This window comes from Lissotriton helveticus, chromosome 7 (assembly GCF_964261635.1).
Source record: "Lissotriton helveticus chromosome 7, aLisHel1.1, whole genome shotgun sequence".
Taxonomy (NCBI): domain Eukaryota; kingdom Metazoa; phylum Chordata; class Amphibia; order Caudata; family Salamandridae; genus Lissotriton; species Lissotriton helveticus.
In genome coordinates, this window is record NC_136068.1 from 1,172,594,947 (window position 1) to 1,172,667,035 (window position 72,089).

Sequence of the window (72,089 nt, forward strand, 5' to 3'; positions counted from 1 at the left end):
GAACCAATCAAAACAATCACACCCAGTCAAAAGATCTGGGTTTGATCCATCACCATTCTTTATCCCACTCTGCAACCCCAGTTCAGACATGGCTATATGCAAATCAGTCTGACCCTGTGCCTCATGGGAACAGTCCAGCCCGAACTGCCAAGCCATGCCTTCCCTGGACCAGAAACAAGCTTCCGAGGACCGGTTTCTGGCATTCCAGCCGTCTTCAGCCCGGCTTGCTTGAATCCAGTGGCAAAGTGAGCAAGGGCCTCACGTCTGAGCATATCCTGCCACACATATGGCGGCCAAAGCGGTACAAAAGGGGGTGGTGATGGACGGAGCATCTGAACCAATCAAACACTCACACCCAGTCAAAAGATCTGGGTTTGATCCATCACCGTTCTTTAGCCCACTCTGCTACCCCAGTTCAGACATGGCTATATGCAAATCAGTCTGACCCTGTGCCTCATGGGAACAGTCCAGCCCGAACTGCCAAGCCATGCCTTCCCTGGACCGGAAACAAACTTCCGAGGACCGGTTTCTGGCATTCCAGCCGTCTTCAGCCCGGCTTGCTTGAATCCAGTGGCAAAGTGAGCAAGGGACTCACGTCTGAGCATACCCTGCCACACTTATGGCTGCCAAAGCGGTACAAAAGGGGGTGGTGATGGACGGAGCATCTGAACCAATCAAAAACTCACACCCAGTCAAAAGATCTGGGTTTGATCCATCACCGTTCTTTAGCCCACTCTGCCACCCCAGTTCAGACATGGCTATATGCAAATCAGTCTGACCCTGTGCCTCATGGGAACAGTCCAGCCCGAACTGCCAAGCCATGCCTTCCATGGACCGGAAACAAGCTTCCGAAGGCCGGTTTCTGGCCTTCCAGCCGTCTTCAGCCCGGCTTGCTTGAATCCAGTGGCAAAGTGAGCAAGGGACTCACGTCTGAGCATACCCTGCCACACTTATGGCGGCCAAAGCGGTACAAAAGGGTGTGGTGAAGGACAGAGCTTCTGAACCAATCAAACACTCACACCCTGTCAAAAGATATGGGTTTGATCCATCACCGTTCTTTAGCCCACTCTGCCACCCCAGTTCAGACATGGCTATATGCAAATCAGTCTGACCCTGTGCCTCATGGGAACAGTCCAGCCCGAACTGCCAAGCCATGCTTTCCCTGGACCGGAAACAAGCTTCCGAGGACCGGTTTCTGGCATTCCAGCCGTCTTCAAACCGGCTTGCTTGAATCCAGTGGCAAAGTGAGCAAGGGACTCACGTCTGAGCATACCCTGCCACACTTATGGCGGTCAAAGCGGTACAAAAGGGGGTGGTGATGGACGGAGCATCTGAACCAATCAAACACTCACACCCAGTCAAAAGATATGGGTTTGATCCATCACCGTTCTTTAGCCCACTCTGCCACCCCAGTTCAGACATGGCTAAATGCAAATCAGTCTGACCCTGTGCCTCATGGGAACAGTCCAGCCCGAACTGCCAAGCCATGCCTTCCCTGGACCGGAAACAAGCTTCTGAGGACCGGTTTCTGGCATTCCAGCCGTCTTCAAACCGGCTTGCTTGAATCCAGTGGCAAAGTGAGCAAGGGACTCATGTCTGAGCATACCCTGCCACACTTATGGCGGCCACAGCGGTACAAAAGGGGGTGGTGATGGACGGAGCATCTGAACCAATCAAACACTCACACCCAGTCAAAAGATCTGGGTTTGATCCATCACCGTTCTTTAGCCCACTCTGCCACCCCAGTTCAGACATGGCTATATGCAAATCAGTCTGACCCTGTGCCTCATGGGAACAGTCCAGCCGGAACTGCCAAGCCATGCCATCCATTGACCGGAAACAAGCTTCCGAGGGCCGGTTTCTGGCATTCCAGCCGTCTTCAGCCCGGCTTGCTTGAATTCAGTGGCAAAGTGAGCAAGGGACTCACGTCTTAGCATACCCTGCCACACTTATGGCGGCCAAACCGGTACAAAAGGGGGTGGTGATGGACGGAGCATCTGAACCAATCAAAACAATCACACCCAGTCAAAAGATCTGGGTTTGATCCATCACCGTTCTTTATCCCACTCTGCAACCCCAGTTCAGACATGGCTATATGCAAATCAGTCTGACCCTGTGCCTCATGGGAACAGTCCAGCCCGAACTGCCAAGCCATGCCTTCCCTGGACCGGAAACAAGCTTCTGAGGACCGGTTTCTGGCATTCCAGCCGTCTTCAGCCCGGCTTGCTTGAATCCAGTGGCAAAGTGAGCAAGGGCCTCACGTCTGAGCATATCCTGCCACACATATGGCGGCCAAAGCGGTACAAAAGGGGGTGGTGATGGACGGAGCATCTGAACCAATCAAACACTCACACCCAGTCAAAAAATCTGGGTTTGATGCATCACCGTTCTTTGGCCCACTCTGCCACCCCAGTTCAGACATGGCTATATGCAAATCAGTCTGACCCTGTGCCACATGGGAACAGTCCATCCCGAACTGCCAAGCCATGCCTTCCCTGGACCGGAAACAAGCTTCCCAGGACCGGTTTCTGGCATTCCAGCCGTCTTCAGCCTGGCTTGCTTGAATCCAGTGGCAAAGTGAGCAAGGGACTCACGTCTGAGTATACCCTGCCACACTTATGGTGGTCAAAGCGGTACAAAAGGGGGTGGTGATGGACGGAGCATCTGAACCAATCAAACACTCACACCTAGTCAAAATATCTGGGTTTGATCCATCACCGTTCTTTAGCCCACTCTGCAATCCCCAGTTCAGACATGGCTATATGCAAATCAGTCTGACCCTGTGCCTCATGGGAACAGTCCAGCCCGAACTGCCAAGCCATGCCTTCCATCGACCGGAAACAAGCTTCCGAGGGCAGGTTTCTGGCATTCCAGCCGTCTTCAGCCCGGCTTGCTTGAATCCAGTGGCAAAGTGAGCAAGGGACTCACGTCAGAGCATAACCTCCCACACTTATGGCGGCCAAAGCTGTACAAAAGGGGGTGGTGATGGACGGAGCATCTGAACCAATCAAAACAATCACACCCAGTCAAAAGATCTGGGTTTGATCCATCACCGTTCTTTATCCCACTCTCCAACCCCAGTTCAGACATGGCTATATGCAAATCAGTCTGACCCTGTGCCACATGGGAACAGTCCAGCCCGAACTGCCAAGCCATGCCTTCCCTGGACCGGAAACAAGCTTCCGAGGACCGGTTTCTGGCATTCCACCCGTCTTCAGCCCAGCTTGCTTGAATCCAGTGGCAAAGTGAGCAAGGGCCTCACGTCTGAGCATATCCTGCCCCACTTATGGCGGCCAAAGCGGTACAAAAGGGGGTGGTGATGGACGGAGCATCTGAACCAATCAAACACTCACACCCAGTCAAAAGATCTGGGTTTGATCCATCACCGTTCTTTAGCCCACTCTGCCACCCCAGTTCAGACATGGCTATATGCAAATCAGTCTGACCCTGTGCCTCATGGGAACAGTCCAGCCCGAACTGCCAAGCCATGCCTTCCCTGGACGGAAACAAGCTTCCGAGGACCGTTTTCTGGCATTCCAGCCGTCTTCAGCCCGGCTTGCTTGAGTCCAGTGGCAAAGTGAGCAAGGGACTCACGTCTGAGCATACCCTGCCACACTTATGGCTGCCAAAGCGGTACAAAAGGGGGTGGTGATGGACGGAGCATCTGAACCAATCAAAAACTCACACCCAGTCAAAAGATCTGGGTTTGATCCATCACCGTTCTTTAGCCCACTCTGCCACCCCAGTTCAGACATGGCTATATGCAAATCAGTCTGACCCTGTGCCTCATGGGAACAGTCCAGCCCGAACTGCCAAGCCATGCCTTCCATGGACCGGAAACAAGCTTCCGAGGGTCGGTTTCTGGCATTACAGCCGTCTTCAGCCCGGCTTGCTTGAATCCAGTGGCAAAGTGAGCAAGGGACTCACGTCTGAGCATACCCTTCCACACTTATGGCGGCCAAAGCGGTACAAAAGGGGGTGGTGATGGACAGAGCATCTGAACCAATCAAACACTCACACCCAGTCAAAAGATCTGGGTTTAATCCATCACCATTCTTTAGCCCACTCTGCCACCACAGTTCAGACATGGCTATATGCAAATCAGTCTGACCCTGTGCCTCATGGGAACAGTCCAGCCCGAACTGCCAAGTCATGCCTTCCCTGGGCCGGAAACAAGCTTCCGAGGACCGGTTTCTGGCATTCCAGCCGTCTTCAGCCCGGCTTGCTTTAATCCAGTGGCAAAGTGAGCAAGGGACTCACGTCTGAGCATACCCTGCCACACTTATGGCGGCCAAAGCGGTACAAAAGGGGGTGGTGATGGACGGAGCATCTGAACCAATCAAACACTCACACCCAGTCAAAAGATCTGGGTTTGATCCATCACCGTTCTTCAGCCCACTCTGCCACCCCAGTTCAGACATGGCTATATGCAAATCAGTCTGACCCTGTGCCTCATGGGAACAGTCCAGCCCGAACTGCCAAGCCATGCCTTCCCTGGACCGGAAACAAGCTTCCGAGGACCGGTTTCTGGCATTCCAGCCGTCTTCAGCCCGGCTTGCTTGAATCCAGTGGCAAAGTGAGCAAGGGACTCACCTCTGAGCATACCCTGCCACACTTATGGCGGTTAAAGCGGTACAAAAGGGGGTGGTGATGGACGGAACTTCTGAACTAATCAAACACTCACACCCAGTCAAAAGATCTGGGTTTGATCCATCACCGTATTTTAGCCCACTCTGCCACCCCAGTTCAGACATGGCTATATGCAAATCAGTCTGACCCTGTGCCTCATGGGAACAGTCCAGCCCGAACTGCCAAGCCATGCCTTCCCTGGACCGGAAACAAGCTTCCGAGGACCGGTTTCTGGCATTCCAGCCGTCTTCAGCCCGGCTTGCTTGAATCCAGTGGCAAAGTGAGCAAGGGACTCACCTCTGAGCATACCCTGCCACACTTATGGCGGCTAAAGCGGTACAAAAGGGGGTGGTGATGGACGGAATTTCTGAACTAATCAAACACTCACACCCAGTCAAAAGATCTGGGTTTGATCCATCACCGTATTTTAGCCCACTCTGCCACCCCAGTTCAGACATGGCTATATGCAAATCAGTCTGACCTTGTGCCTCATGGGAACAGTCCAGCCCGAACTGCCAAGCCATGCCTTCCCTGGACCGGAAACAAGCTTCCGAGGACCGGTTTCTGGCATTCCAGCCGTCTTCAGCCCGGCTTGCTTAAATCCAGTGGCAAAGTGAGCAAGGCACTCACGTCTGAGCATACCCTGCCACACTTCTGGCGGCCAAAGCGGTACATAAGGGGGTGGTGATGGACGGAGCATCTGAACCAATCAAAACACTCACACCCAGTCAAAAGAACTGGGTTTGATCCATCACCGTTCTTTATCCCACTCTGCAACCCCAGTTCAGACATGGCTATATGCAAATCAGTCTGACCCTGTGCCTCATGGGAACAGTCCAGCCCGAACTGCCAAGCCATGCCTTCCCTGGACCGGAAACAAGCTTCCGAGGACCGGTTTCTGGCATTCCAGCCGTCTTCAGCCCGGCTTGCTTGAATCCAGTGGCAAAGTGAGCAAGGGACTCACGTCTGAGCATATCCTGCCACACTTATGGCGGCCAAAGCGGTACAAAAGGGGATGGTGATGGACTGAGCATCTGAACCAATCAAACACTCACACCCAGTCAAAAGATCTGGGTTTGATCCATCACCGTTCTTTAGCCCACTCTGCCACCCCAGTTCAGAAATGGCTATATGCAAATCAGTCTGACCCTGTGCCTCATGGGAACAGTCCAGCCCGAACTGCCAAGCCATGCCTTCCCTGGACCGGAAACAAGCTTCCGAGGACCGGTTTCTGGCATTCCAGCCGTCTTCAGCCCGGCTTGCTTGAATCCAGTGGCAAAGTGAGCAAGGGACTCACGTCTGAGCATACCCTGCCACACTTATGGCAGCCAAAGCGGTACAAAAGGGGGTGGTGATGGACGGAGCATCTGAACCAATCAAACACTCACACCCAGTCAAAATATCTGGGTTTGATCCATCACCGTTCTTCAGCCCACTCTGCCACCCCAGTTCAGACATGGCTATATGCAAATCAGTCTGACCCTGTGCCTCATGGGAACAGTCCAGCCCGAACTGCCAAGCCATGCCTTCCCTGGACCGGAAACAAGCTTCCGAGGACCGGTTTCTGGCATTCCAGCCGTCTTCAAACCGGCTTGCTTGAATCCAGTGGCAAAGTGAGCAAGGGACTCACGTCTGAGCATACCCTGCCACACTTATGGCGGCCAAAGCGGTACAAAAGGGGGTGGTGATGGACGTAGCATCTGAACCAATCAAACACTCACACCCAGTCAAAAGATATGGGTTTGATCCATCACCGTTCTTTAGCCCACTCTGCCACCCCAGTTCAGACATGGCTAAATGCAAATCAGTCTGACCCTGTGCCTCATGGGAACAGTCCAGCCCGAACTGCCAAGCCATGCCTTCCCTGGACCGGAAACAAGCTTCTGAGGACCGGTTTCTGGCATTCCAGCCGTCTTCAAACCGGCTTGCTTGAATCCAGTGGCAAAGTGAGCAAGGGACTCACGTCTGAGCATACCCTGCCACACTTATGGCGGCCAAAGCGGTACAAAAGGGGGTGGTGATGGACGGAGCATCTGACCCAATCAAACACTCACACCCAGTCAAAAGATCTGGGTTTGATCCATCACCGTTCTTTAGCCCACTCTGCCACCCCAGTTCAGACATGGCTATATGCAAATCAGTCTGACCCTGTGCCTCATGGGAACAGTCCATCCCGAACTGCCAAGCCATGCCTTCCCTTGACCGGAAACAAGCTTCCCAGGACCGGTTTCTGGCATTCCAGCCGTCTTCAGCCCGGCTTGCTTGAATCCTGTGGCAAAGTGAGCAAGGGACTAACGTCTGAGCATACCCTGCCACACTTATGGTGGTCAAAGCGGTACAAAAGGGGGTGGTGATGGACGGAGCATCTGAACCAATCAAACACTCACACCTAGTCAAAAGATCTGGGTTTGATCCATCACCGTTCTTTAGCCCACTCTGCAATCCCCAGTTCAGACATGGCTATATGCAAATCAGTCTGACCCTGTGCCTCATGGGAACAGTCCAGCCCGAACTGCCAAGCCATGCCTTCCATCGACCGGAAACAAGCTTCCGAGGGCCGGTTTCTGGCATTCCAGCCGTCTTCAGCCCGGCTTGCTTGAATCCAGTGGCAAAGTGAGCAAGGGACTCACGTCTGAGCATACCCTCCCACACTTATGGCGGCCAAAGCGGTACAAAAGGGGGTGATGATGGACGGAGCATCTGAACCAATCAAAACAGTCACAACCAGTCAAAAGATCTGGGTTTGATCCATCACCGTTCTTTATCCCACTCTCCAACCCCAGTTCAGACATGGCTATATGCAAATCAGTCTGACCCTGTGCCTCATGGGAACAGTCCAGCCCGAACTGCCAAGCCATGCCTTCCCTGGACCGGAAACAGGCTTCCGAGGACCGGTTTCTGGCATTCCAGCCGTCTTCAGCCCGGCTTGCTTGAATCCAGTGGCAAAGTGAGCAAGGGCCTCACGTCTGAGCATATCCTGCCTCACTTATGGCGGCCAAAGCGGTACAAAAGGGGGGGGTGATGGACGGAGCATCTGAACCAATCAAACACTCACACCCAGTCAAAAGATCTGGGTTTGAATCATCACCGTTCTTTAGCCCACTCTGCCACCCCAGTTCAGACATGGCTATATGCAAATCAGTCCGACCCTGTGCCTCATGGGAACAGTCGAGCCCGAACTGCCAAGCCATGCCTTCCCTGGACCGGAAACAGTCCAGGGAAGGCATGGCTTGGCAGTTCGGGCTGGACTGTTCCCATGAGGCACAGGGTCAGACTGATTTGCATATAGCCATGTCTGAACTGGGGTGGCAGAGTGGGCTAAAGAACGGTGATGGATTAAACCCAGATCTTTTGACTCGGTGTGAGTGTTTGATTGGTTCAGATGCTCCGTCCATCACCACCCCTTTTTGTATCACCACATTCTCAGCACATTTCGGAATTCCAGCATTCTGCCATACTGGAGCCAACAACTTGCATATTCCCTTCGAACTAATGTGAGCCATTCCATGAGCCATAGTAACCACTGGGAGCACATACGCATCTGGCAACAACCATCGCTGGTGCTCTGACAACTCAACCCAACAACCTGTCGAATCCAACATACCCGTACTTTCTCTCCACGTATTAACTTCTTTCTCAGTCGCTTCAGCCTGAATCATCTTCACACTTTCCTTTTTGCCTTCACACATTCCACCTGCCATGACCCATCTTGCAGGGCCTGCAACATACATACGGCTCATCATGTCTTTCGCCGTTTCCTTCGCAACTTCATCCGCAAACGCATTTCCTCGACCTACATCATCCACAACTTTCTTATGCGCACTACACTTCACAATTGCAATCTGCTTTGGGAGAGTAAGTGATTCCAAAAGTTTGTTCACTAACTGCCCATGCTGAATTTTCGTGCCATGGGAAGTAAGAAATCCTCTTTCTCTCCACAAAAGTCCAAAACTATGGGCAACACCAAATGCATTCTGGCTATCAGTATAGACGTTCACTCGCTTTCCTTCTGACAATATACACGCTCTAGTCAGTGCAATCAACTCTGCTGCTTGCGCAGAATTATGTGCTATACGTGCTGTTTCGACAACTGTATGCAAAGTTGTAACTGCATATGCTGCAGTCGTTTCACCATTCGGAAGCTTAAAGCATGAACCATCTACCCATAGGGTACCATCAACATTCGTAAGAGGAGTATCTTTTAAATCAACTCTAGCCTTCGTTTCTTCCTCTGTCCGAGGAAAGCAATCATGCTGTTCTTGAGCATCTGTCTCTACAGAAATCGCCAACAGCGTAGCCGGATTCAACACATTATATCTCTTGATGTGCACATGGCTAGCCAACAGCGTCAACTCATAACCTGACAGACGTGCACTAGTAAGGTGCTGTGTCTTTGTCCTGTTTAATAAAGTATCCACTGCATGTGGGACCATTACAATCAACGTATTATCCAATACCAAACCAGCAGACTGTCGGATAGAAACAACAGCTGCCGCTGTAGCTCTCAGACAACTCAGCAATGCTTTAGCTACCGGATCTAACGTTGCTGAAAAATACGCACATGGACGTTGCTTGTCCCCAAAACACTGTGTCAATACTGACAATGCACAACCTTCTCTCTCGTGTACATACAACGTAAAAGGCTTACTGTAGTCTGGAAAACCCAACACCGGAGCCGAACACAATGCATTACGTAATTCAGAAAAACCTTTCTGACATTCGTCAGACCAAGGAAGAGGATGCGGATTATCTTTAAGAGTCAATGCCAACAGAGGTTTCGCTAGTAGGGAACAATTCAGAATCCATTGTCTACAATACGAAGTAATACCTAAAAAGGCACGTACTTCTCTCTGTGTAGATGGCACACTCATTTGCGCAATCGCTTGAATTCGTTCTGGGGTCAATCGCCGTCCCTCCTTCGACAAGAGATGACCTAAGTAGGTCACTTCTTGGCGGCAATACTGTAACTTTGAAGGTGACACTTTATGATGAAGGTCAGACAAATATCGCAACAAAGAAAGAGTAGCCTCTTTACAAATCTCTTCATCATCAGCAGCAACAAGAAGATCGTCAACATACTGAATAAGAGTCGCACCAGGAGGCAACACAAAACCATCAAGCTGAGTTTTCAACGCCTGACTATATATTGAGGGACTTTCACAATAATCTTGGGGAGCTCTCTTAAACCGGAAGCTTCGTCCTCCTAAAGAGAATCCAAAAATATCTCTACTCTCCTCGGCAATCGGAATGCTGAAGAAAGCATTCTTCAAGTCAATGACAGAGAACCAAGCTGCCGAAGCAGGAATCAGAGTCAACAAAGCAGTGATATCAGGAACAACAGGAAACTGTGGCACCACAATCTTATTAACCTCTCGAAGGTCGATCACAAACCGATACATAGGTGTCTTAGAAGCATCAGTACGCTTAAGGACAGGCAAAACAGGACTATTGCACACATTTCCTCTCATTTCTTCAACTACACCCTTCTCAACCAGATCATAGACAATCGCCAAAAGAGCTCTCTCGCCATCGCTCGAGATTTTATATTGTGGAATACGAGGTAGCCTAGCATTCGACTTGAGGGTAACAACATACGGTGGAATTTGCAAAAGGCCAACATCATTTGGACCTGTAGCCCAAAGCGTATCAGGAAGCAAACGCAATTCCAGTGGAAGACAATCTTTAGACAAATACATTGGAGAAATCACTCTTTTACCTAGGGTAAGGTGTACTCCCGAAGGAGAACAATGTAATGTTGCATACAATCTTTTCAGCATTCCAAACCCAACAGATTCTCACCACAACCAGTTGTTAGAATAAGTGGAGCTTCCAATTCACAAGGACCAATAGAAAGGGACAAAGGACTAGAAACCGGATTACGAACTGGGGCGCCTGTTAATCCTACTGAAACATTAGTCAAGCCAGACAAAGGTGCGCCAGGAAGTTTAGAGTGCATAATAGAACTCTTCATCGCACCAGTATCCAAAAGAAAAGGTTCTACCACACCTGATGTAATCACTTTGACATAAGGTCCACTCAGGTCTACTGGAACTGACACTACTCCCTCACTTTGTCCTTGGCTGTCCTAGTTATCATTATAACCAACACACTCATCTTCAACACAGTAATCCTCAACATAGTACTGGGCAGACTGACCACTCGGAACATTCTGTCTATCAAAGTAATTCGCAGAATTCTGAGGGGGAGAGGAACGCTCATTTTGGGGAAACACACCACGTCCCATACCCCTAGGGGCTTGCTGAAAACCACCACGACCTCTCTGACCAGATACACCATTCGCACGCTGTAGCAAAGCCGGGCAACTATTCTTGAAATGACCTTCCTCTCTACAGTAAGCACACTGATTAGGACCAGGAAAGAATCGCAGAGCATAGGGCTCAGGCTTCTGTAACAATCTCTGAAACTGTGGAGGTTGCTGAAACTGAGGCTGATTCGTACGAGGCGGATAAGCTTGCTGCAAAATAACTTTCGTCTTTAGATCTTTAGTTTTCTTCTCCGCTTTATCCTTCTCATCTTTATCCCTATTCTCGTAATATTGTGAAGTAGCCAATATCTGGGCCGACGAAGAAACAGCCCATGAACTCTCAGAGTCCTTCAACTTATTAGAAAGTTTGGGAAGCAAGTTAAAGACAAATTTGTCCACAAACAACCTTTGACCACCTTCTGTACTCATATCCTGACCACTATGATCAATAAACGTCTCTTCAAACCTAGTGAAGAAATCAGATATACTCTCGTCTTTCTTTTGCTTACATGCTGCTAACTTATCCCAATTCACTCGTAAAGCGGGCATCATCGTTTTCATCAAATTAATAATTCTACCTGGTAATTCTGCAACTAAAGGTTCAGGTTTAGCACCTCCTACCTGTCGACCATTTGCGGCAACAATATACGCCCACGTATCTCCTAAATCTTGCGCATGATTCTCATGACGAATCTTCGCCTACAAAGGTTGAGGGACTACATTACCCATCAACATATCAATGTCGGTTAAATTCATAATACACGCATCTACTGTCTGAGACAACTCTTTGTAATAACCAGCAGGGTTCTTACGAGGGTCAGGTAAGGTCTGCTTAAGAGCCAAGACCTCTGCTCTCTTCCAAGGGACATGTACCCATACTCGCTGAAAATGAGCCGGTTTGGCCTGAAAACCCAAATTTACATTAGCCTGAACTGCTTCTTTCCACAAAAGAGGAACTTCTCTCATAGGATACTGCTTTACTTTTCTCCTAACGGAGGAATCAGGTTTGTGCAATGTCTGAGGCGGAAGCCTAGATCTGAAAGCAAGTATCGTCTCTACGGCATCTGTAACATCAGATTCTACTATCGTCCCTTTAGCAAACTCTGACTGAACATCGAGCACATCCTGCGGGATCGGACCCAACTCATTATCTTCCCATTCCTGACGCAGAAAAGTACACATTACATCAAAAACATACCTCTGCTTAGGCGGTTCCCACTGAAAGAAAACATCCATAACTGCTGGCAAACCATACCTCGAAGCATTTAAAATCCACCTACGAGCCAACAAATCCAACACTGTCCGTTCCTCGGAACTAGGAAGCTGACTACGACTCTGCTTACGTTCCGAAACAGGGGTCATATTCAGTGACCCAAACAATGGAGACAATAGATTAACAACAGTCCCAGTCATTCGTTTTCGAGCAGAAGGAGAAGAAGTAGACATAAGAACAGGAGAATAAGTATTCTGAGACAAAAGAGGTGTAGGGACAAGAACAGTAGAAGTCGAAGATTCAGAAGTAGAAGGCAAAGGAGTTTGAGGCAAAACTGGTAGCAAAGCTGTGACCCTAGAGGGGGTTGCACAGTAGAAGAGAGAACCATCTGGGGAACAACGGGTGGCTGAACAACAGCAGGAGGTTGAACAACAAAGGGTGGAACAACCGGGGGTAATGGAGGCGCAGTAGCACCCTGCAAAATAGGAGGTGGCAATCTCAGTAAATGAGAGATCAAAGGATCTTTTTCAAGGTCTTCAATCACTTTCGGAGAAGACGGCAAAGCCGGATAACATTTATCTATGGCCATGCAACGTTGTCTATCTGAGACTTCACTCGCACGCTTTTCTCCATCTTCCTTAAACTGCCTACCAGCTTGTAGTACTGACATATTCTTATATTTCTTATCTCTTTTTGCTTGCTTAATTCCTCGCTGTTTGGCATCCTTTCGCCAAAGGCGGAAAGAGTCAAACATTGCCGGCCGGGCTTTCTTCTTAAATAGTGCAACTTCTAGATTATCTAAAATATTTAATTCAAAACTACCATGTTGGGGCCATCGTAAAACACCATCTTTCCTCGTATAGCGGACCCACACTTCATTATAAGTAATAGGACCCACTCTGTGTTTTGAATAGAGCTCATAAGTTGGAGTTCCAACCGGAGGTATCGGACACGAATCCTCTAGTCTGGAATCCCTGTTGCAACCACAACTAAACCATTTCCTAATTTTGTTAGGATCAGGCATCTTATAGCTTACTAATCTAGCTTCAAACTTCAAGGGGTTATCAACTATCGATACACTCGCAAATATATGCGTCCCTCGGCTTCGATTGCTGCAGTAACCGAATCAAACCTAACCAAGAACCAAAACAATTCGTGGGAGCGACCCACTTATACTTAACCAAAATATCTGTCACACCACCAGAAGACCGTCTATCGTCTCGCTCTACAAAGAATCATTCGAGGGTCCAAGACAGGGCGACAGTCCGGGCAGCAGTCCTTCGTAGCCGTCCGAAAGCGGGAAGCCTCGCAGCAAAAACCTTCGGTCCACGTCGACATACAGGGGTCGATGAAGTGGCGGCCTTCCTCCAGAATTTTCTCACGTGGCTCCTCACGATCCTCGGGCATGGAACGGTACCGCTTGATGTCGCCCTACGTTGGGCGCCAACTGAAGAACCGGGTTTTCTTAGAACCCAGCGGCGTCAGGGACACGCCCGAAGTCTTCGAGTTCTCCTGTCTTGGAATACAGAGACACGGAATACTTCTAGGTGGCGTCAGAAATCAAATTTATTAGCTGCAGCTAGTAACAGTAAACCAAGCAATACAACACGGTGTACAACTCAGGAAACTGCTCAATTTTTGTAGAGCAAGATATCTTCTTTTATCTTGTATTTCAGCCCATTACAAAGGCACACCCACTGCGGCAAATTCTGACGAATCAAGTACATTTTACACACATTATTACATTCCAAGAAGCTCACTTTACATCGTACCAATCCCACAAGTTAATTATTAGGACTGTCCCAAATTCGATTACCAAAAGCCGGACAAACCCATAATTGAAAGCACTACCCATGTAATGAAAAGACATAAGAAAAGGAGCAATTCAGATGTTGAGTAGGAAAAGATATGTGCAAGAAACTAAAAGTTAACGATATCCTGAACATTGATTGGAAAACCTAGACAACGATCAGCTAGAGAAATTGGCTTCGTGAAAGGGTCAGTTTCAGGTGACGGGGTCAGCATCTTGCAGTTCACTCGCAAGTCGAAAAGGCCAAGTTAATACGTACATGAACAACGAAGCCCATGCAACTTTGTTCGTTCGTTTATTCCCACGGCCTACGTGAGGGCAACACAAAATGGCATCTCAAACAACGCAAACAAAATGGAGTCCGGTCCCGAAAACCACGGAACCTCATGGCGCACACTACATGCGATGCACAGGTGTCCTGTAATACGGAATTATTGCAGCAGCAAGCAAACACAAGGGGGCATATTCTCAAGGACTTATCGCTGAGTTATTGGCACTCTATCGCAGCCAAAGTGGCTATTGCCCCATTCACAAGCTGGTGCTAACAGCCCATACCATCAGTTTACCTGCGATAGCAGCCGCCAAAAATATCGCTACAGATAACCCTGGCAACCTCGCTAATGAGATGCTGAGTAGGCATTCCCATGCAAAAAGCTGCGACAACACCACTCCGCATACATTCTCAACGACCAGCCAGATTGGCGATAAGATCCTAAAACAGGCGATAAGGCGCGTTAGCAGCAGGAACTTAACACCTGCTATCACCTGGTGCAAACCTGCACCAGTAGAGTATCACATTAGGTTTTCATAGTAACATGTTGCTGATAATATTCTTTTGGGATTTTTTTTTATTTGATTAGCTTACCTTTATTTTTTAGTGTTACTATTTAAGCCTTAATATAATTCTTAACATTTTAGAGTACCTTTATGTTTCTTTTGACCTTTGATGCAGTTTGATGAACCCTGGACCCCTGTCACCAAACTAGGAGGAATGTTGTTGGATCTCAAGTCAAGACAATTGCCCCAGTATGCTTTATGCATAAGGCACAATGTTCAGAATTATATGCTGAACTCAGCCTGGATCCAACAGAAAGCTACCAGGACTTGCTTGCTATGGTGCCATGTCCATAATTGCAGGCACATACATTCTACTGCTTGGGTTGGCACTGTTTAATGCAGAGATTTTTGGAAGCAGTGTACATTAAATACCAGTTCTATCTGGTGGTCTGATTGAACGATTCAGAGGACTTTTTAGAGGATAGAGATTTGGAAATTAAGTCTCTTGACAACTGCTTTAATTTGCATTATGATGGTGTAGTTCAAGTCAAACCTGCAGGGCTGGGATAGGATGGGACCCAGACTGGGTAACTAATCAAAGGGTGATGATGCTGAGCCTTCCATACGACGATAATACTTCATTTTTTGATGCATTTTCCCACATCCAAAAATACATGTATTATATAACACAAGCTGTCAGCCTGCTACCTTATTCCTTAGAAGCCTGCAAACTAATCTGCGGAGTGCCTCAAGGCTCATCATGCAGCCCCATCCTCTTCTGGCCAACATCACCAGTGCACACTAAGATAGACAGATCCATTTTTATCATTTCAAGTGATTAAAAAGCATCTTAATGTGGCAAGTAGAATAAAATGATGAGAAATTGTAAAAGCGGCAGGTAAAATGTCTGACACGTGACCAGTACCGTAAAACAGATTCGAATATTGATACATTGTAACACAACAGATAAAAAGCCCAGTAGCTCGAAAGAAGACCAGTTTTCATAAAGTGCAAGTGCTTTGATTGTGAATAAATTAAAACTATTTATAAAAGAAAAGGTTCTTAACCTTTCCTGTAGTTAAAAAGCACAATTATACTTAGGGATTTGATGGTACGAGGGCCAGTAGTTTTTGAGTTTCTTTGAGAAATTTCACGCCCGTGCGGTTAATTGTGGATTACTACCACTCAGGAAGGCAAGAATAGCATAGTGAATAGTCTCTTATGTCTAAATTACGGAACAGTGGTTTCAGCCAGAAGTCTTTGTTTTTTAAAACTGGGAAGACACACATCACCCTAGTCACCAGCAAATTGGACTATGGGAACACCCCTTATGCCTGGATCACCAAGCCACTTTCTAGACAACTATTAACCATCCAAAACTCAGAAGTGAGACTCATCCTCAACCTCCCATCACACCATACCTCAGGGAACTATACTGGCTCCCAATACACAAACATGCTCAATTCAAACTCCTCACTCACTCACTCATTCAAGGCACTGACCAACTCAGGCCCCATCTACATGAACAGTTGCATCGCCTTCAAGCAACCACCCATACACCTCATATCTGCAGGACTCCTACACACGTACATCCCACTCATCTCTCGTGCTTTGCGGCTTGTGTTTGACGTTCAAGCCACGGCCGGGAGCTGCAAACTGAACAGAAAGAGCAGCCTGAAACCAACTCGTGGTCGGACCCAGGCCTTGTCTCTAGGTCTCTAGGGCTGTAATGGATATATGACGTTACAACGCGATCAAAATTATCGCGGTACATCACAACGCATCTTTTACAGTGCAAGTCGTTACCACGACTTGAGCTGTAGGGTGCTGTAGTAAGATTTACCATTCCACCTCCAGCCTACGTACAGTAGGGAAGGTGTTGGAATAGTAAATCTACTATTCCTTAGTCTAGAGCGCCCTCCAGCGCAAGTCGTGGTAACGACTTGCGTTGTAAAAGATGCGTCGTAATGGCACCGCAGTGTTTTGACCGCGTTGTGAAGGATGTTTACCGCTGTAATGAACAGATCGTGATCGCGTTAGCCAGCAAGCCACTCGCTTGAGGAGAGAGGAGGAGGGCGTTGCTGCTCCGCTGCTACTGCTACTGACGCAGTTCGCTGTGAGCGGGCTGCTTCACCGGTCCCCGGCCCGACCCTCACTGCCTCATCTTCACCTGAGCCGCCTCATCTGAGCCCCGCAGAGCCCCCACTGAACCCCTGCTGAGCCTTGTTGTTGCTGCTTTCCGTGAGGCAGGCAGGAATGCGGACACAGAATCACCACCGCCGACGCTCGTTGTGAGCAGCTGCATTCCTCCTGCAGAGCCCCCCACGGAGCCTCGAGCCTCGGAGCCACGGAGAGGTGGACTCACTGGCACAGTCACGTGAGGTGACTGCACAAGCTAAGCAGCAAGAGTAAGACCCCAGAACCCCTGGTTTGGGAGCGACCCCTAGTCTGGGAGCGAGAACGTGCTGTAAGTGAGACTTTACCTCTATCTCGAAGGTCTCACCTCACCCGCTTTCACCCACCTTCCAAACACCCCTGTCATTGCCTTTTATTGTCTTCCAACGACTTCAGCAGGGTTTCTGCAGTGAGAGAGGCCCTTTGCACTCTTGCAGTTTCGCAGTGGTGGCCCTGATTAGACAGATCAGATCAGGTGGATCCAGAATCCCTGTCTCAAGTGCTCCAACCCTCTAGCATCCACATTTATTGCCTCCTGTCGCTGGTCTTTGTCTATCCGCAGCAGCAGCCGCGGTTGTGGCTTTGTCTGTGCTGACAGGCGTGCAGGACGAAGCTTCCTCAGGCTGAGCCAGAGCGGAGAGGAGAGACAAAGGGCAGTCTTTGGTACCACTGGACTACAAGAAATCAGGACCCACGGCATAGAGCAGGACTCAGAGAAAGGGAGCGAGGAACAGGCATTGGGCCCTCTCAGCTCCTGCTCCGCACCCCCAGGAACAGGAGTGACTGGAGTGTCAAGGCCTGGCTGCTGAGCCCTTGCTGAGCCCTTGTGTGAGCCCTAGCTAAGAGAGCTGAAACACCTCTCTAATAGTTCAGTAATCCAAAGAAACCAGGTGACCCAATGAGGTCGGGAAGAACAAGAGAGGCCATGCCACCCAAAACAAGGGGAAGAAAAGGAAAGAAACAAAATTCTAGTGCCCAAGAAATTGCAGAACAAAAACTCATTGCAATCGAGCAGGACCAGAGTGTGATAACAGCGTGGACGCGACCGACCTGCGTCACATGCTCTCACCAACACCAACCCAAGATCTATACAAAGTTAAATTTCCTAAGGGATGCAGGGTCAGTTCTTTTTTTTTTCAAAGTTCTTTATTGTATATTAGCATGATGTACAAAACAATGCAACCTGTAAATCGACAAGTTAAACCAGCGCCATACATACAGTATTAGTGGTGTACTGTTCCCTCCAGTCTTCCGCACCCCCCGCCTTCCCGCCCCACAGAACCCCCCAAACTGCAATCAGGAGAAGACAAGTTTGACCAGGATAGCAATATAGAAGTTCAAAATTCGAAAGTCCTCTTGTAAAGCGAGGCAATGTCTCTTGAGCAGTAGCAAATGCTACATTTCCGTCGCTGAGCTTACCTTCCCACCCACGGCCCACATGCAGCCCCAGCCAACAACATCTGGTTAAACATAATCGTTCCCTGCACCATCGCATGCCAAATTCACATCCCCTGTAAATCGACCCCAGCTGCCTCCGCACTCTCATCATCTGTATGCTGACTCAGGAGATAAGTCGTCAGGGGCCCCCAAATATCCCTGGGACGAGATTTTAGCGGCAATTGTTCTGCATACACATGAAGGTATTCCTGCCAAGTGGACATATCATGGATCCAAGCCTTAAATGTAGGCGCCCTGCCTCTGCCCCACCTGCAGGCCACCTGTCTTCATGCCAACAGCACGCCCATTGCCAGGAATTTTCGGTGTGGTGTCTTTATGTCGCCAGTCAGTCCCAACAGAGCTTTAAGGGGAGTTGGTTCTATCTGAGTACCCAGCATACGAGTCAATCCCATAAATACCTCCTCCCAGTAAGTGATTACCCGGGGGCACCCCCATGCCAAATGCATAAAGTCTGCTCTGCCTTGACCGCAGCGCAGACATTTGTCGTCGTCCCGTAGGTGGAGCTTATGCAGCTTCGCTGGGGTATGGTAAAGTCGGTGTAAAAACTTATAGTGCAGTAATCGCAGCCTGCTGTTGCTGGATATCGTGTCCGTTTGGAGGCAGGCGGCCTCCCACTGGTCGTCAGTTAGGGGGCTGTCAAGATCCTCATCCCACTCCCGTCTGGCCTTTACCGGGTGAGGGGGGGTGCACTACGTACCCGCTTATATAACAGAGAAATAACATGTGTGGGGGCTTCAGTATGTAACATTAAGTGAAGTGACGTGAATGTCTCCGGTACTTTCGGGAATTCCGGGGTTGTAGCCCTAACACTCTGTCTAAGTCTAGTGTAAAGGAACACATCCCTGAATGAGTGTTCATACTCCCCAAAAAACTGGTCCTTCGTACGGAATTCTCCCCCAGTATACAAATCTCCCCAGGTCCTGTACTGCAGTCTTTCTAGCAAGTTTTGGCATATCTTTTCAGTCATAACTGGCAGCAATGGGCAGTGTCGCAAGGACACCCTAGGGGAGTACATCAGTTGCATCCCCTCAACACGCGCCAACCAGTTCCATGCCTTAACTGTGCAGTCGACCATGGATGGGTCCCTTTCCCTTTCCTTGGATGGTGTAAACACATAACCCGACGGTGGGACCGGGGCCATATACCACCGCTAGATGGGGCATAAACGGGGGCGGATGGAACCAATACACCGCGAAGTGTGCCTGCGCGCTATAATAAAACTGTTTAAAATTAGGGACGTCAAACCTGCCCAAATGGTATGGCAGCATGAGCGTGGCCAACTTCAAACGTGCTTGCTTACCTCCCCATATGAGGTGCACCAGTTGTGTTTTAAGCGTATTAAAAAGGCACCCGGATGGTAAGGGATATTTATAAATAAATATAAAAATGTGGGCAGTATATTCATCTTAATCAAAGATATCCTCCCCGCCATCGAGAGGGTCAATTTAATCCATTTGGAAATATTATCCGTCACACTGTTTATGGCCAGCCCATAATTTGTCCTCATTAGTGCGTCTTTGTCTTTAGTGACATAAATGCCTAGGTATTTAAAGTCCCCTGTCTCCCATGTTAAAGGGCAATACAGTGGATGAGGCAGGGTTTGGTCTGTTAAGGGGAAGACTGCGGATATGTTCCAATTTATTTGCACCCCGGCTATTGCCCCGAACTTCGTGATCTCCCTCAAGACTGGGTTAAGGTTGTCTTGTGGTTTATGTATGTACAACGTGATGTCCTCTGCATAGAGGGACACCAGTAACTGCCTAGATGGGTATATGAGGGCCCTATGATTATGATGCTGCCTCAGTTTCGCAGCCAGTGGCTCTATTGCTAAGGCAAATAGTACTGAGGAAAGTGAGCACCCCTGCCTCGTCCCTCTGGTAACCCGAAAGGCCTCAGAGCATGAGCCATTAAGAAGAATCCTGGTGAGGAACCGGAATCGATTTCCCATTAAACAATACCTATAATCAATATGTTATGATCAGCAATACTTATAATCGATATGTTATGATTAGCATGATGTCACTAAATACTTTCGTTTATGTATGTACACCTTAGCCTTACACGTTATAGCTTTGCACCACTTCACGCTCTAACGCCATATTGTGGCCTTGCCGAAAACATTGCATTAACAAGCACCCATTCATTCCCTGCACCAGAGTCGTCCTCCTGAGAAATAACCCAACTGTTGCTAAAACTGCTGTTTCAGCTCGTTAGGCCTGTCAAGGTTATAGGTAGCAGAAGAAGGACCGATAAGCACATTCCGGGAGGGGTGCGGGGTGAACTGTCTCGGAGACGGCAGAAGGGAGTCACCTGTTCGACCTTGCTAAATCTAGGATGAGCGAAACCAGGAGCGCATTGTGTGCCATATATGGGCTTTCCTTTCTGTCTGTGCCAGCTTGTACCAATTTGTACTTTTCCGTGTTGGGATATGATGATGCCAATGCAACTGTATATATGTGATGTACTGACAGTGTGCCAGCAGTCTTCTTGGCGGACCTCGTGGGGTTAGGTCGCAGGAAGCTCCTCTGGCAGAGTTTTGTTTGTCATAATAAATGCTTGGACCTTCTACACTGCCAACTGACTAATTATTGGTAATTGGGGTTTATTGTAACTATAATTGGGAGGTGGTAGAGAATAGTTTTCAGTACTTCAGTTGGCGACTCCGCCGGGACTCCGCGTTGGGGCTGTCCCTGTGTATTCACAGACGATCGAAGGGACATTGAAGGGGGTGCTCTCGATCGGGGGGGGGGGTTCAGAATAGAGCAGCAAGAATTTGGGGTTTGCTCTGCCCTCCCGATCCAGGGGACCTCAGCTGCTAGTAGCCCCACGCCGGAGTCCTTCGGGCGTGACCCGAGAACCAGCCACGTTGGCCTTATCGAGAGTTGGCAGTGGAGAACGTTCAATCAGACCTGCGTGCACCAGGTGAGTGTTGTGTCTCGTTTTGTGTTGGACTACGTTTACAGATCTGGATATTGGTACTCAGCAACTCTGAAATAGATTTGGTACTCAGCATTGGGTGACTTGTGGTCTCAAAAAAACTCTGACTAGGTGGTCCGACGGGGGCAATGATAAGATTGCACGTGCGGACACTCCTGGTGTGTTTGGTGTAAGATACTGGAGATAAGGATTGCACGCCTCAGGGGAACTGCGGTTCTCGCTCGGCCGGGCTGTTCTCGGGAAAGCCGATGGTTGAGATTGGGTAGCACCCGGACAAATCTGGAGCGACGCTTAAAACGCGGGCTCAGCCAGAATAGTTCGGGAGGTGAACCATGAATACTGTCGGATGGCCTGTAGGCCGGTCTGTGGTTTAAAACCTGTGTAACTATCTCCAGGCAGTCTGAGGACGAGACTGTTGTTGGAAAACGCAGCTTTTGAATAGTAGAAAAAGGGTTCTCCTTAGGTGGGAGTCGACGGGCTCCACCTTTTGATTGCAAATATTAGTGTTCCTGTTGGTGCGTTTTGTGTTTTCATGTTATGTCATTTTGAAGCCGCATAATGCAAAGTGTGTATGGTTTTAAATGAAGACATGGCCATGTGAATGAGAGCACCGTGATTGAATGACATTTGGCTCGGTTATTTTGTACTTAATAGAACTTATTCCTTTTCAGCTGAAATAAAACAAAGGGAAGGGAAATGCCGTGTCTTAGCAAGTTATGCTTCGGCTGTGTCCATAGCGATAGCGTAAGGCTGGACGAGAGTCAGCCCGCACCTCCGGAAGGGACACCTAGCCATGATATGTATTGCAAGCATGGTATTGGTCCCCTTATTTTTAATTCCTTATGGCACAAATACACTAAGGACAATGTAGAATTGCAGTGGCCAAAAACTGGATCTTTTGATGAAAGGAAGCTTCAGTTTTTACAAGAGCGCCTCTTTATTAAACGTAGTCAACAGTCCATGTTCGATACTCTTAACAAATGGCAGAAAGAGGCAAAGAGGAGGCGCATTCGATCGGAGAAGCTCCTCAAGATACAGCAAGGACAGACTATAACTCAGAAAGCTATTGCCCATGACAAAAGTAGAATAGAAAAGAATATTGAAATTGCAGACAGACAATTCAGACTACAGGTGGACAAAAGCTATGTAACTCGAGAAGGAGCTGAAGATGAGATAGAGGAATTGCTGGATGCGAGACCTCCTCCGCCATATGCCCCACAGCGTGTATACCCCGCAATACCTGTACAGCCCAAGGCCAGACCTCGAGCATCCGCACCAGAGGAAAGGGGCTCTGCCACCTCAGGACGGGCTGCTAGCGTTCCAGGCCCTCTGGCCACACTTGTCCCCGATTCCATGCAGGCGCCAGCACCCCTATGTATACAACTAAGTACCCCGACTCCCGAGTGGGTTCCTTCCTCGGCCGATACCACCTCCGGTATCTCGGAGCAAACTCCCAATGGGGCATCCGGAGGGATGGAAGGCAAACGACTGTTTACCAGATCATCTGTGGGATATGGCGAGAAGGAAGTGTTAGAAGATCAGACCGTTAGGTGGATAAGGAGTGACGCGTACACCGTGACTGACATATGGAGTACGGTCAAAGATTTAGAGCCGGTAATGCAGCAACACGTGATATTCCAGATGTCTAATTCACTCATTTGGTCTTGGGAGATCAGTTTCAAGGATGGGACTGCCCCTCAGATATTGTATAATATCCGGGACGGGTCCCATAAATTTAGTCTGACCCCTAGGGAGGTGTTCAAGAATATAGACACCCTGGTTCAGTACCGAGGAAGACTGTTCTTGAAGAGTCCTCAGTGGACTTCACAGCATCCCATGCGGGAGGTTCATCCCATTTACCATCCCGAGGTTCCTGAACTACGGGATGATAACCAGGCAATCACATGAGCAGGAATAGCCGCTAGGTTTCAGGAACAATGGGTTTATACCCAGTGGAAGAGGAGCGAGGTTCTTGCCCTGAAATCCCAACTACACGACCCCCGAAAGAATCCTACCGCATACTATAAGGAACTGACTGAGGCAGCTGCCTCCGCTGTAATGACACTAGCAGATGTCGAGTTGTTCTTTGGGTTATTAGTACCTGTCGACATATGGCGACAGGTGCACGACTCAGATCATGCTGAAATAGGGGGGTCATGGGAGGAGTTAAAGGGGTGGGACCAGGATCGCAAGCCAGGAGACAAACCAAGAGTTGAATTAACGTCCTTGCCAGCAAAAATTATAGCCTTCATGCACGCTTTGCTACCGCCCAGAAAGGTTGACTGGGATAAATTGTCTGTCTGTCGGCAGAAGAAGGATGAAAGTGTGTCAGACTTCTTCACGAGGTTTGAGGAAGTTTTCATTGATTTTAGTGGACAAGATTTGGCAACTGAAGGTGGAACTAGGTTGTTTGTTAACAGATTCGTTACGAACTTGGCTCCGGAAATTTCCGCTCGATTAGAGGCGGCGGAAAGTACATGGACTACCTCTACCCCGTCTGTAATTCTAAGCATGGCCCAGTACTATGAACATAGGGAAAACGAGAATAAAGAGAAGGTGGAGAAGAAGACCAACGATCTTAAAACTCGAGTATTGCTGCAGCAAGTAGTTCGGGGACAAGGAGGGGGGCGAGGAGGCCGAGGAACTATGTCCAGAGGGGCGGGTACAGGCAGAGGTGCAGGAGGAGCCCCGACAATAGGTCTGAACCAGTGTCCCTCCTCTCTGCAATAGAAATGCACTGGAAAGCACAGTGTCTGTTTCTGCTTGCCCAGAACGGAGCGGTCTGAGGGCGAGGACGAGGACGTGGCGGCTCCGACCGAAGTGACATGCACAGAGAAGAGAGATCAGGCAAGTCGGAAAAGAACCATTTTGACGGTCACCAAGGCAGGCAGTACTATCATGATGGCCATGAATATGAGGATCTAGACGCATACGTGACCGCATAGGACAGCCAAGGACAGAGTGGGGGCCAAGTGTCGATCCCGGTCAATCAAAGGGGACCTTATGTAAAAGGGGAAGTGTTGGGGACTTCTGAGAATTTCCTAATTGACACGGGAGCAATGAATAGTTCCGTTGCTCGATCATTGGTTCCTGGGGCGGCTCTGTCCGGGCAGAATAATGTTTCAGTGGGATTCCCGGGAGTCCCAGTTGCCAGTCCCATCTCTAGACCTCTCCCTTTCACGATCGGTCCTGCCACCATTGACACTCCTCTACTACTGACCTCGCATTGCGGGGACAATCTGTTAGGATTAGATATGCTAAAGAAATTAAATGCAACAATTCATTGCTCTGCGGACGGGGTTTATTTAACGATCTGACCCTATGCTGATCACGTGAAACAATGTTTCGCTAAAGGTGAGTGCCTTCCGTCTGAGTTCGATGGCATTCCCGCCACACTTTGGGCAACAGGGGATGCGGATGTGGGTAAGTTGGATATTCCTCCGGTTCACGTTACATTGAAACAAAGCGCAAAATTACCGCGCATCCCGCAGTATAAAATAGCACCAGCAGGAGAACGGGCTTTGCTGCGCATTATTCAGGACCTGGTCGATGAAGGAGTGGTAGAAGAAACGGCTGCTAATATTTGCAATAGTCCGATCCTCCCGATTTTGAAAAGGAACTCTGATGTTGGAGAGCAGGGTGCTGCTTACCGTTTTGTGATTGATCTGAGAGCTGTTAACAAAATAGTGGTGCCGCAATATCCCGTGGTGACCGACATCACCTTGATTCTCACAATGATTCCACCAACTGCTATTTTTCGGTCATTGACCTGAAAAATGCTTTCTTCAGTATTCCCATTCATCCTGATTGCAGGCAGATTTTCGGATTCTCGTTATCTGGTCGAAGCTTCCGCTTCTGTCGCGCACCTCAAGGCTATACTGAAAGCCCGAGTATATATAGTCAAGCCCTTAAGGCTTTGCTGGACGATTTAGACCTGCCGGATGGCAATGTCCTTTTGTAATATGTGGACGACTTGCTCATTGCCTCTGACACAGAAGAAGGCTGTAAAGCGGCCACGGTTAAATTGTTGCACCATCTGGCCGCTAAAGGGAACAAGGTATCATTATCAAAATTCCAATACTGTCGACAGGAGGTGACCTACCTTGGTCATCTACTATCGAAGGAGGGTAGACGACTAACACCTGAACGTATCACTACCATTTCTAACATGTCTGTACCTTGCACGCAGCGTGAAGTTTGCGCTTTTCTTGGCATTACCTCTTACTGTCGCCAATAGATACCTAACTTTTCCTTGCTTGCTAAGCCTCTGTTGCACCTGACTACTAAAGATGTGCATGAACCCCTACCCTGGACGGATGAATGCCAGCACTCTTTTGACTCTTTAAAAACTGCTTTGTGTTCCGCTCCTGTCTTAGGCACTCCTGACTATCGTAAACCTTTTGTACTATACGTACACGAGGTCGACGGTTGCTCACTTTCAGTGTTAACGCAGGACTTTGGTGGTAAGCAAAGACTGTGCGCTTATTTGTCAGCCACATTGGATAATGTTGCAAGAGCACTTCCTAGCTGTCTGAGGGCCACAGCAGCTGTTGCGGTGGCAATCCGGCAGTCGGAAGGGCTCGTTTTGAATTCTAATTTGACCATAATGGTGCCGCACGCAGTGGACACATTACTAAATAAAACCAAAACGCAACACCTTACAAGTGCACGTCTCACTGGATATGAACTGACATTGTTTGCACCACATATTACGATTATTCGATGTGCAACATTAAACCCTGCCACATTGCTACCACTCCCTACGAGTGAACATGATACAGATCTCCATGACTGCATTTATCGCACTGAAGAAGAAACTAAAGGCAGAGTTGACCTTACTGACACCCCTTTAGATGACCCTCAAGGGGAGTTATATGTGGATGGATCTTGTTTTAAACTAGCAGATGGGACAACAACAGCTGCATATGCAATTACTACTTTGAAGACAGTGGTTGAAACATTCCGAATACCTCACCGGTCAGCTCAGGCTGCCGAACTTATGGCCCTGTTGCGAGCCTGTGAGTTGAGCGAGGGTTTGGAAGTCAACATTTACACGGACAGCCAATACGCCTTTGGCGTGGCCTATCGTTTTGGGCGGTTGTGGAGGGAGCGGGGTTTCCTTACTTCCCATGGCCAGAAAATACAGAACGGTCCCTTGGTCTTGCGGCTGTTAGACGCCCTCACCCTACCCAAAAAGGTAGCTATCATCAAATGCAGTGCACACAAAGCAATAGTGGATGAGGTGGGGGAGGGAAATGCTTTTGTGGATCAGGTAGCCAAACAGACAGCACAAACCCCGATGTCCGCTATGTTTGTCAACTCCTCTGCAAGATGGGTGGAGGATTCTGAATTGTTTGATAATACTATGGAGAGTGTGAGAGAGTTGCAGAAAGAGGCTACCCCTGCAGAATTAGAGAGATGGGAAACGGAGGTAGGAAGACTGGATGAAAATAATTGTTGGATTGATTTGACAGAAAGGCAGAGATGGCTATTGCCCAATGCATTGGTACAGGCTGTTGTGACCATGGCACACGGACCTGCGCACATAGGAGCAAAAGGTATCTGCGGGCTCCTGGACCCAGTTTGGAACACCCCTAATATCCAAAGGACGGCTGTCCGCTTGGTCCAATACTGTATGGTCTGTTTGCAACACAATCCAGGAAAAGGGGAAAGTGTCTTAAGCGGGAATTTTGCACCTCCCACATTGCCTTTTGAGGTGCTCCAGATGGATTACATTCATATGGAGCGCGTCAAAAACCTGAAATACGTCTTGGTGGTGGTTTGTGCTTTTAGCAAGTGGGTTGAAGCCTACCCCACCAAGGAAAATACTGCCATGGCCACCGCAAAAGCCCTCTTAAAAGAATTTGTGCCCCGCTTTGGATTGCCCCGTTTGATCTGGTCGGACAATGGGGGGCACTTCCATGGGGCCCTTGTCTAGCATATCTGCGAGGGTCTGCAAATTAAGCAAAAGTTCCACGCTGCCCGACATCCGCAATCAGCAGGGCTGGTGGAAAAATATAACGGCATCCTTAAACTTAAAATGGCCAAGATACAGGAAAGCACTGGGCTAAAATGGCCTGACACCTTACCTTTAGCCCTCATGTCATTACGTGTTACCCCACACTCTCGTTCTCGTCTCTCCCCATATGAGATAATATTTGGCAGGCCTGCTAACGTGTGGGGGGTATCCAGACCACGATCTTTTGCGGACATTGAATATCCTATGCTGATTGATTACCTTTATGCATTGACTAAAGACCTTCGTTCTGTTCATCAGCAGGTACTTTCTGTACTGCAGCCACTGCCAGAGGGCCCCGGTCATCGACTGCAACCCGGCCAGTGGGTATTGGTGAAGAAATTTGAACGTGACACCAGCTTGGCTCCAAGGTGGTCCAAGCCACGACAGATTCTCCTGGCTACGCGGACGGCGGATAAAGTGGACGGGAGAAAGCATTGGATCCACGTCTCCCATCTAAAAAGGCTGCCTTTTCCGCTTCCTTATGATCAGCAACGCCCAGAGGGAATTCTGACGCAGGAAACAGAGAGAGCCGCTGCATTCGTACCCTTTTCTGACGCCTGTGAGATTGAACCAAGGCTAGAGGAGGGAGAGGCGAGACCAGATGACTTGGTCTCTACTAAATTTGCAAATGCTTTGAATCCTGCTTTCAGTACCCCGACAAGTGAAAGTTCACATGTGCGAAAAGTACCTGGCACACTCTTTTCTGATCAGGAAGTGCCGGGTAATGTGCGATACAACCTGCGGCCAAGAAAGCCAAAACACGGAGCCTCAGACCCCATCCTCAGGAGATAGGGAAAGGCTCAATTGCATAAGACAGGGTTTGCTAGCTTCTTGGTCTGAGGTGCTGAGCAAGACACTGGACTGAACTCGTTGAGAGCTGGAACTTTGTACATTGTGCTCTGTTCAGAAAGAAGACTCAACTCGGCAAGAGGCCTAGGTTGCACAGCGGAGAATACTCGGACCACTGTTTGATGGTTTTCTTTGGAAGGAGTGATAGGAGTCTGCCTGTGAGACTCTGACGGACACAGGGAAGAAGAACCCTCTGGCAGGACGGACTGCTAGGCTTACTTTTGGACTTTTAGCTAGGAATGTACCCTTTTGGCCGTATTGTTTTAGAAGAAGAATTCCCGATTGCCCCACGACACGTACCTTTTTATGAGCCAATGTTCTCCACATGGACCACGAAGGTCAAAGTAGCATTTGTAGTGGTTATAGCTGTTATTGTAGCAGTGTTCATGGGCTTGTTCCTATATTTAGAGTATGAATACCCTTTGCAGAAGTTCCTACCGTCCCCTGCTGCACCCTCTGAGCATTTGCTGTTCACTTTGGCACCCCACAAAGAACGACACCGTCAGAAATATGCTAAAAATGTATTTGTTGAAATGCTTCATCAGACGCACAGTGTCACCAACACTACTGATTGCTGGGTTTGTGGGCTTCTACCATCTGCAGTACACAATCATGATCTGTTTCTCTCACTGCCCTTGTCCTATCTGGGCAGCTGCGAACCTTGCTACAAACTGTTCTCTGCCATATACCGATATTGGGGTGAACATCGCAGGGATTTCGATGTTAATGAGCATAATATAATTTTAGACTATGTTGGCGCACACTATGGTTTCAACCAAACAGGAAACGGGGGCCGGGGAAGGATAGACCCACAGGCATGTATACAGCTGTATTTGGTAGCAATGAACAAGACTTGGTTACAGAACGAACTTTATGATTTTAGAGAATTCAATGCCACGCAATATTTTCAGCTTTTTATTGAACGCAATGTTACCAGAGACCGTTTTGTACCTATTCCTATTTTGAACGTTTCTGCTGGATTTTGTGTGCAAGGGGTAGGCCGGATACAGGTCGGAGATAGTATCTGCAATTACACCTATCGCCTTAAGAAACGCATCAGCCCTCCTTTGATAACTCCACCCACTGTTTATTTTTTCTGTGGAGAAAATGCTTATACCTGGTTACCACGCAATTGGGCAGGACGTTGTTACTTGTCTTTCCTCTACCCACCTGTATACATAGCACCATCTGACTATCACAAGACACACTAGCTACACCCTGCATGGTCACTCCCTGTAAGCACTGCTTCCACTGCATTACCCAATAGACAGCGCAGGCAACTTGATATGACAGACGTTGATCAAACAGACACCTCTTTGCAGCAATACACGGATTTTAGCAAGGGTTTGACACCGTTCTGGGGTCCCATATTTAATAGCAGGGAAATAAGGAGACTGTCCTGAATAGTAGAAAATGTCATTAACATTACAACTGACATCCTAGCCAACCTCACTGTGGAACTTCAGACGACGAGACTCGTGGCGCTCCAAAACCGTATGGTTTGAGACGTTATCTTGGCTGATCGGGGCGGAGCATGCCGTGTGATTGGCAGTTCTTGCTGCGTATATATCCCTGACTCCGCCCCTTCTGTTCATCTGGCCATCCAGAAACTGCACCGCATTGCTTCTGAAATGCACACCGAAAATGGGTCCTGGTCACTGTCGGGTTGGTTCTGGGCACTCTTGTCCACTTAGGGATGGAAATTGTTATTGATCCTGGGCGGGGCGGCCGGTATCATCTTTACCTGTTGTGTCCTGATACAATGTGGACCAGCATGTTGCTCTTATTGTGCTTCCCGAGTCACTACGCTTTGCGTGCCTACCACTGTCCCTACTAAACACCAAATGCTGCAACAAGGGATACATGAACTAATGACCATTAATGAAGAAATTCTTGAAGATTGACTACTTGACTTTGTATTTAGCTACACCACGCTAAAAGGAGGGTTTGAGGAACCGGAATCGATTTCCCATTAAACAATACCTATAATCGATATGTTATGATCAGCAATACTTATAATTGATATGTTATGATTAGCATGATGTCACTAAATACTTTTGTTTATGTATGTACACCTTAGCCTTACACGTTATAGCTTTGCACCACTTCATGCTCTAACGCCGTATTGTGGCCTTGCTGAAAACATTGCATTAACAAGCACCCATTCATTCCCTGCACCAGAGTCGTCCTCCTGAGAAATAACCCAACTGTTGCTAAAACTGCTGTTTCAGCTCGTTAGGCCTGTCAAGGTTATAGGTAGCAGAAGAAGGACCGATAAGCACATTCCGGGAGGGGTGCGGGGTGAACTGTCTCGGAGACGGCAGAAGGGAGTCACCCGTTTGACCTTGCTAAATCTAGGATGAGCGAAACCTGGAGCGCATTGTGTGCCATATATGGGCTTTCCTTTCTGTCTGTGCCAGCTTGTACCAATTTGTACTTTTCCATGCTGGGATATGATGATGCCAATGCAACTGTATATATGTGATGTACTGACAGTGTGCCAGCAGTCTTCTTGACGGACCTCGTGGGGTTAGGTCGCAGGAAGCTCCTCTGGCAGAGTTTTGTTTGTCATAATAAATGCTTGGACCTTCTACACTGCCAACTGACTAATTATTGGTACTTGGGCTTTATTGTAACTATAATTGGGAGGTGGTAGAGAATAGTTTTCGGTACTTCACTGGCACACGGCTGCGTATATCCAGCATACCCATATAGGTCAGCGTCCCCATCACATAGTGCCAATCTACGGAATGGAACGCTTTGGTGGCGTCCAAAAAGACAGCCACCGCAGTGCTATTCGGGTCAATACCCTGCAATACAGCCAGAAGAGTACGTAGATTATGGGCTGTGGCTCGATTCGGCACAAAGCCTGCTTGGTCAGGCAGAGCCAACCGTTCTAGGAGAAGATTGAGCCTCGTCGCTAATACTTTTGCCAACATTTTTGTGTCACTGTTAAGGAGCGACAGAGGCCGATATGAGTCACAATAGACTGGGGACTTGCCGGGTTTTAATAGTGACATTATCTGAGCTTCCCTCATTGTTTCAGGCAGGCTACCTTCTTCCAGCACTTCGTAGAATACTGCTTTCAATATGGGTGCTAATATAGTCACATACGTTTTGTAAAAGTCTATGGGAAGTCCATCGGACCCTGAGCCTTCCCCGACGACATGGACATAATGGCCTCCGTTATTTCATCTACCTCTAAGTCTACTGCCAGAAATTTACGCTGCGTGTCCCCTAGCCATGCCAATGCGGTATCCCCAAAATACCCCCGAAGGTCTAGCGGAGCTCCCCTCTGTGAAGTATAGAGCTTGGTATAATACGCTACTAGGGTAGACATTTGTTCAGGGAGAGTTCTATGCAGTTGTACCTGCTCGTCCTGCAATTCAGTGATGTAGTTATGAAATCCGGGTCGGCGTACCGCGTTGGCCAGTGCCCTCCCCGAGCTGTCACCCTCACCGTACACCCTAGCCAAGCCGTGCTTCCCCCGAAACTTACATTCTCTATCCGCCGTCTCTTCATAGTCTGACATTTTCCATCTCAGTCTAGCTCTCAACGTTCCTGTCTCACCTCCTTCGCCTATTTCCTTTTCTAGCGTTTTCAGCTCTCCTTCCAGTTTATGCAGTTCCCGTCGGAGGTCCCTCAGTATACCCCCTCCCTTGGAAATTCACCAGCCTCGTACTGTCACCTTGAAAGCCTCCCATACCGTCGTTAAACTGGCCACCGAGTCAATATTCCTAGTGAAGAAATCTTAAATATCCTGTTCCATCTCTGCTCTAAACACAGCATTCTGCAAATGTAGTGGGTTCAGCTGCCAGTTAAGATAGGGGGATTGATCTATCGGGGATTGAAGAGTCACCAGCATGGGGGAGTGATCTGAATACGTACGGGCCAGATGTGTCGCCCTGCTGACCCATTGCGTCATTCCCACTGTTACCAGTATATAATCCAATCTGGCCCATGTGTTATGCACAGCCGAATAATGTGTCCCTTCTTTCCGCGAGGGGTGCATGTGACGCCATGTGTCCAATAAGTACTCTGATTCTATTATGACATGCAGGGTGCGCTGGGAAATGGTGTAGTGTGCTGCAACAGAATGGGGCCCACCACAGTGTTAAAGTCCCCTCCCCAGAGAACATATTTGGATCCGAGCGTGTGAAGTTTGCCTCTCAGCATAAGCAGGGGATGCACATCATCTGTGTTGGGGCCATAGTAAATCGCAATGGCAACATTGTGTGAGTTCAGCTTCCCCCAGAGCAGACAATTCCGCACTTCAGGGTCCACTTCCGTCCCACCTAGCACAAACCTGACTGCCTGTTTAATAAGTATAGCCACCCCTCTGGAGTAGTTTGAATACGATGCGAAGCATCTATGGGAGGCCCATCGTGTTGCAAATTGGGGTGTACTTCCGTGTGGTAGGTGGGTCTCTTGTAACAGAGCCACTTGGACGTGGTGGCGATCTAGATATCCTAACCCCTGCCTCCATTTCCTCGGATCATTCAATCTCTCACATTCCAGGAAATTATGTGTAGATTATTCCTATTACTTGTATCATCAGTCATGGCTACTATCTATTTCATTCTGACTTCTGTAGTGGTCATACTTGTCTTGCTCAAACATACAGTGTAACCTTACTCCCCTATCCCTCCCTCCCCCTCCCACTCTGGCACCTTCAACTTGCTGAATACTTCCCCCTCTCCATCCCCAGCCACAAATTCAGTCAATTCCAATCCAACTGTTGAGTAATAACTAATACAACCCAGATCCCAACCCACACCGACTTCCCCAACTCGCCGGGCATCATCTCCGTCCCCCCTCCCAGCATCATGTCCATAAAACAACATCCGTTACCCCTAATATAAAACAATAAATTTGAACAGGCGAAATGCCCTCGGGGGGCCCACCAGGGGCTCCTGCCGTGCCCACTCAGCCTCCTTATTTCACCCATCCGCTAACCCACTTAACTAAGCGGGCTGCATTAACGGGACGGAAGCGAGCGTCCGGACGGTAGAAAGTGTCATAACAACCATTAACCTTCAATGATACATCACCCACTCGGTACAGTTCAGCTAATTTCTTTGCCTTGACTCCGCGGCGTGCCATCTGCCGCCGGCACGCAGGATCAGTCCGGGTCCGACAGTGGCGACTGGGACCGGGACCACCGGTGGGAAGCTTCTTCCTGAGATGCCGCTCTGTGATCTCGTTTGAAGTATTCCTCCACCTGTTGGGGGGAGTAGAAAAACCATACTGTCCGGCCTTGAGTCTCCGGTTCGCTGCACACAGGGCTGAGAAAAATGACCCACACTGCGGGATGCGTTATTGTGCCGGTCTCTCCCCTGCACCTCTAGCCAGGTATTCAGCGCTATATAGATCAGCCCGCTAGCGCTCAACGTCGCAAAGTGAATATCGGTGGGTTCCGGGGCCCTTCAACAGTAAGTTCTCACCCCAGGGTGACCCTGAGCTAGCCAATGGGACCAGTTAGAGATTGTTGCCGTGGAATCGGCACGGAAAACCCCTTCCGCGCCACCGACGCTCCGCCAAGGGTTATTTGTTAATGCTCCTGCTTTCACCGCCTAAAATGGCGTCTTGGGGCCCACGCTGCGTTGCGGCCGGCGCCGCGGCCGGGCACACCTTCCCAATGCGCTGTTGTGCACAACTGATTGTACCTCTGTCCAACTCCAGGGCCGCGGTGACCATACAAGTGTTCTTGTTGCCCCCCGGCCTGTGCTCTTCGCCCTACACTGGACTCCTGGTCACTCGCCCCTCTGCTCATATGCGCCACTTGCAGGCCACCGTCCGCCCCCTGCAGCTCACCGCCAAATCCACCGCTCAGCAGTCACTCCGGTCGCAGCGAGGGTCACCAACATTAATTAGGCAGGCACGTGGCACCACCGCACCCCGCAGCCGCCGTTCCCAGGCCAGTAGCGTAATCAGCGGCGCGGCGGGGCCCACGTAGCTTCTCCAGCCGCCAAGGGCCTCCAGGCCGTCCCCCGCCCCGCGCCGCACTCTGGCACCGCCGCTCGTCGCTGTGCTTCTCAGCGGCCCCCGCCAAGCCTGGCAACTTAGGATCCTCCCTAATAAAAACCAGTCGACAGGGCAGCACTCAGAGGATCCTGACCGCAGAACATAAGCCCCAAAAACAGCTGCTCCACCGCCACAATTTGATGTCAGGTATGGAGATTGGGCAACCAAAAATACTAAGGTTGAGGATGAGAGTGTAGCAAACGCAGAAACAAGGAGAGAAGATGGGGAACAAATCAGCTAATTTAATTCCAGTACCACAAGCAATTAGACGCCAAGAAACTACAACTCCAAAACCAACATGACGGGGACTGGGTCACCAAAGAATTCACGGATGAGAGTGAAGTCAACACAGATGCATGTAGAGAAGATGAGGAACAAACCAGCACAATCCAAACTAGCACAACTGGTATAAGCAATTCCAGCCCCACAACCAAGTTGATAAGAAGAAGCTACAGCACACCCACCAAAGTAACAGATCAAGCAAGCATAAAAGCATCCCCAACCCCACAACCCCTCGCTCAAGGGAGTCCGCTCGATCAACAAAGAGGACCAGGTGAAGGGACATCGGATACAAACCAAAAGACTATATCCTTCTTAAACACACAAGAGTGGGAAGACATGCTTGCCACCTATACTCCAGTTCAGGAACAGGAACATAGAGCGCTCTATCCCCAGGAGTGTCCTCAGGATACAGTTTTAGCAGAACAAAACAAAAAAAGCATAAAGGAGGACGCGCAAAGAAAGGAACAAAACACGGGCACTTGGACCTCACTATTAATCAGAATACAACTGGCCGTCAAAGCATTACAATATCAGTCAGAAAAGATGGAAGTTCAACTAACACTACTAAACACACTGGCAGTCTTCACTGCTAGAATTGATGAAAAATTAGGAAATCTGAATGGCCGGATAACAAGAGCGCAATCAAACGCCCACCTCCGCTGCAACTGTGACCAGTTTTCGAAAAATTATCCACTCTGCCCTCAATGCTAAATGGCCTGATAAAGGACATTAAAGGTTCAACAGCAGGAAATCAAATAAAAAACCAGGGTATTAATAACAGCATGGAGGGAACAACAAATAGCCAAACAACAAGCAATATGCACAAAGGCAACTCTGAGGTGGAATCTGAAAATACAGGAATGCCCGGTGACGGGGGATATTAAAACTCAATGCCAAGCAACGCCGCCAACAGAAAAAAAAAGGGTGCAACCAAAAGTTCCACACAAACAAAATAAAATACTTCCCTATCTTTTCAGGGCCACAGTCTAAACATGAAAACAGCGCCGGAGACGCAAGCTTCACAAGCCAGGCACAACTTCTCCCAACCACATTCAAACATCAACCGAAACAGGGAGCGGTCCCAAAACAGATAGCCGAAACTAGGGCACATGCAGAAACCGGAGAACAAAATGGACAAGGACCCCCATTAGGGGCCAAGACAGAACATAAAGCAAGGAACCAACATGTATTTACAACTACTCCCATGCTAACAAAACCAGACAGAGGTTACAACTGACAGAAATCACCTGGTCAAGAACTGAGGAGAGACATAAGGGATTTATCCTACAAGCCAGCACCCCTACAGCAGCCAAGTGAAGAGGCGTGCAACTCTGGGGCCACTGGATTGACCAAAATAAGGCAGAAAGTCACTAACATGAGCCTAAATATGGATCCCAGAAGAGAAGCCTGTGGGAAGATAGACAGGCCAACTCAGTAGCCTTCGCGCAGAGAGCTCAAAAGATCTACCACACCAATCAGTGTCAGCCCCAGCTGGAAGCAACAGCACAAAAAGGGACAGAGTAGGGGGCAAGATCTAAAACAAACATTCACCATGTTTAGAACACCCAAAGCCAGAACAAGGATCTCCATGACAGAAGGTTTAAGCAACCAACCGGAAAGACAGTTCGAAGAAGCAGCTAGCGCCTCACTTCCAATTGATTCAAATACCACAGCAAATGTACAGCGGGCGGCGACACAAACAGCAACAACTAAACAGCAAGAAACAGAGGTCTTGGTTTTTTATCCTCTATATACCTCAATAGGCCATAAGTATTTGTTAAACTGAGGGAACATTCTAAGACTAACAAATTCCATTCCAAATCTTGCAGGCATAAGCTCAAAGGATTTACTTTCTGTAGAATTCATACATACTGCTAATTCCCAATGCTCAGAGGCAACAAAGACAACGTGGACCTCAAGCAAAATCGCAGACACCATTCTAGCTGAACTGGGGATATTTCTAAACTGGGGCATTGACATCGCACCTTTCAAAAAAACAGCCTACCCAACTCCATTATTGTGCAACGCAAGCCCAGCAACAAAAAAACATCAAGAAGACTCATACTGCATACTCAGAGGCACGCAGGGATGCTCGGGACAATGGAGTACCAGCAGCCAGAGGGACCGTCCAGATTTTACATCGAGGGCAATCGCCTACTCAAATCAAGGTCTCACCAGGGAAGCACTACTTTGTACAATAAATATACGCACAGAGGAGGATTGACACAACTCACAGGACAGAACCGACAGCAGGGTAAAGGATCCTGTCCTCAGTCTATGCTTGTGGAACATCAACAGCTTAGCAACAAAAATAGAGGACCCTGACTTCCTGAATTATGTCACAACCTTCGATATAATCTTGTTCCAAGAAACTTGGCTCATGGTCCCACAGCACCTTGAGGGTTACACATGCTTCGCCACACCAGCAATAAGGACCAGCAGATTCGGCCATTGCTCTGGCGGGCTGACCACCTACATCTCCACGACGTGCATAGATTCAGCAACCCTCATGGACTCGATGTCAAAGGCAACTTTAGCAGTCACAATTAGTATTGCCGTTGATGAAGAAGAAACAGAGGTGTGCATAATCAACTCGTATGTCCATCCCAAACGCAAAGCGGCAGATTAAACTAAACTTACTAACCAACTAGAAATGTATGCCTCAGAGATGGAAAACCCGATGTTTATTCTGACAGGGGACCTAAATCATTATGTGATCGGCTCGGCAGAAGGGGAGGAGGTATTGGCTCTAACTGAAATTCACAACATTTCTATACAATGCGTCCCACTGCATAGAAAGAAGAAATGCTGCAACAGCCGCTTCCTCGTTGACATAGAATATCTGAATCTCCAAGCATTAAATGGAAGATTTCCTGAAGACTCTCCTCCAGTTGAAACATTTTACTCTGCCTTGTCAAGTTCCATATTGGACTATACCTTTGTAAGCCTCACACTGTTCCCATACATCCTCGGTTACAGAATGGGGAACAAGGGCGATAGTGACCATCGCCCCCAGGAAATTCAACTAACGGCCACTGCACACAGATCATTTAGGCCAGACGCAAGCTTGGGGCCTACTTACACCTCAAGCCTAACAAGCATTTACAATGCAATGGTCTCGGCATTATTAAATGTAGAGCTATTGGCATTGCCCATGACTTTTTTTTTTTATCATAAATAAATGGCATTGTCATTTACATTGCCAATAGTTTAATCGTTAAATAAATTGCATTTTCATTTACAATGCCAATAGCTTAATAGCTCGCAAATGCATGACCTATAGCATTTACGCCCACACAGAGCCACACACACAAAGCCACCCACACACAGACTACACACACAGACTACACACACACAGACACACACAGACTACACACAGACTACACACACACACAGACTACACGCACACACAGACTACACGCACACACAGACTACACGCACACACACACAGACTACACACACACACAGACTACACACACACACAGACTACACACACACACAGCCCACACAGCTCTCACATCCCACAGCTCTCACAGCCAACAGCCCACACAGCTCTCACAGCCCACACAGCTCTCACAGCCCACACAGCTCTCACAGCCCACACAGCTCACACAGCTCTCACAGCCCACACAGCTCTCACAGCCCACACAGCTCGGAAATCCCTAGAAAACCAGAGGTGTTTTCTCAGAAGGTACCCCTCGAAAAGAAAGAGAGTACGATATGATATAATAAGGAATGTGCAAAAAAATGAAACGGTTTGCTGAAGGCACACAAGTGATAAAATTAAGTTCTCAACGGAGCGACAACTGACAAGAGAGGGCTGCGACTCCTGGAAGAAGCCCAGCGAGCACAAATAGAATATCGCTAGGGGTACCTGATTAGTGCCATCTTTTCCGTTATCATATGAATATTTACTTTGGTTGCGGAGTCGCCGGCGTTGGCTTAGCGTGACCGCCAAGAAGTTCATTTTAGGCAGAAGTTGACAGGGCTGAGGAGCATTAAATACGTTGTACTAATCAGCTCCTTCAGAAAAATACTGTTTTACTCCGATTCATAATCAAATTAAATCATGCTGCAAGGTTTTCTCCGTTCACATTCTCCTTTGAAATTCCATCGGAGCTTATCACCTCTGGGTTCTAGCTGCTGGAAGCCTGCCTCCCTCCATTGCACCAAGCTTAGTGATATATTCTCTTAACAGTAGCATCTCCTGAAGAGTAGCAAAGGCAAGCATAAGGGGCAACCCGTGATCCGTCCTTTTGAAAAGGCAAAGCAGTATTCCCCCGCTAGCCCAGAGGGGCATTATACTCCCGTCTCAGACATGCCCAATGATCTTGAATTTGGAGAGAAATAAAAAATCACACCAAGCGGGGTCATAGACTAGGCGCATCCCTCACATTCGCACAGTACCTGCTACTCAGGTAAGCCACCGTTACACAGCCAGACTGTTGTACAACAACCTTCTTTCTCTTCCTTGTTCCACGCAGAGCCAAGTCTGTTTACGGCGGAAGTGACGTAGACCGGGTGTAAGCACTAGAGGCGTGGAGAGGACCTAGCGAGGGAGGGACCACAACTGAGAGGACATGCCCGTCTCCCTCACTTCCGAGACTCCAATCTGTCATGGAGCTCAAAGTTTATCAGTTAGCGGTCTAGAATGTTCCAGTAAACGAGTCTGACAAAAAGGGGAGTCAAATTCATGGATAAAACATTTTTTTTACTCCACCAATTACTACATAAACAAGGCGTACCACGTGCTGTGGTGTCAGAAAAATTTCATTGGTCCTAATCCACACCGGGGCTAACAAACGGAATGGTAACTCCATCCCGATACAAGTGGATTACGATTCAAAAAAGTAGTCTACAAAATAATTACGTAACAAGGAATGGTGGATGGGCTGGCAATGTGCCACTCTATCAGCCAGCCCAGTATGCTGATTCTATTGGCCTCAGAAGGATGAATGGCTGACTCCAGCAAGACACAGGACCGCTTGTGTCTCAGCTGTATCTGGTGAAGATAACAAAGAACAGGAGTATTCAGAGAGAGAGGGGAAGGAAGAGAAATACAGTAAAGTAGAAAAGTAGATGGAAGGGAGAGAAAGAAGGGGAGAGGGAAGGAAGAGGGGGACAAGTAGGAACGGAACGAAAAGAGATAGAGGGAGGAAATGCAAGAAGCGGGCAGAAGGTGAAACATGGGGGAATGAAGAAAAGAGGTAGCTAAGGAGAGAATGAGGAAAACGAGAAGTAGGGGCAGATAGAAGGACTGCTGGGCAGAGAAGAGAGCAGTATTAGCGAAAGCTGGGTGCCGCCTCGCCTCATATAGCGCTAGAGGTGCCAGAGGAGACAGATCCGCTCAGGGTCCCGCAGACACCCCGGAGATGTCTTACCAGTTGTCCGCTTGTCTGGTACGCATCTGCTGATTCAGATGTAAACCTTCATTAAGTGGCAGGAGCACACGGCTTCTGATTCATTCACCAGAGAAGTAAAACGCTCAGTTTTCTTTTACAGAATCCCCAAGGGGGCTAAAAAGCACCACGTCCAGGGCGAAAAGTGATTCTGACGGCGTGTCTCGCTCCCGGATTCCCAGATATAAACTCTCTTCACATCTCTCACCCTCAGACATTCATGCGCCTGACTCGGGTTCCGCTGAATTCTCCGACGTCTTTCATGAACTTGCCATATTGACTCAAAAGGTCATGAAAGGAACATTTTGTTTCCCCGCCCCGTTATTCTATGGACCTAAATTAAGCCTGCGCCCTCACCTCTGCTCTCAATTGCATGTATGAAAACACTGTACAGAAAATAAAGGATACATTTTTTTTTTTTAAATCACACCCAGCCGCTGATGAATGCGTGTGTGTTGGCGCTAGTCCAGTGCCTCCACACCGAGAGCAGAAAGCAACCTTCACTGCTCTGCATTAGCCGTCAACGCCGGCCCTCCCACCCCAACTACCCCAGGGCCCCCGCCCCCCTTATATTCAGAGGGACTTCGGGTGGCGAAAAAGAAAACAGGCAGCAGCGAACTCGGTTTCAGAATAATTACATCTGGCGTCTGTCCGCTTGAGAGTAACGTCTTCCTCCTTCATCAAAACTAGTACGATTTTCTGTTTCACTCCCGGCCTAGCCTCAAACAAGGAAGGACATAGGATATGATACAACATATTTTAAAAAAGTATTTAAACAAGACTCGCGCAGGGGGACGGACACGCGGGGGGGACAGGACTGGCGCGGGGGTTAAAAAATACATTTAAAAAATAAAGAAAACGTACCTGACTGCCCGTGTCCGCGTCAGAGCAGAGGAAGCGGCTCTAGTGTGGGTGGAAAGCGGCAGCATCACCTTACTCGGCGCCGGCTGGCCAACAATGGCTGCCTCAAAGCTTCTGAAATTTTTCGGATTTGGGGGCGTGTTTTGCGGTCCTGAGTGACGGACGATGTCACGAGCTAAAGAACAGTAAAACTTACGCCCCCAAATCTGAAAAAGACGGGGCTTGTTTGGAGTGACTCACTTCTCTTCCAATGGCTGGCCTCTGTTTAGGAAGCCAGCCAATGGAAGCGAACGGAGCTGAGAGGCGGGTCTAAACTGCCCTACTAACTGACATTAATTCTCCGGACCGGAAGCTGCTTCGCAGCTTATAGGTCCCGAGACCTAAAAAGGATCATATGCAAAACAAATAACGCAAATTCGCAGGCCGAAGCTGCAATTCAACTGTTTCACTTACAAGCTCCCAGCACAGATGATCACATGGCCCATTGGGGACACTTCACTGCCACACTACTAGGGAAACTTGCAGATAATCTCCCCACAAAAGACAATACTCGGCAACCATGCGGAAGAAACAACATACAGAAAGCTCAAAGAGTACAGCTAAAGTCACTCAAATAATCAATTAACTTGAGTTTGCGCAGGTTGAGAAGATCTCCAGGGAACATTAGCGCACGAGCATCCCTGAACGACCAAAGGGCAGGGCTAAAAAGACTGAATTGGAACATTAGGAGAGACTGCGAGAATGAATCCTGGGCAAAACTCCTACATGATACAAACAGTAACAACAGCGCCCGCTTCTGGAAAACTGTGAATGGAATCATGCGCCCACAACATAAGGGAATAGGGTCTCATATTCTGGTAGCTAACTGAATAAAATATCTTACTGGCAACTTCAACAACCAAATAGAAATTGCAGAGGCCCAAATGACTAACGGCAGGTTCCCAGAAGGTCAAGCAGAAACAACCATATCTAAGAAAAGGGAGCAAGACTACCCAGCCATCAGAAACAAACCATCAGGCGCAGCAAGTCACCCACTGTCATTCTTAATTAAACAGCAGATCGCTAAAGGGAGGAAAGAAGGAACCCCGGGACCAAATGGCATTCCACCTGCCCTGTTCAAAGCGAAAAGTGAAGATTGGGCGGATATCCTGCAACCTCTCTTTCTGGAAATCAGGCTGCTGAACAGAATACTAGAATCTTGGAGGGGCTCAACAATAGTCCCAATTCATAAAAAAGGAGACAAGGACGAGCCCAACAACTACCGTTTGGTAGCCTTGATAGACAATGAAGCGAAATAATTTGTGGGCACCATACTAGAGGAGCTCACAATCGCTGAGACATATCAGATAATACCGCTGAATCAGACTGGTTTCCGCAAAATGACCAGTACATCTACAAACATGCTCGCAATATCTCTAATAATCGATGCAGCAAAAGCCTGCAAACAACCTCTGCACCTGTGTTATATTGACTTTAGTGCTGCCTTTGACAATGTAGAGAGAGGCAGACTGTGGGGGAAACTGGCGCGATGGGGCATACCACAGCCTACTCTAAATATGCTGCAGCTTTTACATACTGACACATGGGTGCAGGTGAAACTAGGCAGCGGCACTAACCTCTCCTCTAAAGTCCCCACAACAAAAGGCCTGAAACAGGGTTGTGTGCTTGCACCAACCCTGTTCAACCTATTCATGGCTGACCTTCGAAAAGTGCTTGACGCCTGCAACTCCCACTCACCAAGGGTAAGAGGGAAAACTCTAACTAATCTCATTCATGCAGATGATGTAGTTCTGCTCAGTCACACGCACGTCGGCCTCCAACATCTACTGACGGATATGCAGAACTACGCAAAGGAAAACAACTTAAAAATAAACATGAGCAAGACTCGGACAATGTCCATAAATAATAAAAAGAACTCGCAGAGGAACTGGTTTCTTGGCTTCATTAATATCGACACAGCGAGCGAGTACAAGTACCTGAGAGTCACATTCAACAAGGAAGGTTCGTTTGGGCGTAAGGAAGAGGAAATAAGAAGGAGAGGTCTGCTAATCACCGTGATGTTGAAAACCCTTTCAAACCAATTGATGGGCCCGCATCTGAACCCGCTCCTGAAGGTAGTCCAGGCTAAACTTCTCCCCTCGATTATGTATGGCAGCGAGGCAATGCGGGGAAGAGACGCTAAGGAGCTGGATAACATGCAGGTCAAAGCCTACAGAATTATGTTCAGTCTCCCATCCTACACATCACCAGCTCAAATAAGGTTGGAGTTCGGCCTTCAACAACAAGTCTTAGGCAGGTATGGCGCTTAAATCATTTGCTGGTACAAGATAAGAAGTGCCACAACAAATACACTGAACCATTTGCTGTGGCTTGACATTCAGTACAGGGTGTCCTCTCTGGCAAGAAGCTATCTTCAGTCAGCCTTGGAATATACCAAACTTTCGGGACTTTGGGACGCGCAACTCGGCTATCTCAACTTTAAAAAACTAGTCTGGAAAAATACAAAATCTCCTTAGTGGAGGACAAGGCGAGCTTCTCAGACAGATCTCATGCCTGGATGACCCTTAACTCTTACAAATCACTTGTCCTGCAACCATACTTCAATCAAGGTTATCCGAGGGGCATAAAAATGAATTTCTTAAGGTACAGACTGGGGATCCTTCCATGCGCCCAACATCTACCACCATGGATAAGGACAAAAGGACAAAATATCTGCAGGCTGTGTAACATGGAGAACGGTGACATTCTACACTTAATCTGCTTATGGAACGATCTGCACCAAGCACGGCAACAGCTTCTAAAAGATCCTCTTAAACAGATGGATATCTGCACCAGGAGGCAAGCAGTGCTGGCCTGCTTAAATCCAGCAAACATCCAATTAAACTGCAAATTGGTAAAATATCTGATGATGGCTGAACAGAAAAGGCCCAAAATACCCAAAAATGTTTCACAATGCCCTATCAACGCACGTAGTCCAGCAGCCGGGAAGAGGTCTTAGCCGGACCACATTAAGGATGACTGCCAGTAACGGAGGGACTAACCTTGCAATAAATCGAGATAATTTGAACGACAAGACAAACGGGCATGCATGGCTGGAGCAAAGAAAATCTGAGACAGTTCATCATAGCACCAGCGAGCCAATGACTTCACTTTAAGAAATATAATTAACTGTGATCTTAAATTGTAAGGAACCTTTACTCTTGCTTTTAACTGGTTTTAACAAAGTTTTATTTTGACTAACTGTAATAACTAACAAAGTGGAACCATACTGAATGTCTATTTAAAACCTTTTTCTTTTTTATATTTTATTTTATTTTTTTCAATTGGTAGCATTGCAATGGTTTTCGTTAACTATGCAAAAAATAAGTAAACTTAAACTTAAACACTCATCCAGAGAACCAGATCAGGAAAACGGGCATTCTCTTACATCGCTTCTAGAGTGTGGAATGACCTCTCACTCCGACTTCACATCAGCGCCTTCTCCTCTCTTCTTGAATTTTGAGACGAAGCTGACGATCTGGCTTTTCAATTAACCAAACTACCATAGGTAGGGCTAGGCACACATACCTGCTCAGTGTCAGGGCACACTTGTGGTTCATAAAACGTTTTGCAAATACAAATGACATAACTCTGTGTTGCTAGTTTACTTTTCTGCTCTGCTCTGTTAACAGTTGTGTATCTGAGTATCATCCACTTTCTTCTGGCATGACACCTGATGTTGATTCAATAATTCATCCTAAGGAAGTGTGTATATGTTAAAGAGAAGCAGCGATAGGGAGGAACCTGTTGGAATGCAGCTTGCATCACAGGATGATGAGACAAAAAGTCTAATGTAAATTTGCTGACTGGACATTTTATGTGAACAAATGAGCAAATTCATTCTTAGGCTGTCCCTCATATCTCTATCATTCCCATGAGCCTTCTCATAAAGATGGTGTGGTCACATGTCACGTATCTAAACAAGTCAAGGTTTCTTGCTGTCTGCTGCTAAGGGTGACAAGACCTCTCATATTTCCTGGGATCATTATCAGCTGTGTAATGGTCTGAAACAAGATTAGAAGTCAAGCAGAATGAGGTTCAATTCCAAATATTCCTGTGGTTGTCTGTTGAATTCTCTTTCCAAGATTTTACATGGAAATGGAATGTTTGAGAATGAGCATGGGGTGTGCAATTGTGTTCCACAGAGTCCGAAAATAAGCTATTTCAAAGGGAAATATAATTTGTGTTTGTGATGTCAGATGCAAAAGAAAGGACTGTGGAAAATTAGTACGATTTTGGTAAACATTATCTGCGCCATCTTGCCTTTCCCCCTGATGCCACACTTTTTGTCGTGCGCGCCCGCCATTTTAGGTGCCTCGATCAGAACAGCCATTTTTGCGTGCCACTGGCCCCCAACATAGCCCTTCGCCCTCACCAAGCCTGCACGCTGACCAACCCCCCCTGCTCGCACCTGCCTTGAGTCATAAACCCCTCTTCAGCGCAGCTCTGCCTCAGAACCCCATCCTGTTCCCAGCGCGACACCTCCCTTCATTCCTTTTCATGGTCCCAGGCCCTTTGATGCAAATCCCTTTTCCCCGTGTGCCCGTTTGTCTTCCTCGTTCCCAGGCCGACACCTAGCTCTGCCGATACTATTCCTTGCCCCTCCCCGTACAGTAGAAAGCTTCCCTCATCAAAGGACCCCCGAGTTGATCAAAGCCCCCACCCCATGAGATCCGATCGAACCCCCCACATTCCATGAATCGGCGGAATATCCAGCTGCGCGATAATCATCACCTGTTGTGACCGGGGTGGGGACTTCTACTGTAAATGTGTGTGGGAACGGGCCCGAAGGGGAGATTCCGGGAATGTCTTTCCGTACATCAAAGCATTGCCATGAATATGTAATCTGTAATAAAGCAATAAAACCTGTATATAAGAGGCCAGGCCTCAGAGATGCAGTTAGAGCACCTCAGAACGATACCTGCTGTCTAACTGATGTGTTCTCCTCCGGAGAGAATAAACCTTGTTTCCTGCCTTCCCGTCTCCAGCGCCTGCCTCTTCATTGATTAATGTTTCATGGGTTTAAGAGGCGATACCGCCGGGCAAATATCGATTGTCCCCCGACCTAGATTCTACAATTGGCGTCCCAAGCGTGGGGCCCATCAGCGACTCGTGGATCCAGTGGGAGAGGTCCTGACGACAGAGTGAACGACTGCAACGATCGGGAGAGCTCTTGCCCAATAGACCCTCGTCTGGCAGCCGATCATCCGAACTTCACTAGTTCCGAACAGACCTCTCTCGAGTGATCTACGGTCCTGACTGGGAACCATTAGGAGTGCTGCAAAGAATACGAGAAAAAGAGGACGATTGGGCGCTGGATTCGGAAGACAAGAAACTGTCCATACGGTCCGGGTAAGGTCGTGTAAACACGACAAACTACAAAATAATTGATCGATTGTTCAGTAAATACTAGTATTACTCTTTGTTAACTTATTTGGAGATTCACTGTCTGCACGCGGAGAAACAGTAGGCTCTTTCCCTTTTGCAAACAGTGAAGGATAGGTAACGCAGCCGTCGTGCCTATTTTTCTCCCCCACTGAATCCTATTATTTATTAACGGTTTTCGGGAGATTCCCTCTCCCACACTGATTAACTGGGTTCTTTGACCCCGAACTACTGTTCACGGATTGTTTTCTGGAGATTCTCTGTCTGCAAACAGGAAATAACAGATTCCTCTTTACGGATAGTGAAAGGGTAGAGGACGCAGACTTTTGCGCCCCTACTTATTCTCCCCACTGATTTTATTTTATTTATATTGGTTGTTTTTTGTTATTGGTTCATGAGGTATTCACTGCCTGCAAACAACGTAGAATAGAAATATTCTGTCTAGTCTTTGCACACAGTGATAAGATAGGCAGTGCTGACTTTTGTCCCTCGTTGCGAGCCGTCATGTCTGTCTTCTCCCCACTGATTGATAGCTGGTTCAGCCCGGACCGTTTATTAGAGGTGGATCATCTAGCTCCGCTGGAAGGCACCCCTAATAAGGACATGTTCATAAACTATGGATTAGTTACCATAGCCTATAATAAATTGTGGCACAGGTATACCAAAGAAAGTCAAAACAAACAGTGGCCACTGGTAGGATCCTTCGATCTTGATAAAATAGAAACGTTAGAAATAGCCCTTCGTAATAATAAGACAACGCCTATTATGCTCGACAGTCTCGGTATGTGGCGAAAAGAGGCAATGCAACGAAAGAGAAGATACGAGGACAGAGCAGGTAGAGGAATATATCAACAGGACAACCCCTGGACACCACGACCCGAAAGTTACCCCCCGACACTACGCACAGGACGGCCAGACTTAGGGCAAGACCAATGTGCTTTTTGTAAATGTATCGGACACTGGAAAGCCCAATGTCCGACTTTACTGAGCGAGAGTAGGAACAGAGGACCGACAGGAATAGCAGCCCGGAAGAAAGGGAAAAAGCGCCAGACAAAGAAGAATCAGACTGACATGGTCAGACCAGATAGAACCACCACGTTTGATTATGCCCGATGGCACAGATTTCGCCAGACCGATTTCAGCGACATGTTCGAGTTTTCATAGATCGGACAATGTTAAGACGGGAACCCAGTCTAGCTCTAAATTAACAGACGGAGAAGGATAATTATGGCCAATAATTGTTTTATATTTGTCTTGGGTCTTTGTATGTCATACTTGTACTGTCTCCCGTCTGAGTTTATGTGTATGTGAGGCATGAATCTACGTCATCCCTCTGCATGTGCTTCCGTGTTACTTAAACTCTGTTAACAGAAACTTTAGCATGAAACAACCTGGAAAGAAAGAAATGGGAAAACGAAATCCGTAGGCCACTGATGAACTTGAACTTTTATTTAACATGACGAACAAGAAATAAATAACAATACGTAATAATAAACACCTATTAATACCCTAACAACAGAAAACGTTTGAAACAAGAACGGTAAAACCTAGAAAATGAAAGTCAACAGAACATTCGCCCCCCCCCCACGCTCTGGAACCTTCCAAAGCAGGGCAGGGTTACGCCTACGCCCAACCAGCAGCAACCCATATAAGGCGGGCCCTGCTGCCAACAATCGGTCAGGAAATCATAACATAGGGGGGAGCCGGAGGAGAGGCAGGGGCCAGCGGAGTCCGGCCGCAGCGGCCCTGGATAGCTGCAGGCAGTCCCGCCACATGCCTTCCCGGCCCGGCCACGGTGGCGCATGGGAGTTTCAGGAAGTCCCGCCACATGTCCTCCCGGTCCGGCCACCAATGGCCAGGGACCGGGGCCAACTGAGTCCGGCTGCAGCCGATAACCTAAGGAAGCCCGGCCCAGAGAAGGACGAGACACCTCTTTCCTTTTCCCCTCCGTGACAGCCGCAGCAACACGCCAGGCGCCACTTCTGTCATGAACAATGGCCGCGACAACTCTGGACGGCGGGATGTCCTGTTCATACCTCCACGAAAATTAGTCCAAGTTGGGCTGGGAGGGAGAGGCGACGCGGACGAGCCCCTCCCACCTCCATGGATAGGAGGTCTCCCAGCCCCCGGCCCAGCGCCGAACTCCCCCAGCCAGGCGGTGGTGCCAATACCTGCGTAGCACCGAACATACCATGGTGGCGCCCCAGTACTTGCGCAGCACCGAACATGCAACGGTGCCCATATTTTCGGAGCACCGAATATGCAATGGCTGCACCGATACTTGTGCAGCACCGAATGTGCGCCGCAGGGGGCCATACTTCCACAGCACTGGGCATGGGCCTTGTGGAGCACAGGGTGTGGAGAGACCATCGTGCATGCCCATGAAAGAGAGCGGCCTGGAGTGCACCGGGAGAAGGAGACGGCGCGAACGAGTCTCCCTCGCCCCCCAGGTGGGGGCATCACAGCTGCACCCCAGCCGAACGTCCCGCTTCCACAACACAGAGTTCCATTCCCTATTTGTCCTCAGAAAGGTCTCTTCCACTCTTGCAGACTCGACGAGAGGGGACTGCTGCGGGGCCTCAAAATGGCGTCTGGGCCCGCTGGAAGGCGGGTCTCGGCCGCTAGAGTAACTTTGAACAACAATGTAACTCGGTCGCTCGCCCACCGGAGCACGAGCCCCCACCTCCGACAGCATCTCCACAGCCTTGAAGAGTCTACAAAGGTCCCCGGAGGAGCCCTCGGCCCATGCAGGCTTCCGGTAAGGGACGACTGCCTTGATCACTAACGAAACAAGCATGACATTGCCACTCTTTCTGTTAGCAGGAATTCTAGAACTGCCGAAAAGGACTCTGGTCCAACTGCCGGTTGTAGGAAACATTTTTCCCTGATGCTACTTCCGGACTAACCCGGCCCCGCCCAAAATGGCGCCGGTATCAATAGGAACTTACGAACACCTCGTGGTGTTCCTTTTTACTAATACAAAACTTGATGTTCTGAGACATATATGATCCTTTGTACACTTGACAAGAAAGAAGGAGAGCTCACTCGACGAACATGTAAAAGGATCCCGTTAAAAATGTTGATTACAAATGTACGATGTATTATATTTTTTATATAGCTGATGTATAACCTCGCTTATGACGCACGCACACGGTATGCATATAGGAAATCTGATTGCAACTAGTCTGACTATGCTTCTAAAATTATGAAATAAATGCCCCCGATCCCCCAACCAATTGATAGATGTTTTAGTTTCCTACGAATGAATGGATAAACCTTTCTAATGTTTTTGTTGCAAAACAACCCCCCACTGTACGCACTTTAGCCATTGCCGTGTCCGGCCAAATACGACTGCACCCTCATAATCCACGTGCTGAAATGATTTTGCAAAATAAAGGTTTTCGAAACTATGAACGGGTATTGCATGCTTTATTTAAAAATGTGGGATCGGCGGGAGAATTCTTTTCTGTGCACCCTACTCTGCTCTCTCTTTAAGGTTAATAGAAGATGGTTGCCCAGCCCCGGATGGAGGATCGAATCTGAGACACGACACCCTACCGTCAAATATGCGACTGACTCAGGGACTCGCACATGGAGGAAGACCTCGATTTCCGGGGATGGGTAAAAGCGAAATGGTGTGAAAAATGGAATATAAAGGATGGGTAAAGTGAAACGATGTAAATGATAGAATATTATGAAGATACGAACCTCAAAGGTACTAGGGAACAGAGTTGACCGAAGAGCTGAAAACCTTAAAACATCACAGCGTTGAAAGAGATTTGAGGACCCCGATAGTTAAATACACCTACCAACTAGAAACTTCGCGCTAAGTACTTCTGATTCTCTAACGTTTTCCTACTCACAGCCTATAAGGACACACTGCCCCCCCCCCCTGGCCCCAGAACCCACAACCTCAGGGATTCTATCCCGAGGAGATAAGACGGGTATGAGGTAAGTAAAGGACTCTTGAATCCATGTATTTGATATGCGCGAATGTTGTCCCCCTCCCTTCCCCTCTTTTCCCTCCCTCTGCAGGTTACATCAGAGATCACAACCGAGGTGTGGCGAAGATCTTAAGCCTTGCCATGTCTGCTACGCGAAGCAGACTAGCGCCGCAAGGTGGCACCTAAGAACACCCACCAACAGCTCATGTAACAAACGAGCCAATAAATAGTATGACTTGATAAGAAATGATCACCCTTAATCCAGGTTGCGCGAGTGGACACATGCCACGTATGTCTGAAACTATGAAAGAATGTTTGTGCGTGACTGAAGCGTCGACTCAACTGGTCAAAGGACCAAGAATGCAAGGAGTACGACACAATGGTGCCCTTTTCCTTTTTCTCAATGCATGTCCCCCGTACCCGACCTAATGCTCGTCCGTCCTGAACCGCATGCTTTCAAAATACTAACACAGACCCGCGATGTCTTGTATCGAGTAATGCGCTGAATAATCTATCTTAAATACACGGCCGCTCCCTATGTTGCACGTGTACTATCTAGCCTATTGTTACTCTCTCTCTCTCTCTCTCTCTCTCTCTCTCTCTCTCTCTCTCTCTCTCTCCTCCACACTCTCACTCTTGCGAGCGACTAGCACCTAAATTGGCAAACCGCCACCCCTAGCACACCACCCAATTGGCTTCAAATACCGCCAGTATTTGCACAAAACTTGTCTTTAATACAATCACCCTGAGACCTTGTCATTGCCTCTCCTTTCTGCTAAATTAACGAAACCGAGAGTTGGCGATGAGGGAAAGGACAGGTAAGGCGACTGAGGTTCCCTAATCTGACCCGTAATAAGGGAACTACATGTCAGCGGCTCCTATGATGAAATAAAATGCCTCAGAATACGCGACCTTCCCCGTCCCGAATTGTCGCAATACCCAAACAGTAGAAATGATCGGAACATCCTCATATTCCAGGAACGCCCCCTGTTTCGTATCAGCTGCCCCAGACAAGAGTTATAAAACTGTCCCTCACCCCCGGTCATAAGAGATGGGTCTACTTACGCCCTTACCCCAGTTTTCTATGCCCCTAGTTGTTTTCCGTAAGACCCCTGTCTTTTCTAATTTAGTAATCAGGCCATAAGAGGCTACATAGGAACCAGAATGATGTTTTACAAAGTTAAAGGATTAGACCGAAGCGAAGAAAATCATTGCAATGAACACTGTTGAAAGCGAAAATGTTTAGTTGAAAGGCAAGATGCATTGATAGAATGAAAAATGTTTAGCCTATGTTCGTCCCTCAGCAAGATACCTATTAGTACCATGTTGATAGCTCACAGCACCTTTTATAAATATAAAGCCCTAGAGAACGGTATAGCTTTGTCAGGCTCGTATTACGAAGGGGGGTCTCCATCAGATGAACTGTCGTAACTGTAATAAATAGTTGTGAAGGAAAGTCATAGTAAATCCAACAGGCCCATCATCGGTCATTTATATGTTAGTTGTGAACCCTAATATAACGGACGTTTTCATTTTGTGCCTGGAGCTGGGAGAGAAATAGACTTATGTGATTACCTTCCTCTACCAATTCTCTAAAGACTGTCTTTTCAAACTCATTTTAAGGGTACGACTGTCGGAGGAAAGAAGGACCGGATGTTGGAGCACGTGGCCTGACTACAGACTATGGAACATCTGCGGCATTGGCCAAGGCGAGACCGCGACAGAAAAGAGCGGCAGGACGAGGCGCTATCTCCGACTAAATGAGAGGAAAGGGCTGACCTGATGCCCCTGCTCAATGTTCAAATGTGTGCCGAAAAGTCCCCGCTCTCTGAACTCAGTCATGAGCCCGCCCACCTGGAATTCTCCGCCCCCTGGTCTGTTCCCGATCTGGCCCTGCTCCATCCCCCTTTTTCTCCGACCTACCCTATGGACTACTTACACACTCTTCTTCCACCTGAACTCTTTGACTATCGACTCCAAAGGACCCTTTTTGACCGGGAAAGCAAGAAAAAGGTCATGCCTTGCAACGCGGAATCTAGAATAGAGCTGGACCCATAAGCTCCACCGCCGGTGCTCCACAGTGCCAACGGAAGACGGAAACAAAATGCTGAGAACTCGCTAAACTTCGAACCTTCCTTAATTATCGTTTCTACTATGTCTCATTTCTCTCCCAGCCACCAATGTATTGATTATGCAGCAACCCACAATGAACAGAACTCGGATATGTAATAACCTATCAGTTTACATTCCAACCGACTATAAGTAGCTATGAAATGTACGCAATGCTCTCACTACAGAATCATTTTTTGTCTGCATTACTATAACTTTCCTGCAAACGAGTTTTTATCGGTGGACCCGCCTCCTAAGATGAGCGATTTTGAAATGTAATGTTTATAGCTCCTTCACCTGGGTTCCTACTTTTTTCCTATGACCACCACAATAGACATGAATAGGAAATAGACCAGCAAGATGTCTTGAATATGTTAAAGGGAGGACTGTGGAAAATTAGTACGATTTTGGTAAACATTATCTGCGCCATCTTGCCTTTCCCCCTGATGCCACACTTTTTGTCGTGCGCGCCCGCCATTTTAGGTGCCTCGATCAGAACAGCCCTTTTTGCGTGCCACTGGCCCCCAACATAGCCCTTCGCCCTCACCAAGCCTGCACGTTGACCAACCCCCCCTGCTCGCACCTGCCTTGAGTCATAAACCCCTCTTCAGCGCAGCTCTGCCTCAGAACCCCATCCTGTTCCCAGCGCGACACCTCCCTTCATTCCTTTTCATGGTCCCAGGCCCTTTGATGCAAATCCCTTTTCCCCGTGTGCCCGTTTGTCTTCCTCGTTCCCAGGCCGACACCTAGCTCTGCCGATACTATTCCTTGCCCCTCCCCGTACAGTAGAAAGCTTCCCTCATCAAAGGACCCCCGAGTTGATCAAAGCCCCCACCCCATGAGATCCGATCGAACCCCCCACATTCCATGAATCGGCGGAATATCCAGCTGCGCGATAATCATCACCTGTTGTGACCGGGGTGGGGACTTCTACTGTAAATGTGTGTGGGAACGGGCCCGAAGGGGAGATTCCGGGAATGTCTTTCCGTACATCAAAGCATTGCCATGAATATGTAATCTGTAATAAAGCAATAAAACCTGTATATAAGAGGCCAGGCCTCAGAGATGCAGTTAGAGCACCTCAGAACGATACCTGCTGTCTAACTGATGTGTTCTCCTCCGGAGAGAATAAACCTTGTTTCCTGCCTTCCCGTCTCCAGCGCCTGCCTCTTCATTGATTAATGTTTCATGGGTTTAAGAGGCGATACCGCCGGGCAAATATCGATTGTCCCCCGACCTAGATTCTACAGGACCACTTTCCCCATGAATGTAGATAGGCAGGTTTCTATTGTGTGTTTGGAGGTATTGGTTGTCTTGATCATTTGTTTCCTCTCTAACATGAGCTCAAAGGAGGAGAAAGAAGATAGGAGGTTTGAGTGGAAGGTGGTTGATAAGGAGATTGTGTTGTGGTACTAAAGATGGATTAAAAGACACGAAAAAGGGGGCCAAAGGGATTAATTACAGACTCACTGACTCAATCCCCCACTTCAATTTGTCATTCACACAAAAAGAGTCCGAAGTCTATAACCAAGAGTGTGCCTCAATATATGAACATTCAAAAACTCAAGTACTCAAAAACTCAAGCACAACAGATGAACTAAAGGTTTAAATAGAGAGTAGATTCGAAATGCAGAAAAAACGGTCAACAGTTAGATGACCTCATGGAGCAAACAAGAGAAAGCCTCCGCAAGGGATCATTGGTGTCCCATCATTACACAATGTGTGTCCAGTGTCATCATCTGGGATGCCAACCAACTATACTTCACCTTGCCTCCAACCAGGAGGAGGATAGAAGAAAATAGTTGTATCCTTTTTGTAGAGTTCTATATAAGAGAATAGTGTAAGAGGACAAAAACTCACTTGAGGTCATCTAATTGTTGACCGTTTTTTCTGCATTTCGAATCTACTCTCTATTTAAACCTTTAGTTCATCTGTTGTGCTTGAGTTTTTGAGTACCTCAGTTTTGGAGTGCTCATATATTGAGGAACACTCTTGGTTATAGACTTCGAACTCTTTTTGTGTGAATGACTAAAGATGGATTCCCTTAAAAGAGAGACCTTAATTGCGAAAAAGTTCATCAGGTCTTCGCAATGTTGTTGGGATATATGAGAGTTTTTCTGAATTTGACAATTGGAGTCCTCTTGGTGACTATTAATGGTTTTGTCAAGACGAAGGAAGCTTGAACAGGACAGTCTAACTCTTGGTCATAGCGGGGCACCTGACACCACTGACAAAACTCTGTCCCTCCTCTGATGTTCAGCTCAAGAGGACAAGGACCATTGGAGAAGTGACACAAAACAGTCACAGCAGAGAGCTGAAAACAAGGGATACTTTTAGTCTCTCTCACTATAATATATTAACCCCTTCCCAGAACCTCACATAATGAGGTAATACCCCTTTCAGAAACATCAAAGTGTTGAATTGTTTACTGGCAATGGGGTCACCAAAATCTAAGTTTGGGTTGTTCAATAGCATCTACCAGTCTGTGAAAAGTAATCCAAAAGTCAGCTCATTTATTGTACCGGAAATCAGAAAATTAATAACAATCGTTCGTGTAACTGTTTCCCTAGCTACAACATATTTTCTACTTGTGATTCACATTTTGACATGAAGTAAGTTCCACACTTTCCTACCCTCATTCTCTGCTTCAAGATGTGAGCTCAGAGCATCAGGTAATCTGCTAAAGGAAGCAAAGCTACTTCTCCTGTTCAGGTTGATGGGGCAATATATCAGGGAAGGAGGATCTCTTATTCAGCTCTCCAGCATTTCATTTCTGAGACTACTTCATGGCTTCCATGACACCAATATATGTAGAAATTAGTGGTGCTCCCACCCTGGTCTGTGCATGGCCGGAGTGACCGTTGCTGGCACTTGGAATTTTCCGGTGGACTGGAAAGGTGGGCCCGTTTTTGGTACAGGGTACAGCTTTGGTACAGCAGTGCTGCAATATCGGCCCCGTACCAAAAGCAGCACAAATTCGACCCCCGACACCCTCCACCACTCCTCCACAGCCGGTCAGACTTAATTACCAGGGCCAGTTTGCATTTCCAGTCCGGACCTGGGTGTGTGCTTTCCTACATAGGGCCTTCCCACCAGTTAGAGTTAAAGGGTTACCAGGAGCACCCGAAATCTCCAGCCACACCTGTTCTCCATGTTGTAGTTCAGTTTCTCAACATGTACTGTAGATTTCCCTGACTCGCTTTTCTGATGTTGGTTTTGCCCTTGGCTCAGGAAATGGTGAAGCTGGGATAGACAGACGGATCTGAAGAGCAGTCTGCCTTAAAGTGTGAACCACAACGCGTTGCCTTTGGTCAAATGACAGCCTTGTTTATCCAATAGCGAAGTGTGCCTTTTTCTGTGGTCAACCACATTTTTGTGCAGTTAACATACTAGGGTTATGCTTTGATTATGGTCACAGTTGTCCAGTGAATAGATGTGAATAATTGTGGATGCTTAGGTAACACAAAATAACTATCTTCCCTTTCAATAATATCTTGTCAGTGATATCCCTCATAATCAAGTGCACAAAGCTTACACAAACCTTTCTGCTGAGTCTCTTCCTGTTTTGAGATCTAGATAAGTGTGCAAAGCAAAAAAGCAAAATGGTCAATTCAATCAAGCCGTGTGAGCAAAAACCCTAGGCAGTCAACCCAAATGGCAAACAAGTAATGTAAAATGACAGCAAAAAATTACAAGTAAAAAAATTAAATGTAAAAATGATCATATTTTTAATGGAAACAGATTAAAACTCATACATATAGATGGCATATAACCATCATTACAAAATATAAACAAAAAGACTTTAAAAACATGAATATCATACATTTATATTCAAAATATACAATTATAGATTCATATCACTAATTTATACAAAAATGCACACTATGGCGAGTGAACCTCAACGGAGTAAGACTGAACGCGCGTTTCGGCGTAAAAACGCCTTCTTCAGGAGTCACAAGAGGTAGTGATATTATTGCCGGCCCGCGCAGCGGATCATAGCGCTGCCGCGAAGCCTGCAACAACACACCCCCTGACGCCATTACCGGCGTGAACAGAGGCCACGCCCCTTTTTAGGACACGCCCACTGCCGCCTAGTATAAAGACGCTGATTACAAGCGCCACACTAGATTGACCTATCTCCTGAGGCGGAAGCCGGGAGCACCACTTGCCTAATTGTTTTTTTTAAAATTTGACTGTCACAAATAACTGTGTTTTAAACTCACCCGTTCGTGAGACCACCTCAGGGCACTCACTCGCCCAGGACCGGCCCGCGCAGCGGATCATAGCGCTGCCTCGAAGCCTGCAACAACACACCCCCTGACGCCATTACCGGCGCGAACAGAGGCCACGCCCCTTTTTAGGCCACGCCCACGGCCGCCTAGTATAAAGACGCTGATTACAAGCGCCACACTAGATTGACCTATCTCCTGAGGCGGAAGCCGGGAGCACCACTTGCCTAATTGTTTTTTTTAAATTTGACTGTCAAAAATAACTCTGTGTTTTAAACTCACCCGTTTGTGAGACCACCTCAGGGCACTCCTCGCCCAGGACCGGCCCGCGCAGCGGATCATAACGCTGCCGCGAAGCCTGCAACAACACACCCCTGACGCCATTACCGGCACGAACAGAGGTCACGCCCCTTTTAGGGCCACGCCCACTGCCGCCTAGTATAAAGACGCTGATTACAAGCGCCACACTAGATTGACCTATCTCCTGAGGCGGAAGCCGGGAGCACCACTTGCCTAATTGTTTTTTTAAAATTTGACTGTCACAAATAACTCTGTGTTTTAAACTCACCCGTTCGTGAGACCACCGGCATAAATCATGTGCTCCTGCCGGAAGCGCAGCGGACGAGCGCAGCGGGAGCGCCGTTTGCGTGCCGAAGGCGCGCCTAAGGCAAGCCCGTCTGCACCCGTCCTCGCTAGGACGAGCCCAGAGCCCAAGACCCCTGCATCTGTTACATCCCCCCCCCACCGGAGGTATACTCGGGAAACCCTCCTCAACCTAAGGGGTTTTTCTACTGCCCCCTGTCGCAGTATGATCTCCCTAAAGGAAGGACAGTCCTGCTGTGCATACTGTCCATATAGGCTCACTCCACGCCTCCCCCTGAATCCACGTTGGCTTAATATGGCTCTACTCAACTGCAGATCCCTTCCGAAACACCAAGCAGAAATTAACATGCTTTTACAAGCTTCAGAGATTGAGATCCTCTTTCTCACCGAAACTTGGATTAACGCCAACTTTGACCCAGACATTATCCAAACACTCCCCCCAGGCTATCCTATCAAACATCAGGATAGACCCTCGGGGACTGGAGGTGGGATAGCAATCATATACCGTGATCACCTGTCTTGCCTGCTCAAGGACAGCCCAATCCAGGACTGTGAAAACGTCCACTTCTCTATCCACTTGGCGCCAGACGCAACCCTCTCGGGGATATTAGTCTACCGCCCCCCAGGACAACAACAACTTTTTTGTGACTCCCTTGTGGAAACCATCACCTCTCTGGCCTGCCGAACCCCTAACTTTACGATCTTAGGAGACTTAAATCTCCATTTCGACGACCTTAGCAACAAAACAGCCGTCGATCTCAAGAACGACCTAGCCTCCCTCAATCTTCACTTAAAAAGTAGCCAGCCAACCCACACCAAGGGCCACTTGTTAGACCCTATCTTCACAAACTCCTCGAGACTAGTTGTGAATACCCCTATACCTGTCCCCTGGTCAGACCATTTCTTAATTCCTTTTAAACTCCAGCTGTCGGCTGAAGCACCAGAGAATCCTCCGGCCCAAGCACTATCCCGTCCGTGGAAAAAACTGGATACGGTCTTATGGGCCCAAACACTTGCCTCTATCTCTCCAGTGCTGGACCCTGACCCATCCAGAGCAGACGTTCAACTACGTGGTTGGATCGATCAATCCCTGGACGCTATTCTCCCCGTCAAACCTCTTCCCAGTAAGAAGAGAACCCTCAAATCTCCATGGTTCACCCAAGAACTACACCTGCTCAGGAGACAGTGCAAAAAGCTTGAGCGCCTCTGGAGAAAGGACTGGGCGACTGAAAGCAAAAACGAATACTGATCCGCCATAAAACACTATAAAATCTGTATAAAAAATGCCCAGGCAACCTTCTTCGAGAAATAAATACTGGCAGCTTCAAACTCCTCCAAAGAAACCTATCGCATCGTGCGCCTCCTCACAAAAACCCCAGACCCGGTGCCCGTACCAGACCAGTCGGGCACCAGATGCAATCAACTAGCGGAATTCTTTGCCACAAAAATTAGCAATATTCTGAAATCCCTCCCACCTCTCATCCCCTCCCAACTCCCCGTCACTTCTCCCCCGTGTGCAGAGGCTCCTTGCCTCCAAACATTCTCCCCAGTCACCACCGAACTTTTTCTGACTACCTTACAATCCGTGAAAAGCGGGTCCCCATCAGATCCAGCTCCTACGAGCAAACTAAAACTGGTCGCCGACACTATCGCCCCTCCATTCACCCAATTGATTAATGCCTCCCTGGCATTAGGCACGGTTCCAGACAATTGGAAAAAAGCTACAGTCAGGGCTCTTCTTAAAAAACCCCACCTGGATCCAACGGACCTATCCAATTTTAGACCCATCTCCCTCCTCCCAGCCATCGGCAAAATCGCCGAGCGAATTGTAAACAGCCAACTTTCCATCTTTTTAGAAACTAACAATCTTCTATGCCAATCCCAGACAGGGTTTAGACCTGGACAGGGAACAGACACCGCACTATTAGCCGTGGTCGAAGAGGCAAGAACCATCATAGACGCAGGAGGATCAGTGGCAGTGATCCTCCTCGACTTGAGTGCCGCTTTCGACACGGTGGATCACTCCATCCTCATCCACCGGCTCAGTTTGGCAGGAGTGTCTGACACTGCCCTGTCCTGGATCAAATCCTTCCTCGAAGGCAGAACCTTTCAGGTGTCCGATGGTCCAGTTCTGTCCAAGGCTCTCCCCCTACAGTGTGGGGTCCCCCAGGGCTCCTCCCTGAGCCCCACGCTTTTTAATGTCTACATGTCCCCCTTAGAGGACATCATAGCCCCATTCGGCATAAAAACAGTCATGTATGCCGATGACACCCAACTGGTGGTGTCCTTAAACCAGTCAAGTAAAAGCCTGGACAATCTGGCGGACTGCCTTGAAAACATCTTCCACTGGATGTGTGACTCACGCCTAAAATTAAACGGAGAGAAATCCGAGATCCTCCTCCTGGGCAACCCACGCAAACTCCCCCCGTCCCTCTCTTGGCCACCCTGCATGGGTTCACCCCCCAGCCCCAAAGCAGAAGTTAAGAGCCTTGGTATCTGGCTGGACCAAGAGCTCAACTTTAAAGCACAGGTCAGGAAAACCTCTGGCATCTGCTTCGGGCTCATTCAAAAAGCGCGGAAGATCCTCCACCTGCTCCCCTTCCAATCCAGGAAACTGCTTATGCATGGTCTGGTGAACTCCAGATTAGATTACGGAAAAGTCCTATATCTAGGAGCCCCTGCATCAGTCATAAAAAGACTGCAATACGCCCAAAACGCGGCTGCCAGACTCCACCAGGGGCCACATCCAGATGCTCGGCCAAACCGGCCCTCAAAAGCCTCCACTGGCTCCCGATCAAGGAAAGGGTCACCTTTAAGACCCTTTGCATTTCACATAAGATACTGCAAGGCAGAGGCCCGCCAATCCTGAGATCCCTCATCAAACCCCACCACTCGAATAGACAACTCAGATCAGACTCTCTCTCCCTTGCCTGTATCCCCAGAATAAAAAAGGCCCGATCCGGGGGCGATTGTTCTTCTACAATGCCCCAAAATTGTGGAAGTCTCTTCCACTGTCCATTCGAAGAGAACACAATCTACACGTTTTCCGTAGGCAACTAAAAACATGGCTCTTCCCATAAGTCAAGTTCAACAAGAAGAGAGGTAGGGAGAGTCGTGTGACACTCTTGGTCCCCGGTCAATCATTAGTAAACAAAAAAAGAGTGTCTAGGGAAATAGGTATTGCCACAGTGGGGAGCAACAAACTCAAGCTTATGAGACGACCTCACTGAGACGTTTAAAGAAAGCCCTCACTCACCACCTAGTGATGACATGCTTCATCATCGGGCTTCACCCAAGAGACCGAATGTCTCTTGGGTGTGCTGCAACGCCAGAATTACTGCGGAGCGGGATAGTGAGTAAAGGGCGTGTTGAGTGAGTTCTAAATTAGTGAGTGATGAGGGTATTAAAAAAGGTCAGTAGTGTATCACAATGAAAACTTTATTCTATGACCACTAAAGACAATGATTAAAATAATGTGTATGGAAGCAGTCCACCTTAAGTTGAGTGGGGGATTCCTAGGCATCAGTCGACATGTTTCTTGCCATTAAAATGGTGTAATTTTTCCCGGCAATTCTTCAGGACTAAAAAGTGTTCTAAACCCTGGTGGTATGGACGCGCTAAGGCCCACCCTTACCTAGGGGCGTGAAAGTGAAAATTAAACAAAAAAGTGTGAAAAGTGCAAAAAATTTGGAAGAATAAATGGCTTCCTAATAACTCCTGGTTTAAGAGGCTTCGATTTTGCGATTTCTGCACCTGGAAAAAAAAGGGGGGGACATAGACATACATATAAGACATAACAAACATTTAGTCATGAAACTGAATGTTGCTGTAGGTCTATGGTGCTCCATTCAGTGGCAAAGAGACAGTAGTGGTAGAATAACGTTATTTTTATCACCACCTCTTGTCCCTGGGTACATAACTGTAAACTTTGGGAAGTGCTGTGCACTATACGTGCTCTCGGTGTGATTAAAAACAGAAGGGGAGACTGCAAGGACAGCGATCAAATTAATTTGCATCGTTCGATCGCAGCTGGTAAATAAAAAAAATTAAAATGTCTCACTTTTCTGGCGTTAAATTAAATCACCATGGATCTCAGGAGGGGGGTGGGAGCGTATTCGGCACACCCTATTCAATGTCGAAATTTAAAGAGAGAAAAGGACATGACATAACTGTAAATACGGATAGGCACTCGTAGTAGAGTCGGTACTTAGCTTGGTGCTAGTGATCATAAGGATCTGGAGAAATTACTCACGCCCTCGACGCTCGGCACCCTCAGTCTACCTGCATTGCTCTCGGACTGGATCCTGAAGATGTCCGGGTGGCGTTCGGTAGCCGTTTTTGTTAGTGAAACACCGAGGCGGCGATTGCTTCCGGGTGGGCGCGGCCTCCAGGGGTGCTTCATCACGGGTAGTCTGAGCCAATCGGCGGGCAGTAAGGCTCATGACGCGGAGGTCACGTGAGCGGGACTCGCTGAGAAGCGGTTGCTAAGTGACGGCGAGTAACCTGCTTCGGGGTAATATGTTAAAGACTCCAGATGAGTTTAGTTATAAGAGCGTTATAGCTCAGTTGTTTAAATGGGCACCGAAATATAAGCCTTGCTCGCAGTGGTTTATTAGTAAAAGGTGTAACTACTGCTAATACAGTAAGGGCCACCGGGTACATAATAAGGTAATACGTGAATGGTGCTGGTATTCTCCTTCACATAGGGTAAAGGGGTACAGTGGCCATTTTCAGACGGACTCATTTATTTAATCACAGTATTCCAGGCGATATCGTCGTTCAGACCGGTGAGGTGTGTCCCCAATCTGTAGACCCACCTCTGTTCTTTCTCGAAGAGGCGGTTGACAATGTCACTGCCGCTATTTACATGTTCAATAATAGTCCAGTGCATGTCGTTGGTGGTATGATTTGTTTCCAAGAAATGTCTACTCATTTTAGTGGTTAACTTTTTACATCTTATGTTGGAACGGTGCTCCCAAATTCTTTGTTTTACTTTGCGGCTAGTCATTCCTACATATCGGAGATTGCAGGGACACGTGATGAGATATACCACGTTTTGTGTATTACAATTCGTGTGGTCTCTTTGTGTCCAGATTTTCCCTGGTTCAAGGTCTAATGTTTTTGATTGTGACGTAAGGTGGCAGACACTGCAATTTGTGCAGGGGAAGTGTCCAGTCACCCTCGGTAGACCCCAGATCTCGGTGACAGGTCTGTCTGTTACCGGGGCTGCGGATTTCGGTCGTGTGTGTACCAAAACGTCTTTCAAGCTGCGTCCTTTTTTAAAAGAGAATAAAGGTTTATCCCAGTCTTTTTTGGTACTGGATAGGATCCTCCAATTTTTGTTGATTGACTTTTTCAAGTAATTAGACAGGGTGCTGTATGTTGTTACACATGTGAGCGGTATGTCTTCATTGTTGGGGACCTTGTCTTCTAGGAGAGCTTCCCGTGGTTGGTTCCGAGCCCTCTTGTACCCTTTAGTCAGAGTGCACATAGGGTAGCCATGTGACTTTAGTTTTTCGGTAAGTTCTGCAGATTGTGTTTTAAAATCCTGGAGGCTCGAGCAATTACGTCTTATCCGTAAGTACTGGCCATATGGCAGATTCTCCTTTAATGGACGAGGGTGAAAACTAGTGAATTCCAGAAGATTTTTCCGTGCAGTGGGTTTTTGATATGTTTTTGTGGTGAGTCTGGTACCGCTAACTTTTATTGTCACATCGAGAAAAGTCACTTCCGACTGACTAAATTCAAAAGTGAATTTCAAGTTAGGGTCAAGTGTATTTATCCAGGTGAAGAAGGCCTGTAACTCCACGTTATTACCTGTCCAAACCACCAGGACATCGTCAATATAACGTTTCCAGATTTTCACGGAGCTAGTGTGGGGGCTGTTGGGTCGTAATATGTATTTCGCTTCAAAATCAGCGACATACCCCCCTCCTGAGATCCATGGTGATTTAATTTAACGCCAGAAAAGTGAGAAATTTTAATTTCTTTTATTTACCAGCTGCGATCGAACGATGCAAATTAATTTGATCGCTGTCCTTGCAGTCTCCCCTTCTGTTTTTAATCACACCGAGAGCACGTATAGTGCACAGCACTTCCCAAAGTTTACAGTTATGTACCCAGGGACAAGAGGTGGTGATAAAAATAACGTTATTCTACCACTACTGTCTCTTTGCCACTGAATGGAGCACCATAGACCTACAGCAACATTCAGTTTCATGACTAAATGTTTGTTATGTCTTATATGTATGTCTATGTCCCCCCCTTTTTTTTCCAGGTGCAGAAATCGCAAAATCGAAGCCTCCTAAACCAGGAGTTATTAGGAAGCCATTTATTCTTCCTAATTTTTTGCACTTTTCACACTTTTTTGTTTAATTTTCACTTTCACGCCCCTAGGTAAGGGTGGGCCTTAGCGCGTCCATACCACCAGGGTTTAGAACACTTTTTAGTCCTGAAAAATTGCCGGGTAAAATTACACCGTTTCAATGGCAAGAAACATGTCGACTGATGCATAGGAATCCCCCACTCAACTTAAGGTGGACTGCTTCCATACACATTATTTTAATCATTGTCTTTAGTGGTCATAGAATAAAGTTTTCATTGTGATACACTACTGACCTTTTTTAATACCCTCATCACTCACTAATTTAGAACTCACTCAACACGCCCTTTACTCACTATCCCGCTCCGCAGTAATTCTGGCGTTGTAGCACACCCAAGAGACATTCGGTCTCTTGGGTGAAGCCCGATGATGAAGCATGTCATCACTAGGTGGTGAGTGAGGGCTTTCTTTAAACGTCCCAGTGAGGTCGTCTCATAAGCTTGAGTTTGTTGCTCCCCACTGTGGCAATACCTATTTCCCTAGACACTCTTTTTTTGTTTACTAATGATTGACCGGGGACCAAGAGTGTCACACGACTCTCCCTACCTCTCTTCTTGTTGAACTATACTAAGCAGCGCGCAGCTGTGAGAGCTTTTCTTAATGAGCGCACGTTGTGTCTCTTTTAAGAATTTTATCTTTACCTGTCTACTCAACTGAGTAGCCACCATGTCGAACCTTGGACTGACATACTCTGAGTCGGAAGTAGCAGATATCCTGTCGGATACGAATTTGTTTGCGGACCCAGCTATTTCACAGGTGATAGCCCACACCTCTGAATGGGATAAACTCACAGAGATTAAACGTGATAGAATTAGGACTATTCTCCATGGCACAATACTGAAACAGTACCTCCTTAAAAATGCTGCTCCACGAGGACTTCTAGTTACGAATGCCCCTCGTATTTTTCTAAATGATGCCACCTTCAGAAAAGAATGGGCCATTGTCGCGTGGCACTGTACCCGCGACTGGCTCGTTCTGATTATAAAAACTGCCTTAAGACTTTCCGATGCCTTGCAGGTGGAAATTCAGGAGACTGAGTCTCAATTCCGAACAACAATAACCGGCTACAAGAAAAAACTTGAGGAAATAAATAAAGAACTTAATGAATATAAGGAGAACTTAACACAAGCAAAGGTGAACAAATTTCAGAAAGACCTAAAAAAATTCGAATTCGAGAAAGTCTACCCTTATTCTGCTCCCACCTTTACACCGCCAACAAGAAATCCAAACAACAATGATCAGTCGGATGACGATGCATCCAACAGCAGCGGATCCAGTACCGGATCCTACCAACAAGGCAGAAGACGGGGCAACAGGGGTAACCGCAACAACAGGGGACACCAAGGTTTTCACAATCAACCACCAAGAGGGCCAGCCCCACCGCAGATGCCAGTCATGGGTCACCAATTCCCCTTTCACCAACCCCCATACCCAATGATGGGTTGGAACCCAGCTTTTATGCCACCCCCGGACTTCCAACAGCAATACCGCCAGCCTTTTTTAGACGGGGGCCGGAGGGTGAGAGGGAAGAGAAGAGGGACCAATCAACTGACGAATCATGTATCGTGGGAAGACAACGATGCGGTGAGCAACCACACCCGCAACAGAGACCAACAGCCGGGAACGAGCGGCCTGTAAGCCTCATAACTAATCTCTCGGACAAAGTTCTGTCCCCGACCGAAGTCAAGGTTCTTGAAAGAGGACTTGGCTTTGTCCCCACAGCACGCCCAGATAAATTTAAACTCCACTGTGAGCTTGCGGCTTTCTTTAGAAAACTTAAACTCAAGGCTTTCTTTGAGGGTAAGGAAGATCCGAACGAAACGTTACGAAAAGGAGACACTGGACTAAGATTAAGCTCAACTTTCATCCCCCCTCCTCAATCAGTACCAGCAGCCATCACTGCATTTGAACAAGCGGTCTTTCTGGATCTCGAAAGTTACCAGGATACCCCATCCTTTAACAATTTCAGTACGGCAGAACATCATGCACTGAAGTCATTACAAAATGATCAAAACATTACAATAAAGCCAGCGGACAAGGGCGGAGGCCTGGTGATACAAAACACAGCTGACTATGACAAGACATGCCAAACCCTTCTAGACGACAGGAAGAACTACAAGCTCCTATCAAGGGATCCTACACCAGATCTCAGAAAACGAATCAACTATCGGGTAAGGAGAGCGGAAGAGATGGGAGAGATCTCCAAAAATGAAGCAGACTTCCTCAACACGAGTGAAAGTGTCACTCCTTACTTTTACACGCTACCTAAGACACATAAAAACCGACTACCACCACCAGGGAGGCCAATCGTGTCGGGCATAGGCTCGTTATTGGAGCCTTTGTCACGCTTTTGCGACCACTTCCTAAAGCCGATTGTCCAGAGTACCCCTTCCTACCTTAAAGACACCAAGAGCCTTCTCCAATTGCTCCAAGACCTAGACCTTACAGGTGATACAGTGACACTGGTCACGTTAGACATCGAGAGTCTGTACACCAGCATCCCCCAGGATGACACCATCAAGGTCCTGGGTACAGCTCTAGACTCAGTTCCTTGGAACTATTAGACATCAAAAAGTTTCATCTTGGATTGCGCTACAATAGCGCTGAAGGAGAACTTCTTCTCCTACAAGAACAATCTCTACCTACAAACCACAGGGACATCCATGGGCAGTACTTTTGCCCCAAGTGCGGCGGGCCTGTATGTCGCTGATTTTGAAGCGAAATACATATTACGACCCAACAGCCCCCACACTAGCTCCGTGAAAATCTGGAAACGTTATATTGACGATGTCCTGGTGGTTTGGACAGGTAATAACGTGGAGTTACAGGCCTTCTTCACCTGGATAAATACACTTGACCCTAATTTGAAATTCACTTTTGAATTTAGTCAGTCGGAAGTGACTTTTCTCGATGTGACAATAAAAGTTAGCGGTACTAGACTCACCACAAAAACATATCAAAAACCCACTGCACGGAATAATCTTCTGGAATTCACTAGTTTTCACCCTCGTCCATTAAAGGAGAATCTGCCATATGGCCAGTACTTACGGATAAGACGTAATTGCTCGAGCCTCCAGGATTTTAAAACACAATCTGCAGAACTTACCGAAAAACTAAAGTCACGTGGCTACCCTATGTGCACTCTGACTAAAGGGTACAAGAGGGCTCGGAACCAACCACGGGAAGCTCTCCTAGAAGACAAGGTCCCCAACAATGAAGACATACCGCTCACATGTGTAACAACATACAGCACCCTGTCTAATTACTTGAAAAAGTCAATCAACAAAAATTGGAGGATCCTATCCAGTACCAAAAAAGACTGGGATAAACCTTTATTCTCTTTTAAAAAAGGACGCAGCTTGAAAGACGTTTTGGTACACACACGACCGAAATCCGCAGCCCCGGTAACAGACAGACCTGTCACCGAGATCTGGGGTCTACCGAGGGTGACTGGACACTTCCCCTGCACAAATTGCAGTGTCTGCCACCTTACGTCACAATCAAAAACATTAGACCTTGAACCAGGGAAAATCTGGACACAAAGAGACCACACGAATTGTAATACACAAAACGTGGTATATCTCATCACGTGTCCCTGCAATCTCCGATATGTAGGAATGACTACACGCAAAGTAAAACAAAGAATTTGCGAGCACCGTTCCAACATAAGATGTAAAAAGTTAACCACTAAAATGAGTAGACATTTCTTGGAAACAAATCATACCACCAACGACATGCACTGGACTATTATTGAACATGTAAATAGCGGCAGTGACATTGTCAACCGCCTCTTCGAGAAAGAACAGAGGTGGGTCTACAGATTGGGGACACACCTCACCGGTCTGAACGACGATATCGCCTGGAATACTGTGATTAAATAAATGAGTCCGTCTGAAAATGGCCACTGTACCCCTTTACCCTATGTGAAGGAGAATACCAGCACCATTCACGTATTACCTTATTATGTACCCGGTGGCCCTCACTGTATTAGCAGTAGTTACACCTTTTACTAATAGACCACTGCGAGCAAGGCTTATATTTCTGTGCCCATTTAAACAACTGAGCTATAACGCTCTTATAACTAAACTCATCTGGAGTCTTTAACATATTACCCTAGCTCGCCCCGAAGCAGGTTACTCGCCGTCACTTAGCAACCGCTTCTCAGCGAGTACCGCTCACGTGACCTCCGCGTCATGAGCCTTACTGCACGCCGATTGGCTCAGACGACCCGTGACGAAGCACCCCCGGAGGCCGCGCCCACCCGGAAGCAATCGCCGCCTCGGTGTTTCACTAACAAAAACGGCTACCGAACGCTGCCCGGACATCTTCAGGATCCGGTCCGAGGGCGATGCAGGTAGACTGAGGGTGCCGAGCGTCGAGGGCGTGAGTAATTTCTCCAGATCCTTAAGATCACTAGCACCAAGCTAAGTACCGACTCTACTACGAGTGCCTATCCGTATTTACAGTTATGTCATGTCCTTTTCTCTCTTTAAATTTCGACATTGAATAGGGTGTGCCGAATACGCTCCCACCCCCCTCCTGAGATCCATGGTGATTTAATTTAACGCCAGAAAAGTGAGACATTTTAATTTCTTTTATTTACCAGCTGCGATCGAACGATGCAAATTAATTTGATCGCTGTCCTTGCAGTCTCCCCTTCTGTTTTTAATCACACCGAGAGCACGTATAGTGCACAGCACTTCCCAAAGTTTACAGTTATGTACCCAGGGACAAGAGGTGGTGATAAAAATAACGTTATTCTACCACTACTGTCTCTTTGCCACTGAATGGAGCACCATAGACCTACAGCAACATTCAGTTTCATGACTAAATGTTTGTTATGTCTTATATGTATGTCTATGTCCCCCCCTTTTTTTTCCAGGTGCAGAAATCGCAAAATCGAAGCCTCCTAAACCAGGAGTTATTAGGAAGCCATTTATTCTTCCTAATTTTTTGCACTTTTCACACTTTTTTGTTTCATTTTCACTTTCACGCCCCTAGGTAAGGGTGGGCCTTAGTGCGTCCATACCACCAGGGTTTAGAACACTTTTTAGTCCTGAAGAATTGCCGGGTAAAATTACACCGTTTCAATGGCAAGAAACATGTCGACTGATGCATAGGAATCCCCCACTCAACTTAAGGTGGACTGCTTCCATACACATTATTTTAATCATTGTCTTTAGTGGTCATAGAATAAAGTTTTCATTGTGATACACTACTGACCTTTTTAATACCCTCATCACTCACTAATTTAGAACTCACTCAACACGCCCTTTACTCACTATCCCGCTCCGCAGTAATTCTGGCGTTGCAGCACACCCAAGAGACATTCGGTCTCTTGGGTGAAGCCCGATGATGAAACATGTCATCACTAGGTGGTGAGTGAGGGCTTTCTTTAAACGTCCCAGTGAGGTCGTCTCATAAGCTTGAGTTTGTTGCTCCCCACTGTGGCAATACCTATTTCCCTAGACACTCTTTTTCTTCCCATAAGTCCTCACCTTCCCTTCCCCCCCTCTGGAATAATAGGTTGTTTGTCAGCGCTGGGACGCCCTAGGGTAGCTACGCGCTTTAGAAAACTGCATTCAAATTCAAAATTCAAATTCAAATTGCTAGAGGTTTGACTGGAACTGTGTGCCAGACGCAAACAGTTAGTTTTTTCTTTCCGCTGCTGTGACTGTGCGGCGCTGCTATATCGCACGTTTGAGGGCATTATCCTGCTGTCATTCGGTTTTTTAAGTTTACTATCATAAGAAATCTCCGCTGATAAGATATTATGAAACAATTTTGGAGTAATTTATAATTTGCCACCATCAATTTGGATTGAACAAACGGCTACATCGCTGAAAGAATCCCATGCTTTGAAAATTAATTTTCGTCATTGTTGATATCTCACAACATACAGTTCGCTGCAGGCGACAGACACAACAGGAAGACAACTGTTTGTGGCAATATAGGTATATTTGAAATGCCCAAGAACTAACCGTTTGCGTCTGGCACACAGTTCCAGTGAAGAAATACTGTACAAGATGGCAATGTTAAATCATTTCCTATACTTATTTTAACTTTTAGAGCATGTTTTCCTTTTTACGCCTAAACATGAACCCTTGCTTACAAGGATGGGCAAAGCGAATAGAGCGGGCGATTTCATATGGGAAGGTGCTTCATCATTGACTGATTAATTTTGTGAGGATAAGTGAGTGATAGAATCGGAGAAAGAGTATTTGGTTGAATCGGACTGGAGCTAAGATCAGACTGCTATAAGGCGTGCACACTCCTGGGTGGAAGTTCTAGCTGCTGGTATTGAGCCAGAGGTAGCTCTGGGATTGTTGCTGGAATTTATTTGATGTTGGTATTAGCAGCTGAAGCGTTCACAACATCGAAATGGATTGCAATGCCAATGATGAGTTATGCCTCTGTTAAAGTTAACTACAACAGGTAGGGAAGCCAAAGGCCAGACGGTTTAATGAAAAATAGCAGGCAGTAAATGAAAGCAGGCAGTAAATGAAAACTATCAAAGACACTTGTTATTTTAACTGATTGGGGCTCATGCTATAAAAGTGGTAAATTGGAGCAGGGTGCTTAAACGCCCAATTTGTCATCTAGTATATTTACATTCTCACCTAATACAAGTCAACGTGAGAAGGTCATTTGACAACAATGATTAGATTCACCATAAACTTATCTAACATGCAAGTGTTGATGCTTTCTTTCCTCCGAGGAAGCACTTGAACAGCCTTGAAAGGAAGATAGTATTCCTGTCTACCAATATTGACTCTATTTTGTTTTCTCAAAACCCCATTTGACTTGCCAGGTTTGGAAAGGAGGTTAGGATTGCTAAAATGTGCAATGTACTTCGCGAGACATAATAACTCCAGGGCCTATCACAGCCTGGGAATGTTGTCAGGGACCTCAGCACATATAAAGATTTAAATCAGAATGAAATGATTGCTTTCCAGCTGCACAGAGGGTATTTATGCATGGTAGTTTAATATGTTTTCATGCACTTTATTTATGAATATACTACATATAATTGTTTCTATTCAGACACAGTATAATATAACACAGCAAAATATGTTCTCACACAATCCACCCTTCTGTGAAATAGCTCACATAGCTGGGAAGAAGCACACAATGTTGCAATAGATATCACAATGTTGTAAAACAAATATACTTTGATGGAAATTGCAAGGCTGGGAGAAAGCTCTCTATGGGGTGTGAGATTTCACGCACTTGCAGGAGGTCACACATTTTTCAAAAGAGCACCCACGGCTGAGGAAGAGCTCACACTGCTGGGCATGAGTTCTTGCTATAGTGTAGGAGCTGAATGTGTGGTGATGGAGCCCTTATTTCTGTCAAGGACTGAGTACTGGGAGGGGTGACACTACTGGCAGAGAGTTGACAATGATTGGGCAGAGCTTCTGGTGCCAATAGGAAGATCAAACAGCTTTTGTAGGCAGTCATTGCTCTTGCACAAATGAAGGATGTGATAACAAACTACCTTGATGGGGCCCACCTTTCGACGGCAGAGATGTCACTGCTGTGAATGGTCTAAGCAGCTGAGAGGCTGAAAACATCATAGTATCACCATTGGCATCCTTCCCCACCCCTCCAACATAACATACATGCAAATAAATAAACACACCACACATATTTTGTTTGGGTAAAGTTGCTGCAGGTTTATTACATACACCGTTATGTAATAGGTGGGTTATCTTATGGGCGATCCAAGGGCAGGCAACCAACTGGGCCGCCTGCCCGCCTGATGAGCCAGGCAGCAATTGAGTGAACCCCATCTGTTCTGCCCTTACTGGTGATCCTCTTCCGGATCACGTGACACATGGTCCCTTATTACTCATCGCCCCTTTCAGGGCGGAGCGTAGCATAGCAAACCCCCGGTTGTTCAGGCCCACAACCGCCCAAAGGACTAATGGGGCGCCAACACGTTTTCCCAGGAACCTCCCTTGAGGCTCCTAGGATTTGGCTCTGGTACCACCTATGGTGCCGTGCAGAGGTACCCTTCTGTACCCGTCTGCTTCCAGATCGCCCTGTAACTCGGCCACAGCTCTGGAGGTGGACATCGTCGCCGCCAGAGCCCCCCACCAACCAAAGCAGCTATAGTTTTACCTGCAACCTCTTCTGTCTAGAGCCTCCTGGAACTCTAGATGAAGTGAACCATCCCTACTGGTTATAAATGATCCCATCTAAATCTCAATAGCCCTCAACGTTAGCCTGGTTCAGCTAGTGTCTGATGAAACAGAAGGCCCTTTTGTCCTGTGAAGTTGTGCCAAGAACTATTTACCACCTACGGGAAAGTTCACTGCGTCGCATGACTTAGCCCAGCACCAACTCTGGGCGTGACGGTTTCAGACACCCTGGCTCACAATGCCCATTTATTTGCTGCTCTTACCTAGCTGCCGTCATTCTAGCACGGTGTGTAGCTGAACACCTGTGTCCAACATCTATGGGACTGCAGCCCACTTGCTGGGTGACCACTCCCATAACCAGCCTGCCAGCATTGGCTATAGGGTGAGAAGGGTTGTCCATAACAGTTGAGAAGTCCCTTTAGCTTTCAAAATCAAGACACACAGGAATGTTCAACTAGAAGTACGTGACAATGAGCAAGGCGGCCCTCCAGCACTTACCCTGCATTCCTAATGGGGATTTCGCCCGCTCAGCTCCCTCTGTGGTGAAACCCCCTAA